This window comes from Salvia splendens, chromosome 2 (genome assembly GCF_004379255.2).
Source record: "Salvia splendens isolate huo1 chromosome 2, SspV2, whole genome shotgun sequence".
In the NCBI taxonomy this organism is placed as follows: domain Eukaryota; kingdom Viridiplantae; phylum Streptophyta; class Magnoliopsida; order Lamiales; family Lamiaceae; genus Salvia; species Salvia splendens.
This window is the reverse complement of record NC_056033.1, coordinates 25,161,809-25,233,897: the sequence shown is the minus strand read 5'-3', so window position 1 is coordinate 25,233,897 and position 72,089 is coordinate 25,161,809. Positions and strand designations below refer to the sequence as shown.

Sequence of the window (72,089 nt, the reverse complement as noted above, 5' to 3'; positions counted from 1 at the left end):
TAGAACGCAAATAATTCATGCTTAAAGAATATAAATCCTAAAACATGAATTCTACGGTTTAGAGTTACCGATTTGATTCCCCAAAGAATCATCGATTGCTGGCGCCTTCTCCACGATGATCTTCAATACTAGACCACGGATCTTCTGACTGGTTCCCGAACTGTATTCCGATATCAGTGTGGGCTGATCTTATTGAAATACTAGGACTCGAATAAAGAAGACAAAGTTTTCTCACGGAGGAGGAGCTGAAAAACTCACGGAGGAGAGCTAAAATTTTCGTCCCCTACTGCAGAGAGGAGAGGGACGAAATTTTCTTTCTCACAATTAATTGTGTTTTCTGTCTCCTTTATTCTCCTATTTTTAATAGTTACATATTGGGCCCAGTCAGAGATCTATGGATGGTTTTGGACATGAGCTCCCCCAATTAGCTTTTACTAATTAAATTGAACCCACAATTTAATACAAGCTTATATTGGAATATTACGAGCAGCCACTACAGAAGTAATATTGACCTCCCCATCCAAATCTGAAATTACAAGTAATCTGGGTTTCCACTTTCATTTATTATTTATTTCCCGCGCTTAAGATATAAATGTCCATTAATTAATTAAAGTCTGCTATGGACTTAATTAATTAACATCTTATTAATTCCAAGAGTGGACTTAGCAAGAAACACTTATTTATTATTCATGGAATAATTAAATTCTAACTGGCCAGTTTCCGAATAATAAAACCTTGTTCAAACTCTTCTTGAGGACATTATTAAACGAGACTCACCTCGCACACGATTCAACATAATAGCAATCCTAGCACCGCTAGATATTAATCACCATTACCCAATATATCAGGATTATTGGGTTGTGAAAAGCCCCCACCTTTTGATAAGTCAAAGTAGTACATAATCAATATCATATGCTCAATGCTAACGTATGTAGATTAAGAAATAGTATTTTATCAAGACCTAGTCTTTCAGTAGATAGCATAAAGACACGTCTTGCTGTTAGATCCATATAGTGCTATACCACACCAACGTCATCTTATTTCAATAAGGCTTAGAAATAATCGGATTGACATTACAACATTTCGTGATAGGTAGCCAAAGCCTATCTAGGTTGTGAAATTCTTCTTTTTATTTTGCAAAGCATTGCATAGAACCGACTGTAGTTACCTTAAAGTGGACGACGCTCACAACCAGTCTACTAAGCAAAAGACTTAGGCTTTGTTTACTTCTTATGTATTTAAATGTTTATAAAACATCTTATAAACGTACAAGTAAACACAATGTAATAATATACTGATTCTATTCGTGCAAACTGCTCGAATAATACTGAATTGGGTTAAAAGTGGAATGCAGAGTTTTTCCGTATACAAGCGAAGATTCTATTCGCGCGAACTTGCGCGAACTTGCTCGAAACATGTTTTTCAGTATACTAAACCTAACAATCTCCCACTTATACTCAAAACATGTTTTCGAGTATACCCACTGCCAAAAACTCTCCCACTTATACACAAAGCAGGTATTGGAGCTAGATATATCGAACTACCATTCATTTCACATCATGTTTGAACATGTTGCCACAAAGGCATTTTCTGTGAAAAAATCTGCTTGGTTGCTCTCTGATCATATCTTTTTCACCACTATGTCTTTGTTGCATACTTGATCTTTAATTAATTTCATCTATCTTTGTGACTGCTTAGCTTATGATCTCGTGTGTCCCTTGAGTTAGCCTTTGCTAGAGTAAGAATACTCATAGGCATACTCAAACTTACGATCAAAGCTACTAGGAGTATACTCCTAAGGTAAACACATATAATGAGAATGACTTACTCGATCACTGATTAGTCATAAGACTTAGTCAGTGTAACCCCAAGGACATTACATGAATGACTGGTAAACTAGAATATAGCGATTAGTCTTTCTCAAGTACTATGGTATATTCATTACCTCAATCAAAGTCCTTTGCCATGGTTAATATGATATACACTTGCTATGCATAAGCACAACTAATATCAAACTTAGTACACATCATAGCATATATGAGACATCTATCTCCGAAGCTAGTCTCATCTTTCTTGATCTCACTAAGTGTCAAACGACACCTACTAGAGACAAGAAAACTCCATCTTGAATGGTAAAAACATTTTCATGGAATTTCCAATGCTAAAATGTTCCAAGCAATGTATAGATATACGATTCCTAAGAGAATCTCAACATTCTTTCTAGCAATCTCAAAGAATTAGATGCTTAGAATGTAATTAGTTTCTCTTATATCCTTTATCTTAAACTAGGTAGACAACCAGTTTCCTACGCCAGATGTCAATCTTAGTTGTTTGCAACATTTGTAGATTTCATCATCGTAGTGTACCAATATTACCATATTTAATGCACTTTCAGCTTCCTTGTGCTTACAGCAATGTTAAGGGCACAAGTCAAATTCAAAACATTTGACAATCTTGATAAAAACACATATACTCTGATTTAGATGCATGCCTAAGACCACAAGGTCTTCATAAGCTTCTAATCATGTGTTTCTTGCCCTTTATTACATACCCATTAGGATGTTTCATGTAGATGATTTCCTCAAGACTTCTATTAATAGAAAATTGTCTTGACAATCATAATACATACATTCTAATTTATGTTAGTTCTAATAGACAGTAGGATCGAATCAATCCTGGCACAACGACAGACGAGAAGATAATGTTTCTCTTTGGGCATAACCCATTGTCATTGTCTAGCCATTTGAGATCCATATTTACACTTGCAAGGATACTTGCTCCCACTGACTGAGACAACCTCTAGATAGTATTGCAAGTCTTGTAAAACATGTTGTCTATCTAAGATTGTAATTTGAAATCTATCACCTTTCCAAGGATGAATATCCAAATGAACCAATGCTACATTGTAGTAGAGGGATTATGTTCAAGTTAATCTAAGACTGAGTCTTGCGACACTCTTAGACCCATGAACTTGTTATGTTCCTAGGAACGCTCTCACTACGACATGGTTCTTACAATCTTAGGTGTTGAAGTTGATTTTATTAGTGCAAAAGTTTCTAATGGTATGACTCATTGGTAATGTGGAAAATCCAACATCTCTCTCTTTATATTGAGAGTTATCACGTTGTTAGGCTTGTAGTTCATCTCTTGATCTTCATACAAGAATTTTGTCTTTGAAGATTACCGAACTTATAATCTTACATCATTTGGGACAACCTTAACACATGCCTGATCAGTACTCAACTCCAATTACTTGGATATCTTTCCAACATGTGTTGGAACAACATTACACCTTGAGATGTGCTAGACTAGAGTCGCTATAGTCCACAACTCGTGTTTTGTAGAAGGTGTATCTTGTTGTATCTAACGCTTACCCTATCAATGATAAGATTTTCATGAGTACAACTCATCACTTAATCAAACTTGTCTTAGAAAGACTTCGATTCCTTCTTACATTACTATCCCATTCTTTAGAAGAATGCTTGGATTCGTCAATGGAGATTAGACTCCCACTACTGATCATAACCGATTGCTCGTCTCCTTATTGGTGTAATCCATTGAGACTTGCTAGTCTTTCTATGTTGCACATCTGTAAGCAATTTGAATAAAATGATTCTAACTTACAGTGCATCAAACAGACATTCTCTACTTTGAAGCTATTTAACAAACATATTGTTAAAATCTTGATAGTCTAGATCAGTTTGAATAATAACTAAGTATTTTCTTAAGACTAAGAGCCATAAATACTTTATCATTCAATGTTTAAGAAGTTGATGTGTTGTTTCATACTCAATCTTGTTGCATTTATATTGTTTCAATACTATAATGTCATAAACATCAATCATGAAACAATAATTGAGCATAAATAGCTCCCACTGCAACAAATGCCTAACTGGATCAAGATCTCTTACTTAGAAGTTACATTTCCATGTAAGTCATTGTCTTTCTTTAAAAGGTCAATCCAACTCTCAAAGCATCTCTTCTCGCTATAAACAAACTTTGATGACAATTCAGGCTCTCCCATTTCCATATCTAGTCTTTTTTCAATGAACTAGGACTTAGGAAAACTACAGCCTTGATGAATTCGTCATTTATCATGTTACTTTCCTCTAACAGTAATATAACGACTAATATTCTGAAGGTTTTCTACTTTTCGGTTAAACATTCTTTTAGTCATTTCTTATTACTTCAGGCGATGACTTGAGTCAGAAACTATTTGAATGATCAAAGGATTCCTCAAAACATTCGGCCCATCTAGGATATTCCAATCGAATCATCTTGACAGATTCTATTGATATCCATCTTTCATCGTCACTAACCAAGACTTGTCATGCTACTTAAAAGAAAATAGCTTGACCTTATTCCTCAAAGAACTTGTCAAGTACATGCAAAAAGCATTCTCGAACATTCTTCATGGAATTATGTCGAGGATATGGACGACATGAATCATTGAGTATAAACTTCAAGTTTTAGCGATGAGAATATTATCCATTCACGTTTCTAGTCTACATAATTTTGGCATTCGAGTTTTTCTTTAAGGATCGCAGACAAAATATTGAATGACATAATGAAGATTTGACAATTAACTTATTATCACATACTTATGCTCAATACATAATCGTAAATAACCACAAAATAATTATGTATCTTGCAACTGTAAAATCAAAAACAGGTACCCTCCATAAGAGGTCAATACTCATTCACAACTTTAACATTTTTACTGGTCACAACACCGACGAATAGTACAGAGACCACATAATGGCATGGCCGCCTAATGTTGCCTAAGCACGACCATCAGATTTAGCATTACAGAATTATGTTTCTGCAACACACTCCCATAACAATGCTCATGAGATGATAACAAAACCAAGCTATCTCATAAATTCTGTACGAACTTCTGAAACTTGTAATTTCTTAGGATTATTGTCCCCACATAATGGGTGGCGATAATATTAGAAACTACTTTCTAGTTCACACTATTTATATTTGAGTGGTCTGCCCAAATGAACTTACTATTTCGTATGATTATTGTCCCCACAAAATGGGTGTCGATAATATTAGAAACTGGCTTCATAAAATTTGCAAACCAATCGATGGAGACCATATACAATGCACTAGTAGTAATTATTGCTTTGATATTTTACATGGTTTTTGCATAATTATCACATAAGCAGATAAGACAGATAATCCACTTAAAATAGATAAACACCAAATAAACAGATAACCATTTAATGCATGGCATTTGAACACACATGATAATTAACGATAATTATTTAATCTAGTCAAGGGAGAATCAATTTAATAATTAAGTTTCATCATGAATGATGATTATCCAAATTCATTTAGGATTTATCAAGATAGTGTTAACTATCTAAATCCATTTAGGATTATTCTAGATTTTATTTCGATAAAATCAAATCCTTCTATTCAAGATAACGTTGCTCTAGGATTATCATTATTTAAATCGTACTAGGATATTACTAGATAGAAACAATTCCATCATAATCCATAAGATAAAATAAAATCCTATCAACCAAGATTTATACAAATCTTAATTTTATTTAGAATAGACATCTAGAATATATCAAACATTACTTAGGATTTCTTCGATAAATTAATTTATCTAAATCCAATTAAATAAGGATTTTCTTATATAATATCTTTATCCTAATCTATCTAGGAAATATATAAAAAAGATAAAAGATAACTTGGATTAATGTTTATTCTAATCCATCTAGGATTTGTCTTAATAGAATTAAATCTATTCAAATCCATAGAATAAAAATAAATTAATATTAATATTAATCCTAATCTATCTAGGATTTATTCTTGGAGTAAATCCATATAAATCTAAAGAATTAGATAATATTATATTATCATTCTTCAAATCCATCTGGAACTCATATACGAATAAATTCATATAAATTCATAGGATAAGAATAAAATATTATATTATTACTATCCAAATCCATCAAGAATTTATCTATGAATAAATTCATATAAATTCATAGGATAAGAATAAAATAATATTATCATTATCTAAATTCAAATAGGATTTGTCTAGGCATAAATCCACATTAATCCATAGGATATAGATAAAAAAATTAGATTGTCATTATCCAAATTTAACTAGGATTCATCTAGGAATTAAAATTCCTACAAATCCATAAAATAAGAAAAAAAATCTAATTAATCCATAATTTAATTCATAATTAAATCTCATATAATATATAAAATTCACAAAAGATATATTCAAATCTTATTTTCATATTTATCTTAAATTATTTCCAAAATTGAATCCAAGTATTTGGAAACCCTAATCAAAATTTGGAAAGCGAAGTCACGAGACGAGGTAAAACAACGTCACGCATAAGGAAACCCTAATATTGCGTTGTCGTACTCCCACTCGAAATTCGCCGCTGCTGCGTCGTCCTCGTCACCGCTGCACGCACCCCACCTTCGGGCTCCCACTCGAACAAAAACTGTCGTTGCTCGGAGACGTAGCTGCTGTCACAAATTGTGCACAATGCAGCCATCTCCGTCGACGTTCGAGCCCGGGAAATCCTCTCCGTCCATGCCTGCTGCTGCGACGCTGCCTGCACAGCGGCTGCTGTCTTGGCGATCTCCGACGCTGCTGTCGCACCCGTCGCTGCCAGACCGCCGCTGCTGCTGCCTGCAGTCGCCGCTATCGAAGCTGCTGTTGGCGCAGTTTCTGTAGCCGCCGGCGCTGTTGACGCACAGACCGCCGTCCTCGACCACAACACGCCGAATTGCTAGGCAAAATTGCATCACGAACATAAACGATTACAGCGGCAAGACTATAAATTCTCGTACATGCAATTGCAACAAATTTGAAAACAACATGCTTAATCATTACATAGACATAATAATTACATGTAATCAAATTTTGAGAAGACAAAAGGAAATTATTTGTGATGTCCCACGTGAATTATTTCCCAAAAACACGTAATTTACTTTTTGATGTTAAGGCTTGCGCGTTCGGCAATGTGCAGCCCCCGCGCGAGCGCCGGCTGCACATTCTCGTCGAACATGCTCTCATCATTGTCATGCATTCAAGCAATTCACATAACATGAAATTAATCCATATAATCAGAGCTAAAAATTGGCTCTGATACCAATTGTTGGGGCTTGGATCCCCTTGCACAGCGGAAGACTGGTACAAAATAAATAAATCAGACATAGGATCTATTTGACAGATTATGGGATTAATCTATACACATTCACATGTTAACATAAAATTGCATGCTAAAACACAAATAATTCATGCTTAAAGAATATAAATCCTAAAACATGAATTCTACGGTTTAGAGTTACCGATTTGATTCTCCAAAGAATCGTCGATTTTTCGCGCCTTCTCCACGATTATCTTCAATACTAGACCACGGATCTTCTGACTGGTTCCCGAACTGTATTCCGATATCATGTGGGCTGATCTTATCGAAATACTAGGACTCGAATAAAGAAGATAAAGTATTCTCACGGAGGAGGAGCTGAAAAACTCACGGAGGAGAGCTGAAATTTTCTTCCCCTACTGCAGAGAGGAGAGGGACGAAATTTTCTCTCTCACAATTAATTGTTTTCGTCTCCTACTGCAGAGAGGAGAGGGACGAAATTTTCTCTCTCACAATTAATTGTGTTTTCTGTCTCCTTTATTCTTCTATTTATAATAGTTACATATTGGGCACAGTCAGGGATCTATGGAAGGTTTTAGATATAGGCTCCCCCAATTAGCTTTTTATTAATTAAATTGAACCCATAATTTAATACAAGCTTATATTAGAATATTACGAGCAGCCACTACAGAAGTAATATTGACCTCCCCATCCAAATCCGAAATTACAAGTAATCCGAGTTTCCATTTTATTTATTATTTATTTCTTGCACTTAAGATATAAATGTCCATTAATTAATTAAAGTCTGCTATGGACTTAATTAATTAACATCTTATTAATTCCAAGAGTGGACTTAGTAAGAAACACTTATTTATTATTCATGGAATAATTAAATTCCAACTGGCCAGTTTCCGAATAATAAAACTTTGTTCAAGCTCCTCTTGAGGACATTATCAAACGAGACTCACCTCGCGCACGATTCAACATAATAGCAATCCTAGCACCGCTAGATATTAATCACCACTACCCAATATATCAGGATTATTGGGTTGCGAAAAGCCCGCACCTTTTGATAAGTCAAAGTAGTACATAATCAATATCGTATGCTCAATGCTAACGTATGTAGATTAAGAAATAGTATTTTATCAAGACCTAGTCTTTCAATAGATAGCATAAAGACACGTCTTGCAGTTAGATCCATTCAGTGCTATACCACACCAACGTCATCTTATTTCAATAAGGCTTAGAAATATGCTTTTCAGTATACTAAACCTAATATTTTGGCTATAACTCTATTACTAAAGAAGTTAACATTTATATATAGTGGACTTGACATTACATTTGTTAGTATATATTTGATATATTTGTAGATGCAAATAGATATTGTTGCTAGTATCTATTGACATTAATACTGAATAAGTTGTCATTGTTGCTAGTGTCTGTTGACATTAATACTGAATAAATTGATATTGTGGCTATTGTCTGTTGATATTAATACCTAATAAATTGACATTTACATATAACGGACATTGTATTTTAAAGCACATAGTTGATATTTTTATAGATACGAGAGTATGCTCGTAATGCTTGCTTTCACACTAGAAAAATAGGTCACAAATCACTATCTACGAGAATAGGCTTGTTGACATTGTTGCTAGTATTAGAGTTTGTAGGGGTTGGCAGCGGAAGCGTGCGTTCTGACGGATGACATGAAATTCTAATCTATTTAGCAGATTATTTAGACAAATTCTATTCGCGTAATTTTCACATGTATCATGCTCATAACTTGAATTTAAACATGCTTTAGCACAAACAATCCCTAAAACATGCTTGCTGTAAAGTTAGCCAATTTACCTCGTTGATTCACTGAAGAATCGAAGATGGCTCGCGTCTTCTCCACGTGAAGATGTTGAGTACTAAACCACGGATCTTCTGACTGGTTCCCGGACTGTAATCTGATATCAGTGTGGGCTGATCTCGCCAGAGAACTAGGACTTAAATAAATTATACAGAAATTCTATCTCCCGGATGAGAGGGAAATCGTCCCCTGTGTGAATAGGGAGGGGGACGAAAATTTTGGAAGAAAATACAAGTGTATTTTCTGTCTCCTTTATTCTCCTATTTATATTTAGTCACATATTGGGCCCAGTCAGGGATCTATGGAAGAATTTGGATATGACCTCCCCCAATTAGCTTTTTACTAATTAAATTGAACCCACAATTTAATATAAGCTTATATTGGAATATTACGAGCAGCCAGTATAGAAGTAATATTGCACTGCCCATCCAATTCCGAAATTACAAGTATTCCGGGTTTCCATTTGTTTGTCATCAATTTTCCGCGCTTAAGATAGAAACGTCCATTAATTAATCAATGTCTGCTATGGACTTAATTAATTAGCATATTATTATCTCCAAGAGTGGACTTAGCAAGAAACGCTTATTTATTATTCATGGAGTAATCAAACTCCAACTAGCTAGGTTCCGAATAATAAAACCTTGTTTCGAACACCTCTTGTGGACGTTATCAAACGAGACTCACCTCGCGCATGATTCAATATAATAGCAATCCTAGCATCGCTAGATATTAATCACCACTACCCAATATAACAGGATTCTTGGGTAGCAAAAAACCTGCACTTTTTGGTAAGTCAAAGTAGTGCATAATCAATACCGTATGCTCAATGCTAACGTACATTGATTAAGAAATTAATTATCAAGACCTCGTCTTTAAGTAGTTAGCATAAAGACTCGTCTTGCTGTTAGATCCAATTCAGTGCTATACCACACGAATGTCATCTTATTTCAGTAAGGCTTGGAAATATGCGGACTGGCATTGCAACCTTTCACGATAGGTAGTCTAGGCCTATCTAGGTTGTGAAATTCTTATTTTTCTTTGTTCAGAACTGACCGTGTTACCTTAAAGTGGACGACGCCCACAACCGGTCTACTAAAACAAAGACTTAGACTTTGTTACGTTGCTTATACATTTAAATATGCAATAAACATCCATTAAATGTAAAACATAACAACATTATGACAAAAATAATCTGTTTCATTCCTTTGGAAAATAATATATAGAGTTTTACAGTATTCAATCACTCGAAAGCTGATTTCTAGTATACAAACTATAACACAGTTGACATTAACCTGATTATCGAAATATTGAAATTTATAATAAATGTTAGTATCAAATTTTATCATCAAAACATATGTAATAGAGATCTCGTTAAAATCCTTATAAAATTACCTTTAATTCGATATATGTTTTGTTAAAAAAAATTCAATCGAAATACTTATCTGAATTTAAAGTTTTGAGATATTTTCTTAGAGTTAATTATAATTTGTTAAAGGACCGAAATAACTTTTTATGTATTTATTACTCCATCCGTCCCATAAAAATATATGCACTTTCTATTTTCGTCCGTCCCATAAAAATATGAGTATTTCTCTTTATGCAAAGTTGTCTCAAATTCATTACTCATATACATTAATTTATTCATAATTTATACCACTATGACCCCCTATCCACTAATACTACTTTAATTACCATTCTCCTCATCTATCTTACTTTACCAATTATGCATTAATTCTCATGCCATTTATTTTTATGGGACAGAGGGAGTAATTAATTTTGAAATTCCACATAGCACATTGTGGACCACAAATACAGTATATACCGAAAATCACGGTATAACGCGGTATACAGCATATTGCGGTATACCGAAATCACGGTAGGGTATACCGACAAAAGCGGTACTGTAACGATATCCAAATTTTGGTATACCGACTTTTCGATATACCGCAATTGCGGTATACCGACAAAAGCGGTATGATTTTTGGTCATACCGTACGGTACGGTACGGTATGCGCTATGACCATTTCGGCGCGGTATACCGTACCGTTCCAACCCTAATCCTAATACCCGATGAGGGTACCCAAACCCAACTAATCGGGTACCCATAAACCCGAAATTATTATATTTCAAATTTATTCTTTTATATAAATTATATTGATATGAGAATAGAAATTATTAAAAATAATACAATACTACTACTTATTGACTACTATTAAAAGTCTAAACTTCAATTCTAAATTTCTAATGTTTTAGCTTTCTCTAAATTTCTAATATATACTTCCTCCGTTCCATAGTAATAGAGTCATTTGTCATTTTGGTACGTTCCATAGGACTAGAGTCATTTCCATTTTTAGTAAAAGTCAACACATTTTTCCACACCTACTTTACTCTCTCTTACTTTTTTCTCTCTTCATCTCTCTTCCTTTTTCATTTTCCACTTTATTCTCCATTTACTTAACTCATCCAACACAATATTTCTTAATCTCCGTGTCGAAAAGAAACGCCTCCAGTACTATGGAACGGAGGGAGTATAAAATAGACATTAGACAAATAGTCAAATATACACTACTTAATTTTAAAATAAAGAAATTTTTGGCATAAATTGAAACATAAAAGAGATTAAATAAATTTACCCTAGATTTACCCTATGGGCCTATGGCCCTATACTAAATAAAAATATTTATCACAAATACATAATTAATCGGGTTTAATCGGGTATTAGTTGGGTACCCTAATACGGGTTTCGGGTACCCTAAACCCGAAAAATTCTAACATTAACTACCCAAACCCGTACCCGAACCCATAATTTCGGGTTTCGGGTACCCAAAACCCGTCGGGATTGGGTCGGGGTCGGGTATACCCGAAACCCGCGGATTAAATTTGCAGGCCTAACTAAATCTTAGAATCTAGTAATGTAGGATTGGTTGTTGTTAGCAATTAGGGAATAATTAGCAACCTAATAGGACTCTCACCGGATCGACCTACAATCAAGGATAAGTATTACATCCGTTCTTAAAAATAGAAACTATTTCCATTATGACCTTTCTTAAAAGTAGAAATTTTTAAAATTTTCTATTTTAGGACGTGGACCCACAATCTATTATCACCACTTCCATTACTTTTTCTCTTCGTCTGTCTTACTTCACCTATTCCTCTCTTACTCTTACGTCTTAAGCTTAAAAATCCACAGGATCGACATCAAATGTTTAAATATCGGCACCTCTCATCCCTCACTCACCATATAAAGAAAATAAAATAACCAAATACTCATGGAATTATCATTTTCTTCATAATCTTATAACAAAATCCATCATAAATTAAACTAACAATCAGGTTTCTTTGGGAGATCGCCACAGCTACCAATTGCTCCATCCCCACATTTTGCATTGCAATATTCCCCGCAGCATTGGTTTCTCTTCCCAAAATCACTCACGTTGCAAGAGCACAGATACTCGTTCACGCAGAGAAGCGTGCATTCACTTATTTCATCTTTACGGTGGTCGAAACGGCCACCGTTATGCGGTGGTGCAGCGGCTGCTGCTGCTACTAATACGAGGATAAACAGGGCGGAGGAAGCACTCGCACTTCTGCTGTTGTTGAAACTCATGTTTTACTATGTATTGCTTTTTTCTTTATGTTTATATAGAGTGAAATCTATGTAAAGTGTATTCAATAAATTATGGTTTTATGTGGAAAATTTCTTTGAATGCGTTTTTCCTTTAAATGATGAATGTATTTTTTGCCTTTAATGATGGACGTTACGCGTGCGTATTGATAGTAATTAACATATGTTTGGTGGCTATGTTTCGTTCGGGAGATACTCCCTCCATCCCATAGTAGATGTCACATTTGGAATATGACACATGATTTTAAGAGGTGTTATTTTGTGTGTTAAGTGGTGAAAGAAAATATAATTTTATAATTGATGTGAGAAGGAACTTTTTCTAAAAGATTAAATGTAACATCTTTTGTGGGACAAACAAAAAAGGAAAGTGTGACATTTACTATGGGACGAGGGGAGTACTAATTAACAATATGCTCATAGGGGTGCGTTAGGGTGACACCACTCTTAAAGTGACAATGTGACAACAACATAGCATGCAATATTATAAACGCAACAATGCAATTATATAAACGTTACACTGCAATATAGATTATAACGCTACAATGCAAAATGTTTTTAATGCAAAACTAAACACTCTATACAACAATATTATGAACGATACAATACAAAATGTCTATACTGTAAAACTAAATACTCTAGCGTTCATAATATTGCAATATAGCGTTATAATCTATATTGCAGTGTAGCGTTCATAATATTGCATTGCAGCTTTTATATTATTGCGTGTTAAGTTGTTGTCACGTTGTCATTTTAAGAAGGGTTGTCATCTTAATACATCCATATGCTCATATTACTTTACTTGGCCGAGTATACATACTTATTTTGTAGGGGTGCTTAATCGGTTCTTCAATTCTCGGTTAATTAGAATTGCAACTGAAACCGGTCGGTTAATTGAGGAATCAGATCCGAAAATTTTGGTTCCAATTCCAAATTTTTTGATAAAACTAGTTCCGGCTCCGGTTTCTAATCGGGAATCGGATTAAATTTTAATTTAATTTTCATTTTATATTTTACAATTTCATATGAATACAACATAATATACTAATACTTCTCACTCCATCCCATAGTATATGTCACACTTGGGAGATGGCACACGATTTTAGGAGATGTTATTTTTTGTGTTAAGTGGTGAGAGAAAATATAATTTTATAATTGACGTGAGAATGAACTTTTTTCAAAAGAGGAAATTTGACATCTTTTGTAGAACAAACTAAAAAGGAAAGTGTGACATCTACTATGAGATGGAAGGAGTATTATTCAAGTTTCTTAATCCTACTTTGTAATACAGGTATTGACTTATCGAATATTTTTAGGTGGTGGACTTTAACAAGGTATTTAATTGTTTAAATTTTTAGATATTGGATGATGAATATTGTTGTTTTGTTAGTTTGTATTTGGCTTTTGTTTATTACTCCCTCCGTCCCACAATAATTGTCACTCTTTTCTATTTGGTCCGTCCCACAATAATTATCACACTTCATTTTTACCATAAATGGTATGTAGGTCTCACATTCCACTAACTCACTTACTCACATTTTATTATAGAACCAATATACAAAAGTGGGTCACACATTCCACATACTTTTTCAACCACAAACTTTTTCAACCAATTTTTCTTTACATTTCTTAAAACCCGTGCCCACAATAAAAGTGACAATTATTGTGGGACGGATGGAGTAGTATTTTTAGGTATTAAATTCAGGAATTTTATATTTTTAAATGCTGGATTATTAATTTTTTTAGGTATTGAATTATTAATTTTTTTTATTCGAGTAAAAATTTGAATTAAAATTAGTTGACACACCGGTTCTTTGGTTCCTCACCGAAACCGAACGGTTTCAAACCGGTCGGTTCCGGTTCCGTTTCTTGAATTTAGAAAATTTTGTAACCGGTTATCCGATCAACAGGTCCGGTTCTAACCGAAACCGGCCGAATAAGCACCCCTATCCAACTTCAAACCGGTCGGTTCCGGTTCCGTTTCTTGAATTTAGAAAATTTTGTAACCGGTTATCCGATCAACAGGTCCGGTTCTAACCGAAACCGGCCGAATAAGCACCCCTATCCAACTTTATACTAAAAATCATTTTTGGTGTAGAAAACATCTTCTACCATACATCAAATTCAAGTCCATTTTTGATTTTTTCTATGGATCAACACCAAATATGATGCTACTGCAAACATTTATGAAATATTGCAAATCAACTCGTTATTATTTAATTAATGTGAAATATTCCAAATCAGCACGCCCATGAGGATCGTCTATTGAGCTCGATATGACGGAATAAGAAATAAACATGTTCATATGAAACTTTGGAATGCGATAGTTGATCATTTGTGAGAACAATACACATATTTCGACTCTTGAATTTTAGTTATTTTATATGCATATTGTGATATATTATTTGTAAGTATATTTTTAAATGTGTTTCAATTTTATTATAGCATGTTTAGTGTATTTACAATTTTAAATTATTTTTAATATATAAAGTATGGTTAGTGAACAAGGTATAACTAATTTTAAGTGTATATAACTAGATAACAAATCTCAGCCACTCATTATCCTAATCTAATGACTAAATTAAGTATTCATTTTCTATTAATAAAAATTGCATGGGGGTATTTTGAGAAAAAAAAACTCACGTCTAAAATGGCAATCTCCCTCTCGAGCATCTGAACACTGGCTCCGTCCCTCCGCTTCCTGTACAAATGCGGCGGCGACTGCGGCTGCGGCGGCGGCAGAGACGTCGTTGGGGCTGGTGAGAATCGCGCTCGAGTGCGAGACGGGGCGAGGGAGCTCGCAGCGCCTCTTCGCGGATTCGGCGTGGACGATGTACTGCAACGGGAGAAAGTGCGGCTTCGCGGCGGCAAGGGACTGGACGGACTCCGACCGCCACGTGCTGCGGACGGTGCAGAGTGTGTCGGTGGGAGCCGGAGTGATTCCGGTGGTGGATGACGGGAGCGCGGCGGAGGGGGAGCTGCTCTATATGAGAGCCCGCTTCGAGAGGGTGGTCGGCAGCCGTGATTCCGAAGCTTTCTACATGTTGAACCCAGATGGAAATGGTGGCCCCGAGCTCAGTAATTTTTTGCTCAGAATTTGGTTTTCTTTTTTATCCTTCAAATATATAGTTTTCCTGTTGGGCTTATAAAATAAATTGAGGTGTACTATGTATTATAAAAATAGAAAGAACATGTTAGCATGATTATTAGCATGATTTTATTTCACTATAGTTAAAAACACATTACTATTAGAATAATTTTACTTCACCGTTGTTAACAAAACATATCACTATTAGTATGATTTAATTCACTGTTGTTAACAAAACACATCACTATTAGCATGATTTTTACTTTACTGTTGTTAACAAAACACATTACTATTAACATGATTTTACTTCACTGTTGTTAACAAAACACATCACTATTAGCATGATTTTTACTTCACTGTTGTTAACAAAACACATCACTATTAGTATGATTTTACTTCACTGTTGTTAACAAAACACATCACTATTAGCATGATTTTACTTCACTGTTGTTATTAAAATACATCACTATTAGCATGATTTTACTTCATTGTTATTACTAAAATACATCACTATATAACTACACAGAAATTACACAATAAATTTCAGACCCAAAATTCTACTCAAGCTGTTAGCGTGGTGCACCTAAAACACAATTAACCATTAATTGATGTATAAGGAGGCTATCGTACGACGAAGGAGAAACAAGGAAAACAAATTGATTAGTTTCAAAATTATTGTTACATGAATTCTGACCTACTGAAAGTTCCAATAATCATTTTCAAAATTCCCTACAGGAGAAGTCATTAATGTCGGGATGAATACATCTCATCCAATTCAACTAAAACCTCGCGAGTTCGAAGTGTTCACAGTTGCAGCTGTGAGGCAACTGGCAAATGGTGCTGCATTCGCACCAATAGGTCTCGTCAAAATGTTCAATTCAGGCAGAGCATTAAAACAACTGGCAATACATTTACACAGAGCCAATTCAACCAACGCATCTCTCGTCTCCCCTCTCACGCATTCGACATCCAGCCCGGTGCCTATGCAGTCGATCTCGTCGGAGTCGGTTTTGAACTCCGATTTCGTGGCCTTGCTCCTTGCTAAGAAATTGGACGGAGCGATTTGATTAATAGGGTTCCTAATCGATTGTGAGAAGGCATTCCGCCTCCGGAGAGTGACTGTGAAGGTGTTGGGAGCTCTGGCGGCGGCATAAATGGCAGTGGTGGCAGCGAAGGAAGAGCTGCAGCAGCAATTCACCGCCATTTTGTGTGATACTAATTGATTTTGGAGAAGAGGGAAGAGGAGAAGAGAAGAAGAGGAGAAGATGCGACGCGGTTTCTGGCAAATGAATTGAATTTGCAATGACGTAACCTAATTTTGGCTGTCAATGACCATTATACCTCCGTTTAGTTATTGTGGAGTAAATTTGTGAGAGAGAACTAATTTCTCCTTTAAATTCTAAAATTACATGTATTAATACTGGCCCTTGATTTTCTTAATCTTGTGCCTGTGATTTGTTCTCTAGTTATGTAGTTAGTGGGTACTTGCTCTAGATCACTACTATATATATATAAAATATAAAATCAAATGCTAACTAATTCTCAATTCAGAACCTTCAATGTTGTGCATTAAAATTATCAATGCAAAGACATAACTTTGTCACTATTACATGTGAATTTTACAGAACATAAATATATCAACAGATGATGTTAATATTGTTATATCCCAGTATTGATAATTTTAATATACAAAATTGAAATTCTCAATTGAAATTAGTTAGGGATGTAATCAAATGCTAACCCAATACTTAATTACTAACTATAATTAAATAATAGCACTTTGATATTCAAATCAAGGGCCTCGATCATCAGTCCCGAAATGTTAATACGATCAACAAAAAATGTCAATAAGAGTATTACGGTCAATTTGCAAAAATTAATTGTAACTAACTTTTGAAATATATCACATAACTTTAAAACTCATATAACTTTCTCAATTTAAATTATTTTTTCGCACAACATATATCAAATTAAAGATAATTTAATAAGGGTTCTAACGAGATATCACTAGCATATGTTCTAATGTCAAAATTTGAAATTTTTTTCGAAAAGTTTCAATTTTTTCGTATAGCATGAAATGTCAACATAGTATATAAAATATGTCAATATAATACACGTAAAATGTCATTCTTAAAGCAATGTGTTGCCATAAGCAATGTATTGACATTTTCAAAGCATTGTGTTGATATTTTCAAAATATTATATTGACATTTTCATCCAAAACCCTAATTTGGTAGTTTCTTTCCTTTTCGATTTAATTAATAAAAATGAAAATTAAACGTGATAAATTTTAGACCACTAGATTTCTAAATTCCTATAGTCTTATATTAGTTATAGTTAACAACTAGAGAGTGAGTTAACAATATTCACTCCCCTATATATATATTAGTCAACCATTAATGACTAATTATAAAAAGCCCTATTTAAATCAATATATTCAATTGATGGCTAATTAATTAGGGAAAAATATGTATTATACCAAGTTAATGTATTATATTAAAAATCCATTTATATTTAAGATTTATCACAAGTCACATATGTGAGACATAAAACTTACATTCTCCCACTTGACAAAAATGTGGGACACAAAGTTTTCGAATCTCCCACTTGTCACACGTGACAGAGCCATAGTAAAATAGACATAATAAACATAAGGCACGCATAATATTGGACCTTACAAATACTTTTATCATTGGCAAACATAAGCATTATGTTAGTGAGACAACTGATGTGGGTCATAGATTGCGTATGCCATTCAGACTACATAGTTCCTTCCATGTACCACATCACCAATAACCGCACTAAAATAATCTATAAGTGACACAACGTCCATAATTGTCTTATTTCAAGACTTCCTGCATTAATACTAAAACCGTATATATGTGAAGTATCAAGAATTTGTGTGCTGCACTATTGATATATCACAAACCTCTAGGTCTAGAGGATTCGCTAGATCACAGGGTCTAGGAGATCGTGGATCCTTCAGAATTTGATTGTTGGACAAACACTTTTCCGCTTCAAAAAAAACCTCAACCCACTACACTATTGGCTAGTATAGAGAAGCAAATGATCGATCCCACGAGGACAGATGAGTTAGCATGCATTTGGAGGGTTTTGGGAGGGTTTGGCTGCTGCCACGCAACAAGTGAGTTCAGAATTTTAACTACTGGACTTAGGAAATGAAAGCTAACTACTCTATCTACTGGGTACAAGAAACTGGTACGTACGGCACATGCATGACTCAAAATGTAAATCAACTTGAGAGACAAAATCAACGAACTGGGACTATACGGACTTTCCTAAAATAACCGAACAAACTAGCACAGAATGTGGGGACCAAATTTCCCTAAGTGTCCAGGTTCTGGAAAAGCTGCAGAAAAGTAATAAGGACAAAGCAGAGAGAACAAACAGATTGCAGATTTGATGCTAACTACTAATAAACTTCATCTTCTTCAGGAATCCAATGGGAAAATAGAATAAAACAGAGTAATAAACATCATGAAAATAAATCAAGTTCCAGATCTGAAATTAAACAAGGAATTAAAGGTTAAACTCAACAGATCTAAACTACTGGACCTAGCAGATACGAGAACAACAGTAAAAAGCCATAATCATGCAGATTAAAATCACCACGTATCAGATCCACAACTCCAACTTACAATCCCTTCCAGATCCAACCAATCCAAACTCAACAACCTTCAGATCCATGAACATGAACTTCGATTCAAACAATCACTCAACAAACAACCACAGATTCAACCAATCTCAACTCCAATTCAACAGTCAATTGCGAAAAGCATCCAAAATCAATAAAACCACATCAAACATCAGAGACCAAAGTAAAACAGAACATAGAAACTGCCATAGCCGTGAAAATAATATCCAGAACACAAAAGTAGTCGCCGAGCTTCCGGCAAAGAAGTTCACGGCGAGAATAAACAACAGAAAATAAAAGCAAATTGTATCTTCGCCCTCGTGAGGATGGTGTTACACCACATAAACTAACTAGAAACCACCACGGTAGCCGGAAGTCACCCCATAAGTGCCAAGTGCGTGTGAAGTGAAGTGAGCTATGATTGGAGAATGAAACTAAGGAGACTAAGAGTAAAAGATCGAAAGTGCTAAAAAAGAAAGCTCCCTCTTCTAAAAGGGGTCGTCCCTTTATATAGGCAGCAATCCCCAAGGCACCCCCTCTTCATAATTTGTCTTTTTTGCCATTCATCCTTATACTTGTTCCATGATCCATTTTTGTATTCTGCCAGCGTTCCTTTTCATCTCCTCGGTTTGGTAAATTGCTGGCATTTTTTCACTTCATTTTCCTCCTTTTCCTCTGCCCCTGGTAATTTATATGCGCTTCCTTGGTCCGGCAGATTTTACACGTACCTGAACTTAGAAATATATATTAGTGCACCGAAAACACAGAGTTTAGATCTAAAACCAATGCATGAAAGGGCCTTATCAATATGCATATCAAATAATAAGTATATGCAGGAAAAGTAGAAACAACTTTGTTGAATTTAACATATCCATAACTTAAGTGTCTAAACCAACATGGAAACATAAAGATTAGACATTCCCATACCCAAAACTCATTCTGTTAACTCATTCCATAAATGCCTTAGGCAGTAACGCCTTATTCAATGGATCAACAACCATAAGCTGTGTGCTTATACATTCTACAAATATTCTTTGTTCCCAAACATCATCTTTCACGACAGGAAACTTTAATTCCATGTGTTTAGCTCCTTTGAATATTTGTCATTCTTAGAGAAAGATACGATTGCACTATTACCACAATACAATTTTAAGGACATGGATATTGAGGAGACAATATCAAGGCTTGAAATAAATTTTTGCAATACCATAAATTCAGCTTTAATGGTGAATGTTGAATTAGAACTTTGCTTTATACTTTTTCATGATATGGCTCCTCCAGCCATAAAAGAATGTAATCAAAAGTCGTTTTTCTAAAGTCAACACATCAAGCATATTCTGAATCGTAATATCTAATAACTTTTAATTGATCAGATTTCCTAAATGTGAGCATAAAATCTTTTGTCCCCTTTAAGTATCTCATTTCATCTTTGCAGCTCTTCAATGTTCAATGTCAGGGTTACTTTGGTAACGACCTAGCATTTCGAGCGCAAAGCTAATGTCTGGTAGTACAGACTTGAGCATACATCAAACTTCCCACGATAGATGCATAAGGAATATTTTCCATCTCTTTACGTTCCAATTCAGTTTTTGGAGATTGATCCAAACTGAATTTGTTACCTTTATGAATTGGAACAACACTTGGAAAACATGCACTCATCCCATATCTCTCTAAATTCAATCCATGTAGCTTTTCTACGACAATCCAAAAGTCAACGTGATTGATTACGAGATATTTTATCCCTATGACGTAGGATGTCTCACACACATCTCTTATGTTGGAATCTTAGAGAGATAAATTTAGTGTTTTGTAGTAATCCAATGTCACTAGTAGCAAGTAATATATCATTAACATACATAACCAAAAAATATGAACTTGCTCCCACTAACCTTGAGGTATATGCACCGATCAACGGTGTTTTCTTTTAAAACAAAAGCAGTAATAGTGTCATGGAATTTAAAATATCATTGTCGAGAAGCCTGTTTCAGTCCATAAATTGATTTCTTAAGTTTGCAGACTAAATTTTCATTCTCGTTCTTAGTGAAGTCTTCAGATTGTTTCATGTAGACTTCTTCTTCCAAATCTTCATTTAGAAAAGCAATTTTCACATCCATTTGATATAGTTCCAAGTCAAAATGGGTTACAAGTGCCAATATGATTCTAACTGAGTCTTTCTTTGATATATGAGACAATGTCTCTTTATAATCAATGCAATCTTTCTGAGTATAACCTTTAAATCGTTCGATTAAACCATTCATGTCATATTTGGCCTTGAAGACCCATTTACACCCAATACATTTGTGTCTATCAGGTAATTCGACAAGATTCCAGACTTTATCATAATCCATAGATTTTAACTCTTCTATCATGACATCAATCCATTTATTAGAATTATTACTCTTAATGGCTAGTGAAAATGAAACTGGATCATTATGTATACCTATATCACATTTAGATTCTTGGAGATATATCACATAGTCATCAGAAATGGCCAACCTTCGTTTTCGTTGAAAAAGCCTTAATGACACTTCTGTAGATGCTTCTTCCACATCTAAGTTCAATGACTTTGGCATCATCATTAAGTAGTTGGTCATTCAAATATTGTTAGAGTGTTCAACAATATCTGACACACTTAATTCTTGAGGAAATGAAGGAAGAAGGTTTACCCTTATTTCATTAATGACCTCATTACGAGTGTTAGAACTCCCACATATCTTGCCATTCTCAAAGAATCATATATTTCCAGTTTCCACAATTCTCATGTTATCATTAGGACAATAAAACCTATACCCTTTGGATTTTTCTGTAACCCATAAAATAACCACTAACTATCTAAATCCAATTTCTTTTCTTGCAAAGAGTATACTCTAGTTTCCGTTGAACAACCCCAAATATGAATGTGCTGCAAACTGAGTTTTCTACCTCTCCAAAGTTCATAAGGGAGTCTTTGGTACAACCTTACTCGAAACCCGACTTAATACATAAATAGCGTTCTAAGAGCACAAATTCACAACGATATGGGTAAGGTAGAATTATCATACTTCTAACCATTTACATGAGAGCTCCGTTTCGTCTCTCAACAATATGATTCTGTTGGGGCGTACCTGGCATAGTGTATTAAGTACATATGACATGCTTTACTAAGTATTAGAAAAAAGGTCCATGTAATTGACTTATTTTAGTGGTACGAACATAAAATTCACCACCTATATTAGATCAAATAAATTTCACCTTTCTATTGAATTGCCTTTCAACCTCAGCCATAAAATGTTCAAATGTTTCTGCTGCCTGAGATTTTTCTTACAATAAATAAATATTTTTCTCCACCAAAAGTCGGGACATCAAAAGGTGAGAAAATATTTTTCTCCACCAAAAGTCGGGACATCAAAAGGTCCACAAATATCTGTATGTATAATTTGAAGGAGCTTAATGCTTCTTGTGGCAGTTTTCTTACTGTGTTTTGTTTGTTTACCTTTAATACAATCCACAGAAACGGTAAATCTTGTAAAGTTTAAATTCGAATGAATATTATCCTTTTTAAGCCTCTTAATTCTTTCACTAAAAATATGATCCAGTTCGTTTATGCCATAAGAATGATAAATTCGAATGAATATTATCCTTTAGACGCTCCTTAGGTTGCAATATGAGCATGAGATGCACCCATTCCATGCTCCTTTAGCTTTTGCTCCTCCTAGACCAACACATTTCCCAATTCATTAAGAGTCCACTTATCTTTTATAGTGAAACAATTTTGAATGGTCCATATTTAGGAGGTAAGGAAGTTAGAATGAATTGGACAAGGAAATCCTCATCCACCTGTAATTAGACGTCACCAAGGTTCGGGAACCAGCGGTTCACGGTTCGGAACCGCCGGTTCCGGTTCAAGAAAAGCTTGAACCAGAACCGGCCCGTCCAAGGTTCGGCGGTTCTGGTTTTTGAACCATGAACCGGCGGTTCATCGCAACCGTCGGAACCGCCGGTTCCTATCCGGTTCCGGGCAGGTTCGGCCGGTTCGCCGGTTCATGGAATTTTTTTATTAACATTTTAATTCAAGTAAAAAATGTAAATATACTTGCATAAATAAAATTAGAATAATGCGATGAAAAGAAAAAATAAACACTGAAAAGAAAAAAAGAAAAACACATACGAGGGGCTAGAAAATGGGTTCTAAGGGAAGGATATATATATATATATATATATGTATTAGCCATTGGATCTAATTTTTGATGGATGAGATGAGATATTGTACAAATAATTTCCGTCATTCATCCTATGAGCAATTTACTTCATACCAGGGACTATTTAGTCATAATACATTATTATAAGTTATTTTCATTTCTCGGGTGAAGTTATTTGATTATAAGATGAAGCAATGTAAATATAAGATGGAGAAATTATATCATAAGATGAAGTTATTTATTTTGGACTGTTCAAATTTTGGCTCATTTTAAGCGAAATGTTTCCATTTCTCGTGTGAAGTTATTTCATTATAAGATGAAGTACAATGATTATAAGATGAAGTGATTGAACGACGGTAGTGTAGTAGCGGCGGTGGTGGCACACTACATCGGGGTCGAGTTGCAGGTGAAATTCAACCCGAGACTGACCTCGAGTCAGTGCCTGAACAACAACATTGTACCGCGAGTAGGGAGAGCCGAGACACGTCGTTAGGAGCCGAGTTATGGCGGTTACCGACACCGAATGTCACGAATCAAGGGTGGCTATAAGTTGCTGAGAGGAGAGATTGATGAAGAAGATTTTTCGGATGGCTAGGGTTCGAAATTGGAGATGGGGATGAGAGTGAACGAGTTTGAGCAAGAGCAGATAGTGAGAGAGTGAGAGAGAGGTCACACGTGAGTGAGAGGGGGAATGACGGGTGGCGTGCCGCCACTCGTCGGCGAAGGCAGAGGCATTGGAGAGAGATGCAGTGAGCGAGATGTAGAAGACGGAGGATGGAGGTTTTAACCGAAATGTTTCCATTTCTCGGGGTGAAGTTATTTCATTATAAGATGAAGTACAGTTATTATAAGATGAAGTGATTGAACGACGATAGTGTAGCAGCGGCAGCGGTGGCACACTACATTGGTTCCTATCCGACTGGAGTTTGTAACTCATCCTTATTGTTCCATGATGTTCGACATGGTTGGCCACAGAAGTAGGTGCACCTTCAGTTGCTGCTCGTCGAGAAGCTTCAGTTGTGGGAGTTGGGTTGTTCCTATCATCCATTGAAGGAAAAGCAACTACATGTGTGGGGTGGGTAAATCCTCCATGGAAAATGATGGAATTCATAAGCAAAATTGGTTATATGGAATTCGGAATTAAAAGTATGTATCTTGGTAAAATACTACAAAAACTGTGATACAGTCTTTGTATATCACGATTTCTTCAGTAGCAGATTATGTAGGTTAATAGTGAATCAAAAAAATAATTGTTGAAGTTTTATTCCGTATTGGTGTCGCATGATTTAAGGAAACAACATAACTGCAGTAATTTGGTAGTTCCTAAAAGACCCTGCAGCCTATTAATTGAATTAAAAAAAATGATATTTGGTTGATTTTATACAATCGTTAGATTACAACAATGTGCGGATGAGATTTGGTCTCTGGTTCGGTCTTTAAAATTAGTTCGACATTGAATACAATCTTATATATATATATATATATATATATTTTGTTGGGATGGGGGTTTCCTAATGCCCTTAGGATTTTGCTACACGCAGTCACTTTACCCTAGACATCATGTGGCAGCTACTCCTCTTTTTTTATGTGTTTAGCGGAAAGTGGTTCCACTTTAGGCTCTTTAACTCACCATTTAAGAGGACTTTCGTGTCTGGCTCTAAAGTTGGACTTTTCTCTCATACTTGCATCATCTACACTGACTAGGAGCTACTAGGAGGGGTGGTATCCTCCCTTCTCACGGTTACTCCATCCAGAATTGACTGGAACTCATCGTCAGTCATTAGGCCTTGCTTCCTGGCCGTTTCATTCAGATCCGCTTCTTCCCTCTTTTCACCTTGAGTTACAGGCTCCGCGTTCGGGGCGTCTCCTCCGTTTTGTCTTCCTCCTCTTCTCTCCCTTTCTCTTCCGCTATCCTTTCCTCCTCGATCGGCTCTTCAGTTTCGGCGCTTTCCTCCTCCGTTCCTGGATCTTGGTAGGCGGATAGGGGGCTAACGTCCAACGGTTCAATTTAGGGCTACCTTGGAGAGGGTTTTGATGTTTCTAAGGGAGCGGTTTCTTTCTGAGAAGGGTCGGTGGATGTGGGAGTTGATGAAGTCGGGACGGTGGTCGGAAGAATTAAAACAGTTGGAATTTCTGGAGGGGCAGACATCACCGGCGCTCCGCTGGTTGCGCTTGCTACACCGCCGAGTTGACTCATGTCCGCCAACGTTGTTCCCCAATCCATGTTAGGGTTTTGATGTTTGAGGTATGCCGCCAGAATGTCGAGAGAGACCATCGATGCTGTCGGTGGGGCTGAAGTCTGCGGTGGTGGTTGTGGAACTGTCGGCTGTGCTTCCGCCGATGGTTGGACCTCCGGCTGTTCTTTTCGGTGGGGCTATGGAGGTTTTGCTAAGGCTTGTTTCTGGGTTGGTTTATTGGGGGAGAGAATGTAGGTGAGGGTTTGTAAAGGTGAGGGGAATAGGCGGTGGGGGGATTATATAGTGGTGAAGGCAGTTGAGGGTTTCGACCGGTGGTAGGCGGTTTCCAGGTCGCGACGCTTCGGGTGGAAGGTGGTTGAAGATCCTCGCCGCTGATTGGATGGCACCTGTCACCTCACTGCCTCACGCGCCCTCCCAGTCGCGGCCTATGCCTGCAAAGCTTTACCCAAGGACACCCAATTCAAATTTCCTTTCCATTCAATTACTTCCCTAATTCAAATTTCCCCCTCAATTTGCTAAGTATGGAAACAAAATAAAAGGGATACTTAAATATATTTTCAGAGTTGCACCAAATTGGAAACTGTCTTAGTCAGTACGCACTCCAAATATAATTTAAGTTACGAAAAATATTTTTGAATTTTCAAATTTGGTTACTTTCTTAACATTAAATTTTAGGCTACAGAATATTTACAGTATTTACACTCCTCCATTAGGCAATTTGATAATCTACCTGGTCAGTACATGCAAATACTTATCCTAAAACTGACCGGGTGGGATTTCAAATTCCTATCTTACTGATCGTTAGGCGACATCAAGTGTGCATGTAGTGGAATTTCTTCCACTACACATACCTCCGTGTTGTCCCTAAACACCTTTAGTCTATGTCCATTTACGATAAAAGGTAGGGGTACTCCCTGAAATTTCCACTGCTCCATTAGAACGAAGGCAGTTGTGATGTATGGTCCCGTCCATTTTGATTTGAGCTTCCCAGGCATTAGCTTCAATCGCGATTGGAAGAGTAGTACTTTATGGCCAACTTGGAGATCTTTGGTCCTTAGATTATTTTCATGCCATAATCTTGTTCTTTCCTTGTACCACATGGCCGAACCCAACGACTCCAACTTGAGTTCCTCCAACTCCTTTAGCTGCAGCTTCCTTTCCTCCTCACAGGCTCTAGCATCCATGTTAACTTGCTGCACTGCCCAGTATGCTCGGTGTTCAATCCCTACTGGTAAATGACACATGTTCCCAAAAATGATGCGGTAAGGGTACATTCCTATCGGCGTTTTGTAGGATGTCCTATAAGCCCACAGAGCATCCTCCAAGCTTGCGTTCCAGTCCTTCCTTGAAGGGTAGACTATATTCTCTAGGATGCTCTTTATCTCTCGGTTAGAGATTTCAGCTTGACCGTTGCTTTGCGGGTGGTAGGAGCTAGACAGTCTGGGATGAACCCCATACCTCTTCATCAATGCTTTTATGGTGCGATTACAAAAGTGGGTTCCTTGATCAGATATGATCGCTCTTTGTACTCCGAATCGGCTAAATATATTGCTCCTCAAAAACTTGGCAACCTCTCTTGCTTCACATGTGCTTGTTGCCTTCGCCTCGATACACTTAGAGACATAATCAACTGCTACCAGAATATATGAGTTCCCGTAGGATTACGGAAAAGGACCCATGAAGTCCATAACCCAGATATCGAATACCTCAAAACAATGATCAACACTTGTGGCATTTTGTCTCATGCAGAGATCCCACAAGTCAGTTGACAACGGTTGCAGTTTTTGCAGAACTCATATGCGTCTCTGTTAAGCGTCGGCCAGTAGAAACCACTGTCAAGGACCTTCCTTGCACTCTTCCTGGGCCCGAAATGCCCTCCACATGCCAAGGAGTGGCAATGCATCAAAACTTCCCTTTGCTCCCAGTCAGGGATTCACCTTCTTATGACTTGGTCGGCTCCTACTTTCCACAGGTATGGATCATCCCAAAAGTAGTATTTTTCTTCACTTCTGATTTTCAATTTCTGGGCCTTTATAACGCTAGGCTCATTTGGGAGTTCCCCTGTTACTAGGTAGTTCACTAGATCGGCAAGCCATGGCCCCTGCCCAAATTTTTCTTTTCATTTGGCTGTTACATCCTTACCAGTAAGATTCATAACTTATTTCCGGTCGATTGCTCTGGCAGAGAAAACCACTTCACACAGGTGTTCCTCTGGGAATCTGTCCTGCACAGATTCGTTGCTCCCTTCTTGCACGATTCTACTTAAATGATCTGCTACCTTGTTCTCAACTCATCGCTTGTCTTCCACGTCCCAATCAAACTCTTGTAGGATAAGTACCCATCTGATCAGTCCAGGCTTTGATTCCTTCTTGGCAATAAATACTGTCAGAACTTCTCGAACGAATACACCACGGCTAACATTTCTTTCTCAGTGGTGTCGTAGTTTCGCTGGGCTTGGTTTAGGGTTTTCGACGCATAGAATATCACATATCTCTTTCCCTCAATCTTCTGATCCAAGACAGCTCCCACTGTATAGTCACTGGCGTCGCACATCACCTCGAAGGGGTGATCCCAGTCAGGTGCCCGAATGATTGGTGTGGATATCAGATTTTCCTTGAGGAGGTTGAAAGCAGCCTCGCAATGCTCGTCAAAGACAAACTCGACATCTTTCTGGAGGAGTCTGGTAAGAGGTTGGGCGATTTTGGAAAAATCCTTAATGAACATTCTATAAAAACCTGCATGCCCCAGAAAAACTCTTATCTCCTTTAGGTTGGTAGGGAATGGGAGCTTTGATATAACTTCGACATTGGCTTGATCCACTTGGATTCACCTATCTGACACCACATGTCCTAACACGATACCTTCTGTAACCATAAAATGACATTTTTTGAAATTTAGGACCAGGTTCGTTGCTTGGCATCTCTCCAGAACCACGTCTAGGTGGCGTAGACAGGAGTCAAAAGAGTCTCCGTAGACTGTGAAGTCGTCTATGAAGATTTCTATACAATCTTCGATCAAATCGGAATAAATGCTCATCATGCAGCGTTGAAGCGTTCCTGGAGCATTACACAGACCGAACGGCATCCGCCTATATGCATAGGTTCCAAACGGCAGGTAAACATGGTCTTATCCTGGTCTTCAGGATCCATGTAGATCTGGAAGTAGCCGCTGTATCCGTCCAGAAAATAGAAATATTGCCTCCCAGCCAACCGCTCCAACAATTGGTCGATGAACGGCAAGGGGAAGTGGTCCTTCCTGGTGGCACCGTTCAGCTTGCGATAGTCTATACACATCTGCCAACTAGTAACTAAACGGGTGGGTACCAATTCGTTCTTGTCATTCTTCACCACCTGGATCCCTGACTTCTTACGAACCATATGGACTGGACTGACCCACTCGCTATCAGGCACCAAGTAGATAATCCCCAATGACAATAACTTCATAACTTCTTTCAAAACCTCTTCCCCCATATTCAGATTCAACTTCTGTTGTGGCTCTCGGGTTGCTTTAGCTCCTTCTTCCAACCTGATATGGTGCATACACATATCTGGACTCCACCCGATGGCTTTCTTATTCTTGCTCAGCACGACCAGTAGTCTTGCCTCCTGTTCCTCTGTCAGCTTGCTATAGATAATCACTGGGAGTGAATCTTCCTCCCCTAGGTAGGCGTATTTCAGATTGGCTGGCAATTTCTTCAATTCAATTTGTGGGGGAGTGTATCTGACGGCAAAGGATTTCTCTCTAATTCGTCTTCTCTCTCTGTTTCTAACTCATCAGTACCTTCTGTACTAGCCGATAGCTTAGCACTCGTGGTTCCTGCGAACTCTGGCTTATGACAGAATTCCTTAATAGCTTACTAGACTTCCTCGTCAGTAAGCTCCTGACTTTTGATTAATTCACACCATGCAGCGAAGTCCGCGTCTGCCTGCTCATACAAATCTAAGGCCTGAAGTTTTCCCTGCAATAACTCAGCCTCAAAGTATTCTTGGACTATTGGGTCAATCATATCAACATAGCATAGATTCTCAGAATCAATGGGTTTCCTCATAGATTCATCAATATTGAATGTGAATTTTTCGCCATGAAAATCTATGCATATTGTTCCCTCAGCCATGTCTACAATCGTTTTTGTTGTTCTCAAGAAAGGTCTTCCTAGAAGTATTCCACTAGACTCCCTAGCTTCAGGTTCACTCATTTTGATCACATAAAAGTCAGGAAGATACAGAAAATCATGCACCTTTCCTAACACGTTCTCTAAGACACCCTCAAGATTAATGCATGACATATTAGCCAGTTGAATTAAAACTTTAGTGCTTGTTAACCTCACTCCCTTCAAACGATTGTATATCGAAAAAGGCATGACATTTATGGATGCTCCTAAGTCGCACATTGCATGGCCAATTTTTTCATTTTCAATGATTATGGGAAGAGTGAACATACCTGGGTCGGCTCTCTTGGGTGGGTGCTTCTCCTGGACAATAGCTGAAGCTATTCCTTCCACCACGATTTTCCCGTCCCCCTTGGCTTTTCTTGTGATGAAATCTTTGATGAATTTCCCTAATGGGGGCAGCTTCACAGCCTGGAGGAACTGTATGGTGACATCCAGCTTCCCAAATATGGACGAATAATCCACGGGGTCCTCATTTTTTCTTTTTTTTACAAAACGATATGGGGACGACTTTTCTCCCTTCGCCACCCTCCTTGGAATTTCGATGATCTCCTCGGAATTCTCTCCTTCCGCTCCGGTTGGGGGCTCAGTAACTGACCCAATTTTGTTATGGCCATTCCTCCCAGGCAATAGGTCTCCTTCCTTTTCACTCTCACACGAGTCCTTTCCAATTTGTACTGGTTCCATCACTTGAGGGTTTGGCCCTCCTACTCCCTTTCTCCAGATTTCATCCTTTGCACACGGCTCTCCTACCGGCTTCTTCATCTCAGGTCCCTTGTATGATGTTCTAGATCGTAGTGTGACCTTGCTCACATTTGCTTTCCCCGGTATATGGACTATAGACGGAAGTGTCCCTGAGTTCCCCTACTTCGAATTTTCCAGCAGGGATAGACGCAATGACTTATTCAGATAATCATTCTTGATAAGATGATAGATTCTGAATAACAATCTTAAATAGACAAGAATGTTTGCAAGACTTGCGATACTACCCATAGACTATTTCAGTCAGTGGGAGCTAGTGGACCTGCAAGTGTAAGCATGGATCTCAAAAGGCTAGAATAATGGCAAAGAGTTATACCCACAGAGAATTATATTCTCGCCTGCCATTTTTGTCTAAGTCGGTCTGTATATTGTCTATTGTAGCCTACATAAATTAGGATGTATGTACTATGATTGTCAAGACAGTTTTCTTTAAGTAGAAGTCTTGAGGAGATCATCTGCATGAAACATCTTAATGGTTATGTAATACAGGGCAAGAAAGTTGAAAGTGCACTATATTTGGTATTCTTGATACTCTATGATGATGACATCTAAAAAGTTGATAAACAACTAAGAGGGTTATCTAGCGTAGGAAACTGGTCGTCTACCCAGTTTAAGGATGATGGATTTAAGATAATCTAGTTACATTCTAAGCATCTGTGTCATTAGATGCTAGAAAAAGAATGTATGTTTTCTTAAAGAATCCTACATCTACACAATACTTAGACACTTTAGCATTGAAAATTCCAAGAAAAAGGTTTTTCTTTTTCTAGACGGGATTATTTTGTCTCTAGTCAAGTGTTTTTCGATATTGAATGAGATCAAGAAAAATGAGACAAGTTCCATAATTGGAAGTCTCATATATGCTATGATGTGTATTAAGTTAGATATTAGCTTTGCTTTTGGCATAGAAGCTTGATATCATATTAACCATGGCCAAGGACATTGGATTGGTAAAGAATATACTATAGTGCTTGAAAAAGACTAAACGGTATGCTCTAATTTACCAGACATCCATGTTATGTCCTTTAGGTTACATCGACTCAATTTTATAATTGATTGATGATCGAGTTATCCTCTGACTATGTGTTAACGTTAGGAGTTGAAAACTGAGTCATGAAGGAGTGTGATTACATCACAGACTCTATCGTGAAAATTACAAGTGTAGTTTCTTAGGAAACTGCTAAGGTAGTTGTTCATCTCAGTAATTTCCTGATAGCTTTGACCGTGAATCCGAGTATGCCTATGAGTATTATATTTTGTTATGATTACTCTAGCCAGGTGTCTAACTCGAGGGAAACACGATCTGATAAAGCTAAGCAATCACATAGAGATGAAGTATGAAATTAATTAAGGATTAAGTGCGCAGCAAGACGTTATGGTTTCCAAGATATCATCAGAGAACAACCTGGCAGAATTTTTCACAAAATGCCTATATGGCAACATGTTTTACGCATGAGGTGAAAAGTATGGTAGTTCGATGTATCATGGCCCGAGACCTGCTTAGAGTATAAGTGGGAGAGTTTTGGCAGTGGGTATACTCGAAAGCATGATTTTGAGTATAAGTGGGAGATTGTTAGGATTGGTATACAGAAAAGCATATTTCGAGCATGTTGCACGGATAGAATTGCTTGTATACAATAAACACTACAATCCACTTTTAACCCAAGGCGAGAAGAATTAATTTTATCGCATTGGTGTTTGCTTGTGCATTTATAAGATGTTTCTCAAACATTTAAATGTATAATAAGAAAATAAGTCTAATTCTTCTGCATAGTAGACTGGTCGTGAACGACGTTCACAGAAGGTGACGCAGTCGGTCCTTTGTAGAAGAGAAATAGAATTTCACAACCTAGATAGGCTTTGGCTACCTATCGTGAAAGGTTGCAGTGTCAGTCCACATGTTTTCTTACCTTAGGAAATAAACGACACTGGTGTGGTATAGCACTGAAGGATCTAACAGTTGAGATAAGTCTTTCTTGCTATTTACTGAAAGACGAGGTCTCGGTGATTGTTATTTCTTAATCATTGTTGACATAACATTGAGCATACGATATTGATTATGCACTACTTTGATTTATCAAATGGTGCGGATTTTTCGCAATCCAAGAATCCTGGTATCTTGGATAGTGGTGGTCAATGTCTAGAGGTGCTAGTATTGTTATTGCAATGAATCGTGTGCTAGGTGAGTCCAGCTTGATAATATCCTCAAGAGGTGATCGAAAAAGGTTTTATTATTCAGAAACCCGGCCGGTTGGAATTTATTCCAGAATAATAAATAAAGATTTTGAACTAGACAACTCTTGGAAAAATATAGTAATTAATTAAAGTCAAATAGCAGACTTAAATTAATTAATGGATATTTATATCTTAAACACATGAAATAATAAATTAAAGAGGTAAAGCCCGGATTACTCATAATTTGGGATTGGACGGGCAGTCAATATTATTATACTATAGTGGATGATAATAATATTCTATTGGACTTGTATTTAATTGGGGCTCAATTTAATTAGTAAAATTCCAACAGGTTTGGCCCAAGTCCAACCTCCATGGATCCCTAATCTGGCCTATCATAACTCTATATAAAAAGAGATTAGAAAAGACATTCAATAATAATTAAGAGTTAATTTTCGTGCTCCCCTCTGGGAGTGGACGAACAAAATTGATTTTTGACAAAGCTGATATTTTGTCTCCTTTCTAATCAAGTCCTTTTCGATTCTGACAAGTTTTGCCCACCCAAAGGTCATTATCTGAGTTCGGGATACATATTAGAAGATTCGTGGTTGAGTACAAAGATCATCACGTGGAGAAGGCGCAAGCAATCGTCGATTCTTTGGAGAATCAGATCGGTAATCCTAAACCGTAGAATATCATGAATTAGGATTTTAATTCCTTAAGCATAATTTTTGTGCGTTCTTGTATGCAATTCAATGTTTAACATGTGAATCAATTAATCCCATAATCGGTCAAATAGATCCATATGTATGATTTATTTGTGAATGCATGACTTCCGCTGTGCAAGGGGCACCAAACCCCAACAGGTTGCACTCAAAATGATTATCACTGATCAAGACTGGGGGATGAAACTTGCTCTTCAACAAGTACTTTTACAAACAAGGCACCGATGGTGAATGTGGCATATTATGGTTAAGGTGTCAGATAAGTTGCCCAAATTCTTGCTTGGTAGTGAAGATTTCAAAAAAGAGTTTAATGCATGTGTTTGGTCTGATTTGTTAGAGCCTGATGAGTTTAATATAATATGGAATGATATTATGGAAGGGTATGGATTAGAAGACGTCCACTGGTTTGGATCGATGTTTGAAGATAGAGAATTCTGGGTTCCTGCTTATTTTCGAGATTTTCCCATGGGGTCGCTTCTTAGGACTACATCGATGTCTGAATCAGAGAATAGCTTTTTTAAAAACTACACAAAGCCTCGTGCAAATCTTGTACAGTTCATCAATTTCTTTAACTGTGATGTGGGAGATCAAAGGAATGTCAATTCACGATTGAACTACTTGGATTACTCAACTATTCCTGATTTGTCAACCCAATTGCCTATTGAGAAGCATGCTTCTACAATCTACACTGATTCTATTTTCAAACATGTACAAAAGGAAATAAGTATGGTATGTGAGATTGTTTCGATAACTGTTGAGGATAACATCAAGATGCATAAGGTCAAGGACCAATATGGTAGACCATGGGATGTTAAGTATGATTGTAAGCAAGACACATTCGACTGTAGTTGTAAGAAGTTTTCCAGAATTGGTTTGTTATGCTGTCATATATTTTGTTTGTTGAAGAATAAGTCTGCTAATCTCATTCCTGAGAAATATTTTGATCGAAGGTGGTTGAAGAGCTCTTTACTAAAGGCAGCCCATGGTCTACCATTTGAGGAGCAACTATCATTTGAACGTGAGCTCCAATTTTAACCTTATTTGTAAAAACTCTATTTTTCAGTCATTGAAATGATAATATTTATTGTAATAATGTTATCTTTTACCTTGCAGATTTGGATGAAAAGCAAGAAGTTAAGAAAAAGTTGTTCTCCAACTTTTATCGATTAGTCCAAAAGTCTGAGGGAAGTATGGATCATCTGTCTTTGTTATGTACTGGTCTTGATGATTTGGAAGAGCATATATTTGGAAATTGTGCAACACCTTCAGTCATTGAAAAGAAAAAGATGGTTGAGAATTTTTATAGAATGGCAGTACCTGATGTAATTGATGTACATCCTCCAGATGTTGTTCGTACCAAAGGATCGGCTAGTGACAGGGTATCAAAGAGGGAGAGTGCAATAAAGAAAACAAATAAGCCAAAACGACGGTGTGGTAAATGTCATGAGATGGGTCATCATGATTCAAGAAATTGTGGTAGATTCAATGAGAAGGCAGATTGAAGCCATTTGATATAAACTGATACTTTCAGCCGATAAAATGATAATTTCAGCCGATAAAATGATAGATATTTTTGGCTTATAAATGTTAGGTTTACTATATAAAATGATAGTTTTGCCGGATAGAATGATACTCTGAGTTTATAAAATGATAAATGTTACTCGCAGTAGATAAAATCATATTTCTAACCTATAAAATGACAAAATGATACTTGCAGCCGATAAAATGATATTTCTGACTAATAGAATGATACTTTAAGTTGATAAAATGATACTTTTGTTTATAAATGTTAGATTTACTGCATAAAATGATAGTTTTGACTGATAGAATGATACTCTGAGTTGATAAAATGATACTTTTGCCGATAGAATGATACTCTGAATTTTGCGGGATAAAATGACAAAATGATACTCTGAACCGATAAAATGATATTTCAGACTGATAGAATGATACTTTGAATTGATAAAATGATACTTTTTATTTATAAAATGATACATTTGTCATAAAATGAAACTTTAACCTGATAAAATGATAATCTAACTTTATAAAATGATAAATAAGCTGAAGAAATGGCATATAAGTTGATAAAATGACAAAAAAATGATAAAATGATAGTTTTGCCGGATAGAATGATACTTTAAGTTGATAAAATGATACTTTTGGCTTATAAATGTTAGGTTTACAACATAAAATGATAGTTTTGACGGATAGAATGATACTCTGAGTTGATAAAATGATACTTTTACTTATATGTAGTTATATACATTCCTGTTTGTAATGATGCTTTGAAGCCAATGATTGATAGTTAAGATGATACTTTTGGCTTATAAATGATAGGTTTACTGTTTAAAATGATAGTTTTACCGGATAGAATGATACTCTTAGTTGATAAAATGATACTTTTGTTTATAAAATCATATTTCTAACCTATAAAATGACAAAATGATACTTGCAGCCGATAAAATGATATTTCTGACTGATATAATGATACTTTAAGTTGATAAAATGATACTTTTGTTTATAAATGTTAGATTTACTGCATAAAATGATAGTTTTGACTGATAGAATGATACTCTGAGTTGATAAAATGATCCTTTTGCCGATAGAATGATACTCTGAATTTTGCGGGATAAAATGACAAAATGATACTCTGAACCGATAAAATGATATTTCAGACTGATAGAATGATACTTTGAATTGATAAAATGATACTTTTTATTTATAAAATGATACTTTTTATTTATAAAATGATACATTCGTCATAAAATGAAACTTTAACCTGATGAAATGATAATCTAACTTTATAAAATGATAAATAAGCTCAAGAAATGGCATATAAGCTGATAAAATGACAAAAAAAATGATAAAATGATAGTTTTGCCGGATAGAATGATACTTTAAGTTGATAAAATGATACTTTTGGCTTATAAATGTTAGGTTTACAACATAAAATGATAGTTTTGACTGATAGAATGATACTCTGAGTTGATAAAATGATACTTTTACTGATATGTAGTTATATACATTCCTGTTTGTAATGATGCTTTGAAGCCAATGATTGGTAGTTAAAATGATACTTTTGGCTTATAAATGATAGGTTTACTGTTTAAAATGATAGTTTTACCGGATAGAATGATACTCTTAGTTGATAAAATGATACTTGTGTTTATAAAATCATATTTCTAACATATAAAATGATAAAATGATACTTGCAGCCGATAAAATGATTTTTCTGATTGATAGAATGATACTCTGAGTTGATAAAATGATACTTTTGAAAGGATTGAACTTTTAACAAATCCAAACTTTTAAAGGATTGAACTATCATTTTATACCTAACACTATTTTTTTATAAGTTGGAGTATTTTGTGGTTATTTTAATAAAGTGGGGATAAATAATTAATAAAATATATAAGGGCAAAATTGTCATTTATTTTTCAAATTGGCGCGTCGATAGAAAACGTGAACTAGATGTTAAATTTGATTTCTCTGACACTCAAACCCTTCGAATCGTTTCCAAACCTTCCGAATCGCTTCCAAACTCTCCGATCGCATTCAAACCGTAGTTTCTTCAGTTTCGAAGGTAAATCAATCCAGATGACGTCGGGAAACGCTCAAGCATCATCGAAGAAAGGTTGGATGAAGTTTTTTACTTATTTCACTTTTGTTTTTGCTCGATTTTATCATTTTGCCTGCGATTCTCCTTTTTTTAGATTCTATAGTTTTTTAGTGTAGATTTAGAGTTAAATATGACAGCATGATGAATTTACTTCGAATTTACTTCATACTTGGTTTTGTATCATCAATACGAAACTCATATCCTAACTCAGCTGTTTTTTTATTCTAAATCAGCAGTTTATTCGAAGAAGTTTATCAGTGTCTATAGCAAATGTGTGACTATAGCGGCAAAACTCATATTGATAAAGCGAAAAGTTGAGATCCGTTAGTTTATCAGTATCTGCAACCATATCCTAACCTCCTAACCTTATTAAAACGCTTTGGTTTAGAAAAATGTGTGCAGCAGTAATGCAGATTCGAAGAAGTTTATTTGAGTGCTGATTTTGTGAGTAGTGTTTTGTTCTACTTAAGTGACAAGTTTTGCTCTCTCTCCTATTTTGAAGTCATTGAAATTTAGTAGATGATAGTTTCAGGTGATAAAATGATATTTTCAGGTGATAAAATGATAGTTTCATGTGATAAAATGATAGTTTCAGGTGCTAAAATGATACTTTGACTTTATATAATGACGTAAATCGTTTAACACACTGAAATCTTTTGTGTATTAGGAAACAACATTCCTGATGCTGTTGCTAATGATGATGTTAGACTCTTAATGATGGTTTCAGAAGGTAAAATGATAGTTTCAGGGGATAAAATTATAGTTGCACTTGATAAAATGACGGTTTCAGGGGATAAAATGATAGTTCCAGGTGATAAAATGATAGTTTCAGGTTATAAAATGATAGTTTCAGTGTGTAAAATGATAGTTTCAGGGGATAAAATGATAGGTTCAGTGATAAAATGATACTTTTACATCATAAAATGATAGTTTTCAAATGATAAAATGATACTTTTGCATAAAATAATGATATTTTCGGGGAATAAAATGATAGTTTCAGTGGGTAAAATGATAAACTTACTAGTTACACTTGATAAAATTATAGTTGCACTTGATAAAATGATGGTTTCAGGGGATAAAATGATAGTTTCAGTGGATAAAATGATACTTTTACTTTATATAATGACATAAATTGTTTAACACACTGAAATCTTTTGTGTATTAGGAACAAACATTCCTGCTGCTGGTGCTGATCATGATGATAGACATTTAGTGATGGTTTCAGAAGGTAAAACGATAAATCTTTTGTGTATTAATGATAAATCTCTACATTGAAAATGATAGTTTCAGAAGGTAAAATGATAGTTGCACTTGATAAAATGATAGTTTCAGGGGATAAAATGATAGTTTCAGGGGATAAAATGATAGTTTCAGTGTGTAAAATGATAGGTTCAGTGATAAAATGATAATTTTGCATAAAATGATAAAATGATAGTTTCTTGGAATAAAATGATAGTTTCAGTAGGTAAAATGATAAACTTACTAGTTGCACTTGATAAAATGAAAGTTTCAGGGGATAAAATGATAGTTTCAGGGGCTAAAATGATAGTTTCTGGGGATAAAATGATACTTTGACTTAATATAATGACATAAACCGTTTAACACACTGAAATCTTTTGTGTATTAGGTAATGCTGATGCTGCTGATGATGATAGACTATTAGCAGATGAAATAGAAAGTATAAAAAATAACAAGAAAAGAAAGAATGATGATGCAAGTAAGAAGAAGGCAGCTGCAAAGAAGTGCAAGAAAATAGTTATTCAAGATGATACAGCCATTCACTCACCGACTTTGGCAGGAAGAAGGAATACTGACTTCTTCGTAAACATGCTCGAAACTCTAAACAAGAATAAAAAAAGAGATGTAAGAGAGTTTGGGTTTGGCGCACTCCTAAACTTCAAAATAAGAAGTTTCCCAAGATCATTGGCTTATTATCTGATTTACAACTTTAACCATAAAAGTTGTTCAATTAAATTGAACAACGAGGAATCACTATTTTTAGATGATGAAGATGTTCATATTACTCTTGGGTTCCCGATGGGATCTTTACCTATGAGTATGATCAAATTTCAGAAAAATATCAACATCAAAAGTGAAATTGCTAGATTCTGTAAAGGTTGAGAAAAAAATATGGTTCCAGCGTATGTTGTAGAGCAGATGATGAAAGACGAAGAAGGTGGTGAGTGGTTCAAAAGGAATTTTATGATTCTGGTGGAGTATGCTTTGATCAACACCCCTGCTGATGGAAATCAGAGCCCACAAGTTTTAGATTACATAGCTGATGTGGAGAAGATCAAAAAATACAATTGGTGTAGCTATGTCATATCCAAATTGCTTGAAACACAAAAGAGATGGAAAAGAAACACAACAAAGATATTTACAGGACCAGTTATCTTTGTAGTGGTAAGAATATATTTTTTTCATTGTCTATGAATCTATTTACAGAAAAACTAATATTTAGTTTTTGTTAATGTAGGCCTGTTACGTCGACAGAATTTTGTTTGAAAAAAAAATGGTGCTAAGATGCTATCCAACAGTTAAGGGTTGGACTACCGAACTGCTGAAAGAAAGGCAAAGAACAGAAATAAGTGGTTCAGATTTTGGTCTCGGTCATTGTAACATCCCAAATTTTTGTGACTCTTTTTATATGTTTATTTGAAATTTTCAATTATGAAACTTTTGTTTCTATGAGATTAAGTGAATTGCGTGAAATAATTATCGTGAGTGATGTGGAATGAAGTGCTTGATATTTTATATTTTCCAATGTGGGGAAAATAATTAGTAGGATCATGCATTTATATTTTTCGAGCCAATTCATGGGAATTTTCGGCCCTTCCTAATTATTGAAATAGTATTTCATTTCTTGGATTTAATTAATTGTTTTGGGATATTTATCCAAATTAAATTCAAACCAAATGATCCCTAAATGGTACTACATGAAATTCGAACTCTAGCCTATTATCCTTGGGAGTTTCGAAAATCTCCTATTTAAAATAGGAGGATGAATTATTTTCTTTGATTTAATTGGTGCTTTGTTGACTCCTTTCTTTTGAATTAAATCCAATTAAATCATGCCACCTATTATTTCTTCACCCAAAATAAATAGAGAGTTGAAATATTTCCTTGGCTATTTAAGCCTAATAATTTTCGGCCCCTTCACTAATTTTTGGAGGATAATTTATTTGTTTCCTATTTTGTGGGATCCCTTTTTATTCAATTAAATACCATACTAATACCTATGCCAAATTAATTGGGGATGTGAACATTTCCTTATGTTGTATCCTTCATGTCACACGCCCTACACTAGTATTTTTCCTTGTGGGAATATAATTATTTGTTACCTATTTTATGGGAGCCTTTTTCCCATAAAGAAATTACCAAATTTAAATCCTATTCTATTTAATTGAGGATTTAAATAATTCCCTTGTGCAATTCCCCTTAAATTTTCGGCCCTTATTTCATTCTTTCCTACTTGGAGATTCAATTTATTTTGTTCCCTTGTTTGTGGAATATCCATTGTTTTATTTCCTAAATTGTGGATTTATTTCTCTCCAAGTAAATATCAAATAATTCCTTGTTGAATTTACAGCCATAATTTTTGAAAATTTGGCTTCTTTTAATTGTGGGATATTGATTTATTAGCCTATATTTTATTCCTCCATAATTAATTAATTATTTCACCTATGGACTTAACCCTAGACTATAAATACCACCTAAACAAACCCTAGCCCCCATTCTCCCTCACTCCACACGTTTTTCCCCCTCCCTCTCTACAATCTCTCCAAAAATCCTCCATCCAATTCTTGTTCTTGCATCCGTTGAAGTTTATTTTCAAGAGTCTCCGACGAATCGCACCGTTTCTTGTTCCTACCGATTCATTTTTGTCAAAGAGGGTATATTTGCTTCACTTTCCCTCATTCTTTTCGTTTGAACCATGTTCTTGAATCCTACATGCATGTAGTGGGTGTAGGAATCATAGATCGCAAAGTTAATCGGTGGGAAAGTGAGTTTGCTTGAGAACTTTGATAGTTATGCGATTTTTGATTGAATTGTGTGAAGTTTGGTTTGAATCTTTGGTGAATGATCTAAGTTTATGTGCAAACATATTTAAGAGAGTCTTATCAAGCATGATGGTGTGTTATAAGCATGAGAATTTGTGTTTGGATGATTGGGAGAGAAACCCTAATTTCAAAATTGTGATTCTGAGATCTGTGACGTTCGAACAGTATTTCCTGATGTGTGATTGACCTAGCAAACGATTGAATTTTGGTATGACAATTTTGCTGAGTGAATTTTGAGGTGTACTCTGTATCTCGTATAAATTTCAGCCCTTTTTGTCGAAAAATCAATTTTTGAAAAATGTTTGAAGTCGACTGCGCAATTCTGTCAGTAACTTGTGTTCTCGACCAGAAAGTTTCGAAATCTGTTTGACCGACTAAATGACCTCTGATTGATGTGATTCTTGACCTATGTGAAATTCTGAAGTGTATTCTGAGTCTTGTAAAAATTTCAGCCTTATTGGACATCGTATGAATTTATGATGAATTTTTCAAATGAACTTTGCAATGCTGCCAGAATTTTTATATTCCGACCAGAGAGTTGTATTAATATTTTGACTGATCAAATGACATGATTTGAGTGTGAAAATTTACCTGAATGAACTTGAATGTGTCTACTGTGTTGTGACAAAAGTTTAGCTTCATATGAGGTCGGATGAATTTTTGGTGATTTTTACAAACCAACCGCACAGTTCTGCCAGTTTTGCTGATATGTGAAAATATCACTTATTGCTAAGTTTTGATGAATTACTTGGTGCATGTATGATTTGAGAAGGTATCCTATGATGTGATTATGTGTGACGTGTTGAGAAATTTATGACATGTCCTCTTTGTGTTGGTGAATGATGGGATGGGTAAGAGAACGATAAAAAGGAACAATAGGACATGCATGATAATATAAACTTATGGAAGGCTGATTGTGTTGTCGTTGACAAGGGTGATTGTGTATACGTGAGCTCGAGGAACGAGAGTTGCCATAAGTTGGAATTTGATTTGTTAAGCGAACGAGGTGGGCTTTCTTTTCAAACCTCTTTATTTTCTGAAAATATTACGTGGTGTTATAAGGGTGGTTTAACTGTTATGTCATGCTATGTTTTTGTTTGTGAGATTGTTGCCTGATGCCTAGTTCGTCTGAGCTTGCTCCGTTAGGCTATAGGGCTGTGTTGTGAAACGAATTCGGGCCTGAGTAGGGCCGCAAACCCTATCAGGCTGTGTACACTGGTGGGATAGTGAGCCGTCCTTGCTAGTCGGCCGGTCTCGTGGGCGAATAGTGTGGCCACACTTTCGTCGCACTGTGATATGATGATTGTGATTGATGGAATGATGTGAAAAGTGGGGAGATAAATTGTCTGGCCAGACTTGAAATGTTTTTGTGCTCTCGTGATATTTCTTTACATATAAAACTCGAGATCACTGGTATGGATGACATAACTAATATAAACTGTTTTCGGCATAAGCCCATTGAGTACAACAAGTACTCAGCCTTGCATATTATTTTTCTTATGTGCAGGTTGAGCAGGATGTTGGGGAGGATGTTGAGTTGGCCTAAGAACCTAGGATGCGTTGTGTCTTCATACATAGGCGTTATCCTTGACTCTCTTTAAACCTTTTTCCGCTGCTATATTATTAACTATGTCTCAAGACTTTAAATCGTTTCCGTATTGTGTTTGAACATGTATGGTTGTGTTAGGTTTTAACCAAGTAATTACGTTGTCTTTGAAAATGGTGTTTTCCGTGAATTAAATTAAATGTTTTACTTTAGAAGTTAATTGGGTTTCTTAAAGTTTATTTTCTCCGCTGCTTCTTTTAAAAGTTTTTATCATGAGTCATTTCTAATTAATAGTACAATTTTAACTTTAAACTTTTTTTTAAACAAAAATGTTTTTTTTCTGCCTTTAAGTTAATTAAGTTTCCTTTTAAAAACGTTGTACATGCATGTTGGTCACGATCGCCGCGTTTGTAGTAACCCTAGTATGGGCGGTCGTGACAGTCATAAGTATGACCGATATAAAAAGCAACCACATGAAGATTACAATGAAGTTGATGAATCTGAATCCGAAGATGATGAATCTGAATCCGAAGATGATGATCCTGAAGATGTAAAAGCTTTGAAGATGAAAGATCATGAGGAAGAGGCGACAACAAGTGGAAGTCAAGAAAAGACATTCATAGATCAATGGAAGGAAGCTGTCAGGGATTGTAAAGAGTCAATGTTGAATATGCTTGATGTCCTTCAAGGAGTGCCGGGTGAACTAAGGAAGCTTGATAGCTTTAAGATAATATGTGATTCGACAAGAAACGCAATGGGAGTGAGAGAGGAAGGTGTGCAGAATGTTACAGAAAGTCAGAAATCAATGTCACATACTATGAGCAATGACGAAATTGATGATCCTGAATGGATCAATATCATGATTGAGCTGACTAAAGCTGCTGAGAGGGAATTTATTCTGAAAAATAGGAATGAGTTCCCTACCTTCACTCCCATACCCGAATATGACCAAACTCCTGATGAGAATGAAAATTTTAATCGGAAAAAGGATATGGAGAAGGAAAAACTTCCAGAGAAGGAAATGGCTAATAAAGCAGCTCGAGAAGAGAAGAAAAAAGTTCCAGAGAAATAAGTTGAATTGTCTCTCAATGATGAATTTGAGGTAACTTTTAAAAATGATAGTTTAAGTACATAAAATGATTGTTTATATGGTTAAGATGATATAGGTTTGATGATGTTTTTTGGTTGCTCTGTTTTATTTGAAAAATGATACTTTTGGATCATAAAATGATAGTGTAAGGGTATAAAATGATAGTTTCAAATGATAAAATGATACTTTTGCATAAAATGATAGTTTAGTTGAATAAAATGATAGTTTCAAATGATAAAATGATACTTTTGCATAAAATGATAGTTTAGTTGAATAAAATGATAGTTTCAGTGGGTAAAATGATAGGGTTCAGTGCTAAAATGATACTTTTGCATCATAAAATGATAGTTTCAAATGATAAAATGATAATTTTGCATAAAATGATAAAATGATAGTTTCTGTGGATAAAATGATAGGTTTAGTGATAAAATGAAATTTTTGTTTCATAATGATAGCTTTAGATTTTTGGCCGATAAAATGATACTTTTGGCTGATAATATGAGTTCCATTGGATAAAATAATATCCCTTATGTCAATAACAATTTATATTTTTGAATGAAAGGACGAAATAGCATGTGCCATAATATCCAATGTCATGGAGGATATACATGGTGAAACCGGAGATGATGAAGTTTTAAAAGAGAGGGAAGAAGTTTTGGAAAAGGCCAAAGGTAAGAAGAAGGTTTCCAAAGAACCTCCTGTTGAAAAGGAGAAAGTTGCCAGAACCACAAAGAAAATTGTTGAAGCACTGTGCTCTCCCTACAATGTCAGAGCAGTAAGTATAAAAGGAAAACTGAGTAAAGAAGAGAAGGAAATAATGTACTGGTTGATGAAACATGAAGAAAGCGAATAGTAAGTTTTGAATTACATAATTATATTCTTATTAAATTCTTTTAACTAACATTAAATATGATTTTGAAATCAGTTATGAGATGATTTATGAGAACAACACGATGAGCATGTTCAAGATTGATTTCCACAGCCTTGCTCCACGTACATACGTCAGTATCAACATCATAGATGCATGGGTTGTGTACCTTGAAAGAGCAGGTTTGCGTAGGTGTCGTTCAAAAAAGGATGTATCCTACTGATCAGGATGAAACAATCCCCTGCTAAGCCTAAAACATGGTATCAATAATTCCTCAACCCTCTTCTACTGGGTAGTATAGTGAAGGTAGGGGTCGAATCCCACAGAGATGGTGACGGTTGGAGTGATTATGGTGATATTCTGGAGAGTTTGGTTAGCTACCACGCTTGGGTTGAGTCTCTACCTAGGCAAGAAATTGAAGGTGGTATCCTACTGGCTAGGAGGTGTGAGAGGATTCTGATATGCAGTTGTGAACGTGGACATGGTGAAACAGAAAATATTTGAAAAGTACTGGGTTTCTATTTTGGGCTAAACAGAATATCACAAGGTAGTGGTAGTTGTGGTGACTAGGCTGACAGGTCTGCTGGGTATAATTAAAAGTGAAGGACGAAAAGCAAAAAGCATTTTTAAAGAAACAAGTGGTCCCCAACATTTGATATGGACTTCATCTTCTTCAACAAACACAAACTAAAATCAGATAACAAATAAACCAGATTCAACATCATTTAAACACAGATTACCAACTCACGATTCCAGATCTACCACTAAAAATTCCAAATCAAAGATCGAACACCGAAACTGAAACTCCGCCTACTGGTCAACATAAACGAATATATGAAACACATAACCACACCTTGCATGAAACAAAACTCTACGCAATTAAACAGTAAACAGGCTATACTAACTCGGAGCAATAAACTACGGAAATGGAAACATACGATTCGATACTCAACTCAACCAGAAACACTAAATCTAAACTAACTGGGCAGAAGGAAAAGAAATCAGCGAAGATAACTGAACAGAAAATAACTTCATAGCATAAAACATGTTCAGATCTTCAATCAAAGTACTTCTAAGCAGAGAAATTCAAAAGTAACAAGATCCAGCGCAAAGGAAAACAAGCAATTTAAACTACGAAAGCGAAATAAAAAGTATTTTGCCACGCCGGGCGATGGAACTTTCTAACTACGATCTTGCTGACTGGATGAAGAACGTCTGGAACTCCGGAGGCTTCTGGAACTCAGGTGATCATGGTTGTGGCGAGGAATGAGGCTCTGGACTGGGCTGAAGGACTGAACTACCGAGAGAATTCTACCTAAGAGTGATGATGATTAATGAGTATCCGTCTTTCTTCTCTCTCCAAGTGGCTTCCTTTTATAGGGAGGCTTACCCTTAATTTTAGGGTAAAACCTCGTGGCGAGATGACTTCTTTGCCCTTAATTGTGGTTGATCAGTCCCAGCTATCCTTTTTCTCCATCTCGAGCCATTTTTGCATGTATACTGGTCAGTACGTAATCGTTCTGACGTCCTTTTCACCTGAAGTATCTGAAGCTTTGCCTACTGGCTAGAACACTCAACCTGCACACTTTGAGCAACTGTTTTGCAGATATAATCAATTATGCACATCATACTGACTAGTAACCAAGGCCTAGAATACGACTTATCAAACTGCTCACACTTACCACATGTTTGTCCTCAAGCGTGAAGAACAAACAAAAAGAAGTAAGTCGAATTCTAGCCTGGTTACTCCCCTGACAGACTCTATCCTACCCTAGACTCTAACTATGACGCAAAGAAAAACATATAACAAAGACAAACACATAAAAGAAAACTAAAACACTTAGACACATTAACACAGTAATTGGGCTATATTTTCAACAATCCCTCCCCTCGGGATCAGGTGCAATCCGGCCTTAGACAGCCTTGAACTTCCGCCGCCCCCTTTTTCTCTCCCAGTCAGTATATCCGCTTGTCAGGATCGCCCACACCTCTCGGTCAAACACTAGGTTCACTCAGTCACTCATACCTTACCAGGAATGTTAGGACTGCATTTCTCTCAATATGCTCAACCACGATTGCTTCGGACTTAGATCTCACGTGTAGCTACTGAAGGGCTTAAAGGCTTGTAACGGGGCTATTGGTTTGTAATATTTTGGGGTGGATGTTCCTAAGGCTCTAGGTTCAAAATTTCTGCTTTATTGAGGTGGGGGAACTGTGTGCATTTGGGCTCTTGGTTGTTGCTTCTCTTGGCTGGCGCTTCTGGCTATGATCTCCAACTGGTCAGTAGCTTCTTGTGGCTTCGCCACCCTTATTCCTTCTCTTTCTTTTTGTGGCCACGTTTTTCTGACCATTTTCTTTTATCTTTCTTTTTTTCTTCTTTCTTTCCCCCCCTTTTTTTTCTTTGTGGCTTCGCCACCCTTAAACAAAAATGTTTTTTTTTCTGCCTTTAAGTTAATTAAGTTTCCTTTTAAAAACGTTGTCCATGCATGTTGGTCACGATCGCCGTGTTTGTAGTAACCCTAGTATGGGCGGTCGTGACAGAGTGGTATCAGAACTTAGTGTTTCGCTCTGGTCCGAGAGTCTTCTTTTGTTTTAAGTCTAGATTAGTGAATCCTAATTGACTAGAAGTGTCATGAAGGCAAAGAATATTTGTTTTAAGTCTAGATTTGTTTTAAGAGAATGGTTTTTATGAGGTGCAAAGAATATTATGAATATATGGATTCCGACTATAATTATTAGTGGCAACGATACGAAGAATCTCAGCGTGGAATCCACAGTTCCTAGAGCGATGTTACCAGTTTTGGCTCGCGAAAGATGAATGAGGAGGTGCAATTTTAATAGCTAGAACAAACTTTTTAATCAACAGTTCTTACTTGGATTCTAAGAAGTTGTCTTTTAGGACCTTTCAAATAATCGTGAGCCCTTGTCTATTTAACGTCTTGTTTCACTCACTCTTTGCAATAACGCATATTATTCCTTTTCCTTCATAACTTTGGACACCTGGATTGATTGTAGTCTTCCTTGACCAATTATTTACTGACAATATTTTGACCTTGTGAGCCTTTGCTATTAAACTTCATCCCTAAGGCTGCTTGCAGTTATGTCCTTCTATATGTTCACATTTCACAGACATGCTTTCTATGGGATATTCTTCTTCGAACTATTTTTTTCAGCCTTTCCTTTTGTAACCATGGTTGTGTCAAAGTTCTTTCTTACATAGTGAAATTCCTTTGGTTATGTTCCGCTATACGTATCATTTCCATATCAGAACTTTTCTTTCTACAAAACATAGTTAAGGCCTACATTTTGTACCTTGCCTTAACAAACTCAATCCACTAGATTTTCTTTCAAAACTTCCTTTGACCTTGGTAGCCTACTATGAGACTTGAGATTTAATTCGATTCCACCCTATATTCACGATCTATCTTATGTTCTTTCAAGCTCCGTGGATATGATCATAACCAATTATTGCAAGTTAGTGAGATCTGAAAGAGTTGAGCTAGAGATGTTGTTTTCTTGATTAATTCTGCAGCCTTTCTGCTTAAGACACTTTCAGCAGTGTTGCTACAATTTTGAAATCAGTTCATATCCAAGTAAGACTGCTTGATCAATTTTCAAGTTCTTAATGCTAGACTTGGAGGAAAGAGTGAGGTTGAGCTTTTCGAATGCGCTTTATGCGGACGTGTTTGTAGACATGTTGATTTGGGTTTGAGGGTGTCTTCACCTGTTGGAGGTTTGATTGATTTTGTGCAAACTTGCTTGAACATAGAGTTTGTGTTAGGAGAATAAGGAGTAGTGGCCCAACTTTTGCACGTTATGCCTTTGGAGAACGTAGACATAATCTTAGGAATGAATTGGCTTACCGAGAACCATGCGACGATTTACTGCAAGGAAAGACAGATTTCTTTTCAAGCCCCGGGCAAAGAGCCGACTATCTTGTATGGGATCTCCATGAACCGACGAACCTCCATAATCTCCGCATTGCAAGCAACTACAATGATAAGGAAAGGACGTCCGGCATATCTCGTATACTTGAATGGAGAGGAAAAGAAGGATTTGAGAGTGGAAGACGTGGCAGTAGTGCGAGATTTTTCTGATGTGTTTCCCGAAGCTTTGCCAGGACCGCCACCCGACAGACAGTTAGAGTTCACTATCGACTTAGAACCAGGGTCTGCGCCAGTATCGAAGGCGCCATACCGAATGGCCCCTAAGGAGTTGGCCGAGTTGAAGATACAGTTGCAAGAACTTTTAGACTTGGGTTTTATTCGACCCAGTGTGTCAGCATGGGGAGCGCCAGTGTTGTTCGTTAAGAAAAAGGATGGCACGATGAGGATGTGCATCGACTATCGGGAGCTCAACAAGATGACCTTGAAGAACAAGTACCCACTGCCGAGGATTGATGATTTGTTTGACCAACTTCGAGGAACAGACCTATTCTCGAAAATGGATTTGAGATCAGGGTATCATCAACTAAAGGTCGGATGAGAGGATGTGCCTAAGACTGCTTTTCGCACTCGATATGGCCATTATGAATTCGTCGTGATGCCATTTTGGCTGACGAACGCCCCGGCTGTCTTCATGGATTTGATGAACCGAGTTTTTCACGAGTATCTCGACAAGTTCGTGTTAGTCTTCATCGACGATGTGTTAGTGTACTCGAAGAATGCGGAGGAACATGAAGGGCATCTACAAACAGTGTTGGAAATGTTGCGAAAGGAGAAATTTTATGCCAAGTTTAGTAAGTGTGAGTTTTGGTTGACTCGAGTGAACTTTCTTGGTCATATTGTAACGGCAAATGGGATTCAAGTAGACCCAACAAAGGTCGAGGCCGTGCAGAATTGGAAATCGCCCAAAATGCCGAGTGAAATCCGTAGTTTCTTGGGATTGGCGGGATACTATCGACGTTTCATTGAAGGATTCTCTAAGATTGCGAGACCGATGACGCAACTGTTAAAGAAAGGAATCAAGGTGGTCTGGACGCCAGAGTGCGAGGCGAGTTTCCAACTGTTGAAAGAGAAGTTGACTACAACACTAGTCTTAGCGGTACCAGAACCCGACAAGGACTTTGCCGTCTATACGGATGCGTCGAAAGTAGGACTAGGATGCGTGTTAATGCAAGATGGGAAAGTAATAGCATATGCTTCCCGACAGTTGAGACCGAATGAGTTGAACTTTCCGACTCATGATTTGGAGTTAGCAGCAGTGGTGCATGCACTGAAAATTTGGAGACACCATCTCTATGGAGTGAGATGCGAAATCTATACGGATCACAAGAGTCTCAAGTACTTCTTCGAGCAGAAAGAGCTAAACATGCGACAGCGACGTTGGTTAGAGATTGTGAAAGACTATGACTGTGGTATTCACTATCATCCGGGCAAGGCGAACGTAGTAGCCGATGCTTTGAGTAGGAAGAACCAACCGCATTTGGCTTATGTCCTAACGCAAGAGGAAGTATTGATTCACGAGTTTGACAAGATGAGATTGGAAATAGTGAAAGTGCTCGAGACAGTAGAAGCAAGATTGGCGACACTAGTGATTGAGCCAGATTTGAGAACCAAGCTCATAGAAGCCCAGCGACGTGATGGGAAGTTGGAAGAATTACGTGCGAAGGTGAGAGCCGAGAAGCTTGATCTTTTCTGTGAGGAGGCGGATAATGCCTTGACGTACGATGGACGTTTGTGTGTGCCGAGCGATGAGACGCTAAAGGATGAGATTTTGAGTGAAGCGCACGATACGCCTTACACTGCACACCCCGGAAACACAAAGATATATCAGGATTTGAAGCAACACTTTTGGTGGAATGGAATGAAAGGAGACGTAGCGTCATATGTGGAACGATGTCTAGCATGTCAACAAGTGAAGGCCTTACACCAACGGCCATATGGGAAGTTGCAACCACTCGAAATTCCCGAATGGAAGTGGGAGCATGTAGCTATAGATTTCGTGACGGGTTTGCCGAAGTCACAGAAGGGCAACACTGCGATTTGAGTGATCATCGATCGACTAACGAAAAGCGTGCACTTTTTACCAATTCGAATTACTTATGGCGTGGACAAGTTAGCAAAGCTGTACGTGAATGAGATTGTGCATTTGCATGGAGTGCCAAAGACTATTGTGTCCGACCGCGATACGAAGTTCACATCAAAGTTTTGGATGAGTTTGCAGCATGAATTGGGCACACAACTGAATTTCAGCACCGCTTATCACCCGCAATCGGACGGGCAGTCAGAGAGGACGATTCAAACGCTTGAGGATATGCTGCGAGCCGTTGTCTTAGATCGAGGGGAAAGTTGGGAAACTGTTCTACCGTTGGTTGAATTCGCCTACAACAACAGCTACCAAGCGACGATCGATATGGCCCCGTATGAAGCCTTGTATGCCAGGAAGTGTCAATCCCCACTTTATTGGGATGAAGTCGGCGAGAGGAAGATGCTAGGCCCCGACGCGATAAAGGGAATGGCTGAAATTGTGCATCAAATCCGCGCAAGGATCAAGGAAGCTCAAGATAGGCAGAAGTCGTATGCTGATGTGCGTCGAACGGAAATCAAATTCGACGTTGGTGACAAAGTGTTCTTGAAGGTATCCCCGACGAGAGGATTTGTGAGGTTTGGAGTGAAAGGCAAGCTGAAACCGCGTTTTGTAGGACCGTATGAGATTATTGATGAAGTAGGTCCTGTAGCGTACCGATTGGCGTTACCTCCCAGCTTTGGGAACGTGCACAACGTGTTCCATGTGTCGCAGTTGCGCAAGTACGTGTTCGACCCCAAGCATGTGATCCATCAAGAGGAAGTGATCCTAACCCCCGACATGAACTACGAGGAAAGGCCCGAGGCAATCCTAGATCGGAAGGTACAAGAGTTACGAAACAAATCGATACCGTCCGTGAAGGTGTTGTGGAAGCACCATGGTCCCGAGGAAGCCACGTGGGAGTTAGAAGATAAAATGAAAGAAGAGTTTCCCGAGTTATTTCTGTGATACGATCAAATTTCGGGATGAAATTTCTGTTTAGAGAGGAAGGATGTAACATCCCAAATTTTTGTGACTCTTTTTATATGTTTATTTGAAATTTTCAATTATGAAACTTTTGTTTCTATGAGATTAAGTGAATTACGTGAAATAATTATCGTGAGTGATGTGGAATAAAGTGTTTGATATTTTATATTTTCCAATGTGGGGAAAATAATTAGTAGGATCATGCATTTATATTTTTCGAGCCAATTCATGGGAATTTTCGGCCCTTCCTAATTATTGAAATAGTATTTCATTTCTTGTATTTAATTAATTGTTTTGGGATATTTATCCAAATTAAATCCAAACCAAATGATCCCTAAATGGTACTACATGAAATTCAAACTCTAGCCTATTATCCTTGGGAGTTTCAAAAATCTCCTATTTAAAATAGTAGGATGAATTATTTTCTTTGATTTAATTGGTGCTTTGTTGACTCCTTTCTTTTGAAATAAATCCAATTAAATCATGCCACCTATTATTTCTTCACCCAAAATAAATAGAGAGTTGAAATATTTCCTTGGCTATTTAAGCCTAATAATTTTCGGCCCCTTCACTAATTTTTGGAGGATAATTTATTTGTTTCCTATTTTGTGGGATCCCTTTTTATTCAATTAAATACCATACTAATACCTATGCCAAATTAATTGGGGATGTGAACATTTCCTTATGTTGTATCCTTCATGTCACACGCCCTACACTAGTATTTTTCCTTGTGGGAATATAATTATTTGTTACCTATTTTATGGGAGCCTTTTTCCCATAAAGAAATTACCAAATTTAAATCCTATTCTATTTAATTGAGGATTTAAATAATTCCCTTGTGCAATTCCCCTTAAATTTTCGGGCCTTACTTCATTCTTTCCTACTTGGAGATTCAATTTATTTTGTTCCCTTGTTTGTGGAATATCCATTGTTTTATTTCCTAAATTGTGGATTTATTTCTCTCCAAGTAAATATCAAATAATTCCTTGTTGAATTTACAGCCATAATTTTTGAAAATTTGGCTTCTTTTAATTGTGGGATATTGATTTATTAGCCTATATTTTATTCCTCCATAATTAATTAATTATTTCACCTTTGGACTTAACCCTAGACTATAAATACCACCTAAACAAACCCTAGCCCCCATTCTCCCTCACTCCACACGTTTTTCCCCCTCCCTCTCTACAATCTCTCCAAAAATCCTCCATCCAATTCTTGTTCTTGCATCCGTTGAAGTTTATTTTCAAGAGTCTCCGACGAATCGCACCGTTTCTTGTTCCTACCGATTCATTTTTGTCAAAGAGGGTATATTAGCTTCACTTTCCCTCATTCTTTTCGTTTGAACCATGTTCTTGAATCCTACATGCATGTAGTGGGTGTAGGAATCATAGATCGCAAAGTTAATCGGTGGGAAAGTGAGTTTGCTTGAGAACTTTGATAGTTATGCGATTTTTGATTGAATTGTGTGAAGTTTGGTTTGAATCTTTGGTGAATGATCTAAGTTTATGTGCAAACATATTTAAGAGAGTCTTATCAAGCATGATGGTGTGTTATAAGCATGAGAATTTGTGTTTGGATGATTGGGAGAGAAACCCTAATTTCAAAATTGTGAGTCTGAGATCTGTGACGTTCGAACAGTATTTCCTGATGTGTGATTGACCTAACAAACGATCGAATTTTGGTATGACAATTTTGCTGAGTGAATTTTGAGGTGTACTCTGTATCTCGTATAAATTTCAGCCCTTTTTGTCGAAAAATGAATTTTTGAAAAATGTTTGAAGTCGACTGCGCAATTCTGTCAGTAACTTGTGTTCTCGACCAGAAAGTTTCGAAATTTGTTTGACCGACTAAATGACCTCTGATTGATGTGATTCTTGACCTATGTGAAATTCTGAAGTGTATTCTGAGTCTTGTAAAAATTTCAGCCTTATTGGACATCGTATGAATTTATGATGAATTTTTCAAATGAACTTTGCAATGCTGCCAGAATTTTTATATTCCGACCAGAGAGTTGTATTAATATTTTGACTGATCAAATGACATGATTTGAGTGTGAAAATTTACCTGAATGAACTTGAATGTGTCTACTGCCAGAAATTTATGACATGTCCTCTTTGTGTTGGTGAATGATGGGATGGGTAAGAGAACGATAAAAAGGAACAATAGGACATGCATGATAATATAAACTTATGGAAGGCTGATTGTGTTGTCGTTGACAAGGGTGATTGTGTATACGTGAGCTCGAGGAACGAGAGTTGCCATAAGTTGGAATTTGATTTGTTAAGCGAACGAGGTGGGCTTTCTTTTCAAACCTCTTTATTTTCCGAAAATATTACGTGGTGTTATAAGGGTGGTTTAACTGTTATGTCATGCCATGTTTTTGTTTGTGAGATTGTTGCCTGATGCCTAGTTCGTCTGAGCTTGCTCCGTTAGGCTATAGGGCTGTGTTGTGAAACGAATTCGGGCCTGAGTAGGGCCGCAAACCCTATCAGGCTGTGTACACTGGTGGGATAGTGAGCCGTCCTTGCTAGTCGGCCGGTCTCGTAGGCGAATAGTGTGGCCACACTTTCGTCGCACTGTGATATGATGATTGTGATTGATGGAATGATGTTAAAAGTGGGGAGATAAATTGTCTGGCCAGACTTGAAATGTTTTTGTGCTCTCGTGATGGAATGATGACATAACTAATATAAACTGTTTTCGGCATAAGCCCATTGAGTACAACAAGTACTCAGCCTTGCATATTATTTTTCTTATGTGCAGGTTGAGCAGGATGTTGGGGAGGATGTTGAGTTGGCCTAAGAACCTAGGATGCGTTGTGTCTTCATACATAGGCGTTATCCTTGACTCTCTTTAAACCTTTTTCCGCTGCTATATTATTAACTATGTCTCAAGACTTTAAATCATTTCCGTATTGTGTTTGAACATGTATGGTTGTGTTAGGTTTTAACCAAGTTATTACGTTGTCTTTGAAAATGGTGTTTTCCGTGAATTAAATTAAATGTTTTACTTTAGAAGTTAATTGGGTTTCTTAAAGTTTATTTTCTCCGCTGCTTCTTTTAAAAGTTTTTATCATGAGTCATTTCTAATTAATAGTACAATTTTAACTTTAAACTTTTTTTTAAACAAAAATGTTTTTTTTCTGCCTTTAAGTTAATTAAGTTTCCTTTTAAAAACGTTGTACATGCATGTTAGTCACGATCGCCGCGTTTGTAGTAACCCTAGTATGGGCGGTCGTGACAGTCATAAGTATGACCGATATAAAAAGCAACCACATGAAGATAACGATGAAGTTTATGAATCTGAATCCGAAGATAATGATCCTGAAGATGTAAAAGCTTTGAAGATGAAAGATCATGAGGAAGAGGCGACAACAAGTGGAAGTCAAGAAAAGACATTCATAGATCAATGGAAGGAAGCTGTCAGGGATTGTAAAGAGTCAATGTTGAATATGCTTGATGTCCTTCAAGGAGTGCCGGGTGAACTGAGGAAGCTTGATAGCTTTAAGATAATATGTGATTCGACAAGAAACGCAATGGGAGTGAGAGAGGAAGGTGTGCAGAATGTTACAGAAAGTCAGAAATCAATGTCACATACTATGAGCAATGACGAAATTGATGATCCTGAATGGATCAATATCATGATTGAGCTGACTAAAGCTGCTGAGAGGGAATTTATTCTGAAAAATAGGAATGAGTTCCCTACCTTCACTCCCATACCCGAATATGACCAAACTCCTGATGAGAATGAAAATTTTAATCGGAAAAAGGATATGGAGAAGGAAAAACTTCCAGAGAAGGAAATGGCTAATAAAGCAGCTCGAGAAGAGAAGAAAAAAGTTCCAGAGAAATAAGTTGAATTGTCTCTCAATGATGAATTTGAGGTAACTTTTAAAAATGATAGTTTAAGTACATAAAATGATTGTTTATATGGTTAAGATGATATAGGTTTGATGATGTTTTTTGGTTGCTCTGTTTTATTTGAAAAATGATACTTTTGGATCATAAAATGATAGTGTAAGGGTATAAAATGATAGTTTCAAATGATAAAATGATACTTTTGCATAAAATGATAGTTTAGTTGAATAAAATGATAGATTCAGTGGGTAAAATGATAGGGTTCAGTGATAAAATGATACTTTTGCATCATAAAATGATAGTTTCAAATGATAAAATGATAATTTTGCATAAAATGATAAAATGATGTTTCTGTGGATAAAATGATAGGTTTAGAGATAAAATGAAATTTTTGTTTCATAATGATAGCTTTAGATTTTTGGCCGATAAAATGATACTTTTGGCTGATAATATGAGTTCCATTGGATAAAATAATATCCCTTATGTCAATAACAATTTATATTTTTGAATGAAAGGACGAAATAGCATGTGCCATAATATCCAATGTCATGGAGGACATACATGGTGAAACCGGAGATGATGAAGTTTTAAAAGAGAGGGAAGAAGTTTTGGAAAAGGCCAAAGGTAAGAAGAAGGTTTCCAAAGAACCTCCTGTTGAAAAGGAGAAAGTTGCCAGAACCACAAAGAAAATTGTTGAAGCACTGTGCTCTCCCTACAATGTCAGAGCAGTAAGTATAAAAGGAAAACTGAGTAAAGAAGAGAAGGAAATAATGTACTGGTTGATGAAACATGAAGAAAGCGAATAGTAAGTTTTGAATTACATAATTATATTCTTATTAAATTCTTTTAACTAACATTAAATATGATTTTGAAATCAGTTATGAGATGATTTATGAGAACAACACGATGAGCATGTTCAAGATTGATTTCCACAGCCTTGCTCCACGTACATACGTCAGTATCAACATCATAGATGCATGGGTTGTGTACCTTGAAAGAGCAGGTTTGCGTAGGTGTCGTTCAAACAAGGATGTATCCTACTGATCAGGATGAAACAATCCCCTGCTAAGCCTAAAACATGGTATCAATAATTCCTCAACCCTCTTCTACTGGGTAGTATAGTGAAGGTAGGGGTCGAATCCCATAGAGATGGTGACGGTTGGAGTGATTATGGTGATATTCTGGAGAGTTTGGTTAGCTACCACGCTTGGGTTGAGTCTCTACCTAGGCAAGAAATTGAAGGTGGTATCCTACTGGCTAGGAGGTGTGAGAGGATTCTGATATGCAGCTGTGAACGTGGACATGGTGAAACAGAAAATATTTGAAAAGTACTGGGTTTCTATTTTGGGCTAAACAGAATATCACAAGGTAGTGGTAGTTGTGGCGACTAGGCTGACAGGTCTGCTGGGTATAATTAAAAGTGAAGGACGAAAAGCAAAAAGCTTTTTTAAAGAAACAAGTGGTCCCCAACATTTGATATGGACTTCATCTTCTTCAACAAACACAAACTAAAATCAGATAACAAATAAACCAGATTCAACATCATTTAAACACAGATTACCAACTCACGATTCCAGATCTACCACTAAAAATTCCAAATCAAAGATCGAACACCGAAACTGAAACTCCGCCTACTGGTCAACATAAACGAATATATGAAACACATAACCACACCTTGCATGAAACAAAACTCTACGCAATTAAACAGTAAACAGTCTATACTAACTCGGAGCAATAAACTACGGAAATGGAAACATACGATTCGATACTCAACTCAACCAGAAACACTAGATCTAAACTAACTGGGCAGAAGGAAAAGAAATCAGCGAAGAGAACTGAACAGAAAATAACTTCATAGCATAAAACATGTTCAGATCTTCAATCAAAGTACTTCTAAGCAGAGAAATTCAAAAGTAACAAGATCCAGCGCAAAGGAAAACAAGCAATTTAAACTACGAGAGCGAAATAAAAAGTGTTTTGCCACGCCGGGAGATGGAACTTTCTAACTACGATCTTGCTGACTGGATGAAGAACGTCTGGAACTCCGGAGGCTTCTGGAACTCAGGTGATCATGGTTGTGGCGAGGAATGAGGCTCTGGATTGGGCTGAAGGACTGAACTACCGAGAGAATTCTACCTAAGAGTGATGATGATTAATGAGTATCCGTCTTTCTTCTCTCTCCAAGTGGCTTCCTTTTATAGGGAGGCTTACCCTTAATTTTAGGGTAAAACCTCGTGGCGAGATGACTTCTTTGCCCTTAATTGTGGTTGATCAGTCCCAGCTATCCTTTTTCTCCATCTCGAGCCATTTTTGCATGTATACTGGTCAGTACGTAATCGTTCTGACGTCCTTTTCACCTGAAGTATCTGAAGCTTTGCCTACTGGCTAGAACACTCAACCTGCACACTTTGAGCAACTGTTTTGCAGATATAATCAATTATGCACATCATACTGACTAGTAACCAAGGCCTAGAATACGACTTATCAAACTGCTCACACTTACCACATGCTTGTCCTCAAGCGTGAAGAACAAACAAAAAGAAGTAAGTCGAATTCTAGCCTGGTTACTCCCCTGACAGACTCTATCCTACCCTAGACTCTAACTATGACGCAAAGAAAAACATATAACAAAGACAAACACATAAAAGAAAACTAAAACACTTAGACAGATTAACACAGTAATTGGGCTATATTTTCAACAACCCCTCCCCTCGGGATCAGGTGCAATCCGGCCTTAGACAGCCTTGAACTTCCGCCGCCCCCTTTTTCTCTCCCAGTCAGTATATCCGCTTGTCAGGATCGCCCACACCTCTCGGTCAAACACTAGGTTCACTCAGTCACTCATACCTTACCAGGAATGTTAGGACTGCATTTCTCTCAATATGCTCAACCACGATTGCTTCGGACTTAGATCTCACGTGTAGCTACTGAAGGGCTTAAAGGCTTGTAACGGGGCTATTGGTTTGTAATATTTTGGGGTGGATGTTCCTAAGGCTCTAGGTTCAAAATTTCTGCTTTATTGTGGTGGGGGAACTGTGTGCATTTGGGCTCTTGGTTGTTGCTTCTCTTGGCTGGCGCTTCTGGCTATGATCTCCAACTGGTCAGTAGCTTCTTGTGGCTTCGCCACCCTTATTCCTTCTCTTTCTTTTTGTGGCCAAGTTTTTCTGACCATTTTCTTTTATCTTTCTTTTTTTCTTCTTTCTTTCCCCCCCCTTTTTTTTCTTTGTGGCTTCGCCACCCTTATACCTTCTTCTTCTTTTTTTGGGACCTGGGATAACTCCCTGGTCGATTTTCTTCCAAACTTTCTTGCCCAGCTGGATTCTGCTTTCTTGTACACCTTCTGGCCAGTAAGCTCCAATCGTCTCATGTCTTACACACACAATTCCAGGGTCTAGCGGTTATATCTGGGTATGTGTATGGCTAGAAAGTGGGGTTCTAAGGGTTGGAAAATAATTTTCTTTTTTTTTTGGGGTGGGTTTTCTACTGCCTTCAGTGTTCGCTACTCGTGGTCACTTTATCTTAAGTAGTTCATGGCAGCCGCTCTTTTCTTTTCAATATATGTAGAAAGTGGTTCCACTTAAAGCTTATAACTCACATTTTAAGAGGGCTTTCGTGTTTGGCTCTAAGGATGGGCTTTTCCCTCATACTTGCGTCATCTATCCTGGCTAGGAGGTACTAAGGGGGGTAGTTTCTGTTTTCCAGCATGTCGTATCTCCCTCAATTCCCCTCACCGTCAGCTCAGGACAGTTGAGTTTTAAGCCCAATCAACACACAAAAGAAAAAAAACTAGACCTAACAAGACACTAACACAAGCACAAACACAGACTTCACATATACACATGTCATACTGGCCAGTGCAATCCCCCTCCCACTTCACATGTGCCTGCCCCAGATGAGGCTGTGAAGTGGAAAAAGGTAATGGCCAGTATGGCCGACACACAGACATACCAAAACACAACAAAACATACTTATACTAAAAACTTCTCATACTTAGACTATACAATAGGCTAAGTGGGAGGAGTTACAAATCAACAGAAACCAACAAAAACAAACAACTATATACATAACTCCTCACACTTAGACCATGTAATGGGCTAAGTGTGGGCCAACATGCTTTCGAAAAACAGCAAACAAGAAAACACAGAAAACATGCGCCAAAGAGACAAACCCTTTACTTCTCACACTTAGACTATTAAATAGGCTAAGTGTTAGAAATGGGGTTTGCGCACAAACACAAATTATACTACCTAAAAAAAACACAATTAAAATATGAAAAACTAAAAACTGAAAATAAAAAGAAAACTAACTGGTCAGGTGGGGTGGTGGTCACTTGTTCCTCCTGCTCCTTCGCGGGGCAGGTTGTGGTGCAGGTGGTTCTTCCCTATTAGTTCCGGTCTGGTCCTCATCAAACTCCGCCGGCTCCTCGGCATTCATCGGCACCTCGGCCTCACCTTCTTCTGTCTCAGGTATCTGCTGTTCATCATTCCGGCTACCATGGCCACTCGGTCCAACATCTTCCTCTTTTCTTCCTTGTGCTAACACCATCAGTATCTCGTCCATCACGGATGCCATCCTGGTCATTTCTGCTATCATCCGGTGGTTTTCCTCTCCTAGCTTGGTTACTATCGTCTCCAAAGCCTCTTGCCTCTGATTCTGCCTTCTCTGTCCTGCAGACTCCTTCAGGATCCCTTCCATTACTGACGCTAACCGGGTCATTTCTGATCTCATCTGTCTGTTTTCCTCTGCTATTTCGTCCACAACCTTTTCCATTCTTTCTTGCCTTTGCTCGTGTGCCGGTGCTCCCTGAGCTGCCGCTGCCCGAGCAGTGGGTAAAGCCTCCTCTCCCATCGCATAGAAGTGTGGCACGCCCTGCCTCATGTATACCGCGTTCGTTCGGACGAACAAGGGGGTATCAAACAAACCTGGGGCGTCCACCATCGTCAAAGAGGATAAGTCTTCTCCCTCTGAGACGGTTATATTGTTCCTCACAAAAACTCCCAAGAAGTGGCAAAGGGAAAGATTCCGTGCGCGGTGGGTAGCGATGAGGTGGCACTGGTACGCTGTCCAGAACCCTAGGTGCAACTTCCTGCCCTTCTTAGCACACCACATGAGGTACAACTCCATCATTGATGTCTGTACTGCAGAATTCGATTGTCCTAAAAGGTTGAAATCTAAGAAAAGTTGAACCAGCCGTAGAATAGGATCGTTGAGATGGATGGAACGGGAGATAGTGGACTGGAACTGTCCTGCCCCGGGGTGAGTCAGTTTTTCCCAGGCGACCTGGGGCTCAAATTCCACATGTCTACGGGGAATCCCCCGCTCCCTTTCTCTCGACTCAGGCCCTATGGCCTCTTCCAAACTGCACATTCCTAGCCGTACAGTCCATTCAATCAAACTCATCAAAATCTCATCTCCAAACACCCTGAAGCTGATACACTCTTCATCCAGATTAGTAGTGACCTTGAATCGAAAGGTCGCAAAAAAAATTTTGGCCAATTTGACCGGGACATTTAAAGCCTCATTTTCTAACAGCCATTCGAAACCCAACGCATGCAAAAGGGCGAGAAACGATTCGCGTGCTTTCAATTCATCTAAAGAAGGGAGATGAAGTACCTTCCCACACTTGATCTGCTTGCTTTTGTCGTCCTTGGTGCGGTAGGTGTCCTGGAGCTTCTTGGAGTCAAACAATTTCATCTCCTCCACCACGTCGTCTGTGAGCTTCACCGCCCAACGCTTATATCAGAGTCTCTCTACAGGCGGATGCAATAACTCCCGATGATCGTTTGGAAGTTGTTGCTCCTTGTACTCCTCATCCTCCATGGACGTATCACTGTCCGATTCAGATTTCTCACTGATCTCATACTCACTATCACTCTGCTCTCGCCGGCTTGATGGGGTCCTCTGAGCAGTCTCAGTGATCACTATGCCAGTGTTCACGATACGCGGTTTCTTGGTACTAGGCTTTTTCTTCATAACGGCTTTTCCTTTCCGTTTCCTCTCTACTTGGTATCTGGCTTCCTCTTCTCTAATGACTCCTCCTGGGCAGTGGAACGGTTCTCTATATGGGTATCATTCTCCTCCGATCCCTCAGGTTCTACTGACTCGAATGCGAGGTCCAGACCCTCAGCCATCCTTTCAGTATCTTCACCCCGGCCACCTTGTGTCTGAGGCGCTTCATCGACTCCCATTGCAGAATCCCTTGGGTCGGCAGCAAGTAAGGACTCCTCCCCAGGCTTTGTGGGAGTTGCCCGTTCGTCTTCACTCACGATCTCAAGCGGATGTGCCGCTGTGTTCGGTTTAGCCTTTTTGGCTGCCCACTTTCCCAAACACCTCTGTGAAACTCTTGTTGGTTTCGGTCGTTCTGCCTTCGGACCGCCCTGCAAAATTAACTACCTCTTGACCGGTTTTGGTTTCAAAACGGGAGGCGCCACCGGTTCTGGTTCTTGGATTTCTGTAGCTGGCCCTTCCTCCTCCACTTGCATTTCATCGTCCCCTGCTTTCGGTTGGGACTCCACGGGCTCAGTCCCTCTTTCTTCATTCTGCACTCCATCTACTTCTCCTACCGACTGGGAGAATTGACCTTCTGGCATTGAGGCAGTGCCTTCTTCTCTGCGGTTCACTCCATCCATAATCTCCACGAACTCCTCATCAGTCATCAAACCCTGTTTCTTGGCTGTTTCATTGAGATCTATCTCTTCTCTTACCGTTTCTTGGGGAACATGTTCTACAACCGGCATTCCCTCCACTGCACTTTCCTCCAGATGGTCTTGCTTCTCCTTTCTCAACCGTTCCGCTCTCTCCTCCGGATCAGAATCGTAATAGGCCGCAATGTCCTCAACCTCCATAGGCTCTGTTTCTTGCTGGGTCGGAGAAGGTTTTGCAGGTTCTGATGTTGCGGCTTTGACAGGAGGGTTTTCTTCTTGTGGAATCGTTGAGGAAATCGGCACGGTAAATGGAGGTTAAACCGCATGTTGCGCGCTTGTTACTGATATGGCCACTGTCGGACTCGCTCCGGTCACGCTACCTTGCCCTCTGACTTGGTTGAAATTCGCCAACTCCGCCGCCCAGTCCCTCGTCGGATCTTGTAACCGGAGGAACTCCGCCATTGTGTCTAGGGATACCATCGGTGGGGCTAGCGGTGGCGGTTCTGACGGTTGTGGGTTTGGCGGTGGTTCTTCCCGCGGTGGATGTGTTTCAGGGGTTTCTTCTTGGCGGGTTGTAGGGGGTTTAATTTTGGTTGCGAACGTCTTCCTTCCCATGGTTTCAGTGGTGATTTCTGGGTGGAGAGTTGGATTTTGATTTCTGGGAGAGATGGAAGAAATTTTGAAAAGTGAAAATGGAGATGAGGGTTTGTGAAGGAGAAGGGTGTAGACGGTGTGGTTAATTGAGGGAGAGAGAGCAGTTGTGGGTAGCCGTAACCGGCTATGGGAGGTGTCCGGTCGCGTCGTTTCAAATGAGAGACGGTTGAGAATGCCGGCTCCTGATTGGCTGGCGTGTCTCCTTTCTCTGCTCACGCGCCCCTTTCAACCGCTGCCACCCTGCAAAAGCTGCACAAGCCTTAATTAAAATTTTCGTCCTCCCCATAATTCCCCCTATACTTACCTAATAAGGAAAATAATTCAAATGAGCACTTAAATAAAATTTGAAGTTGCACCAGATGGTTGTAGCGGAATTTCATCCACTACACCCACCTCACTATTCTCCCTGAATATTTTCAGCCTATGTCCATTTACTCTAAAAGGTTCAGAGTTAGGAAGACTCCCTGAAATTTCCACTGTCCCATTAGATCGGAGCGCAGTTATGATGTAAGGTCCTATCCACTTGGACTTGAGCTTCCCCGGCATTAACTTCAATCTTGACTGGAAGAGTAGTACTTTCTGGCCTACATGGAGCTCCTTGGTTCTCAGATTTCTATCATGCCACAATTTAATTCGCTCCTTGTACCACATGGCGGAATCGAACGACTCCAATCTTAGTTCCTCAAGCTCCTACATCTTCCTTTCCTCTTCACAGGCTGTAGCATCCATATTCACTTTCTGTACTGCCCAGTATGCCCGGTGTTCAATTCCAACCGGTAAATGGCACATCTTCCCAAAAACAATCCGGTACGGGGACATCCCTATGGGGGTCTTGTAGGCTGTCCGATATGCCCATAAAGCATCTTCTAACCTAACACTCCAGTCCTTCCTAGAAGGATTGACAGTCTTCTCCAAAATCTTCTTTATCTCGCGGTTAGAAATCTCCGCTTGACCGTTTGCTTGTGGATGGTAGGGGCTTAATAGTTTGTGGTGCACACCGTACTTTTTCATTAAAGCTTCAAGTGTATACCTTGATCAGATATGATCGCCCTCGGAACTCCGAACCGGCTGAAGATATGACTTTTTAAGAACTTGGCCACCTCCTTTGCTTCACAAGTGCTCGTGGCCTTGGCTTCTATCCATTTGGAGACGTAATCCACCGCGACTAAGATATACAAATTGCCATAGGATGACGGAAACGGACCCATGAACTCCATTCCCCAAATGTCGAACAATTCACATACAATTACCGGAACTTGGGGCATCTCGTCTTTCGCAAATATCCTACCGGTCAGTTGACAGCGCTCAATACTTCTGCAGAACTCGTACGCATCCTTATTGAGGGTTGACCAATAAAAGCCGCTATCCAGAATCTTCCTTGCCGTCTTCTTGGATCCGAAATGTCCTCCACATGCTAACGAGTGGCAATAGATCAGAACGTTTCTTTGCTCCCAGTCAGGAACGCACCTCCTTATCACTTGATCGAATCCCACTCTCCACAGATAGGGGTCGTCCCAAAAGTAGTATTTTGCCTCACTCTTGATCTTCATTCTTTGTGCCTTAGTAATACTCGGCACTTCTGGAAGTTCTCCAGTCACCAGGTAGTTGGCTAAGTCTGCATACCATGGTTCTTGCCCTACCTTCTCCTTTCCTTTTCCTGTATCATACTGGCCAGTAAGCTTCATCACCCCTTCCCAGTCAATCTTCCTGACCTAAAAAATTACCTCACATAAATGCTCTTCTGGAAACTTGTCCTGCACCTCTTCGTTGTTTCCATCTTGCACTATTCTACTCAAATGGTCTGCCACCTTGTTCTCGACTCCTCTCTTATCTTCCACCGCCAAATCAAATTCTTGTAACAAGAGGACCCATCGGATCAAGCGGGGTTTGAATTCCTTCTTGGCAATCAGATACTTAATCGTTGCATGGTCAGTATAAACGATGACCTTGGATCCCAACAAATATGGCCGGAACTTCTCGAAAGAATACACCACTGCCAGCATCTCTTTTTCAGTGGTATCGTAATTCCGCTGGGCTTGATTCAGAGTCTTAGATGCATAAAAAATTACGTACCTCTTCCCATAGATCTTCTGACCCAGTACGGCTCTCACTGCATAATCGCTGGCATCGCACATTACTTCGAAAGGGTAGTCCCAGTCAGAAGCCCGTATGATAGGTGCGGATATCAGCTTTTCCTTGAGAAGGTTGAAAGCGGCCTTGCATTGCTCATCAAAAACGAACTCCACTTCATTCTGAAGAAGTCGGGTAAGGGGTTGGGCGATCTTGGGGAAATCCTTGATAAATCTTTGATAAAAACCGGCGTGCCCTAGAAAACCCCTTATCCCCTTCTGATCAGTAGGGAATGGTAATTTGGATATAACATCCACCTTGGCTCAATCCACCTGGATACCTCTTTCTGAGACCACGTGTCCTAAAACTATCCCTTCGGTGACCATAAAATGGCACTTCTCAAAATTCAAAATCAAGCTCTTTGCTTGACACCGCTCTAGAACTACGTCCAAATGATGAAGGCAAGAATCGAAAGAGTCTCCGTAGACCGTGAAGTCATCCATGAATATCTCTATGCAGTCCTCAATCAAATCGGAGAATATGCTCATCATACATCGTTGAAACGTACCTGGAACATTACATAAACCGAAAGGCATGCGCCTGTATGCATAGGTTCCGAATGGGCAAGTGAAGGTGGTCTTATCCTGGTCTTCAGGATCCACGTAAATTTGGAAGTATCCGCTGCACCCATCTAGAAAACAGAAGTACTTTTTCCCAGCTAATCTCTCCAATATTTGTTCGATGAAAGGCAAGGGAAAATGGTCCTTCCTGGTCGCATTGTTCAGCTTACGGTAATCGATGCACATTCGCCAACCCGTGACCAGCCTCGTTGGGATCAGCTCATTCCTCTCATTCTGAACGACTTGAATTCCCGACTTCTTTGGGACCATGTGGATCGGGCTGACCCACTCGCTGTCCGGCACTGAGTAGATAATCCCTAGCGACAACAACTTCAAGATTTCCTTCAATATTTCCTCGCATGTTGGGGTTTACCTTCCTTTGGGCATCACGATGTTCCTTTGCTCCCCCTTCCAGCCTGATGTGGTGCATGCAGACATCGGGACTTATTCCCACTAAATCTGTAAGGCTCCATCCAATTGCCTTTTGTTCTTACTCAACACAGTCAGTAGCCTCGCCTCTTCTTCCTTTGTAAGGCTGCTGCTGATGATCACTGGATATGAGTTCTCCTCTCCGAGGAAGGCATACTTCAAATTCGATGGCAATTTCTTCAGCTCAACTTGGGGTGGAAGTGTGTCTTCGGGTAGAGGGTTTTTCTCAGCCTCTTCTTCTTTCTCTAATTTTTCCTCTGAAGATTCCTCTATACTGACTGGTAGCTTGGCCCCTGTGGCCCCAATAAATTCCGATTTCTGTCAGAAGTCCTTAATTGCTCTCTCTATTTCTTCATCAGTCAACCCTTGGCTACTGATCAGATCACACCATGCAGCAGCTTCTACGTCAGCCTGCTCATAAACATCTAAAGCTTGGAGTTTCTCCTGCAATAGTTTGGTCTCAAGAAAATCTTGGACTAAGGGGGTCAATCACATCAACATAGCATACATTTTCAGAATCAATAGGCTTCTTCATGGCCTCATTGATATCAAAAGTAAATTTCTCCCCATGGAAATCTATGCAAATCGTCCCCTCAGCCATGTCTACTATTGTCTTGGCCGTTCTCAAAATGGTCTCCCTAACAATATGCCACTAGATTCCCTAGCCTCGGACTCACTCATTTTGATCACATAAAAGTCAGCAGGGTAGGTAAAATCATGCACTCTGACCAACGCATTTTCTAAAACACCCTCAGGACTTATGCATGACCTATCAGCCAGTTGGATCAACACCCTAGTACTCGACAATCTAACTCCCTTCAATCGGTTATAGATTGACAAAGGCATGACATTAATAGAAGCTCCAAGATCACACATTGCATGCTCGACTTTCACATCTCCTATAGTTATAGGCAAAGTGAACATACCTGGATCGGCCCTCTTGGGCGGTAGCTTCTCCTGCACAATTGCTGACGCGATCCGTTCTACCATGATCTTTCCATCCTCCTGGGCTTTCCCGGCTATGAATTCCTTAATGAATTTCCCAAGTGGGGGTAGCTTCACGGCTTGGAGGAATGGTATAGTGACATCCAATTTCCCAAAAATTGACAAGTAGTCCACCGGGTTATCCTTCTTTCTTTTTGTAACAAAGCGGAAAGGGAATGGTTTCTCCCCCTTTTTCTCCTCTACCGGTCCCTCAGCAACCTTCTTGGAATCTTCCTTGGGCAAATTCTAGGTCTGAGCCTCCGTTCTGGATTCTACCTCTTGATGGGGTTCCTTCCTGACCAGTACGTTCTCGGGTTCACCTCCTCCACATGGCGTCTCCCCCAAGAAAAATGGGTCCTGCATCCGAGGCATGGATCTCTTAAGCCCTTCCACTGAGATGGTGTCGCCCCCTATCTTCGTTCCACTCGGCTCTCCACTTGGTTGTTTCGGTCGAGGTCCATCATAAGTAGTTCCTGACCTCAATGTAACCTTACTCACATTCGTCTTTTCGGGTATTTGGACTGTAGACGGGAGTTTCCCTGCATTTCCTCTTATTTCTTCACCCATCGAACTGGCCAGTTGGGCCAACTGCCTATTCATCATATCCATGTTCGCTTTATGTTCCTTCTGGGCATTTTGCAATCCCCTGCACTACTTCGTTGTGGGATTGCAACTCGCCCTTGATACCTTGCTGCGACGCGAGCAATTCTCCCATCATGTCCTCCATGGGTTGTCTTGTCCTGTTGGGATATTGTGACTGATTTGGGCCTTGGTGCTGGTTATACTGGGAACTTTGGTTGGGATTGAAATTTTGGAAGTTTTGCTGGTTTTGGTTAGGTGGGTATTGGTTATACTGGCCAGGATGGTTATACTGGTCTTGGTGATATTGATTCTGATTTTGGTTTTGGAACTGATTTTGGTTCTGATGGTGTTGGGGTGCTTGATTCGGCTGATTTTGGTGATTTTGGAAGTTTCTCTGGTGGGGTGGTTACATAAATAGGGTTTTGGTTTTGGTTCTGGTTTTGTGGGTGTTGGTTTTGGGATTGTTGGTTCCTTCCTGACCAGTTGAACTGGTGGTCCTGGTTTGCTGGACCACGGTTGGGGTTTTGGTTCGGGTGGGGGTTATAGTGGTTCTGACCTTAACCTTGGTTTTGATTTTGGTGATCCCTCCATGGTGCATCCCGTTATCTCCCTTGGATCCAGTGCCCACTAGAATTGTAGTACCACCCGGCAGCATTTACTTGCTCCATACTGACCAAGTCGTTTGGCTGATCATAGCTAGGTCCTTGATTTCCCTGTTCTGCACCCTGTAGTTCCCAACGGGGGAAGCCGGCGGTGTATTCCTTCTCGATTGCGCTCAGGAGTGACTTCTTCAGCTCATCCATCTTCAAATCCATCTCTGTTCAAGCTTCTGCTCCTGGTCAGTAGACGAGGCACTTGCAACCCTTTCTCGGTTGTATCCATCCCTTGAATGGTCATACTCCTTCTTCGCACTCAGTAGCTTCCTGAGGACCCTCTTTGCTTCGCAGACCCGTAGATCGTGAAGCTTCCTCCCGACGACGAATTGGCCAGGTCCCTTGGTTGTTATGTTCATCCCCTCATAGAAGGTAGGATGTATCTCAATGTCCGCCATGCGATGATTGGGACATGCATCTAAAAGGCCCATATACCTCGCCCATAATCGCTCAAGGGTTCATCGTACCCTTGCTTCACACTAGTTATTTCCCTCTTAAGTGCGCTTGTCTTGGATGACGGGAAAAACTCGCCTAGGAACACTCTGACTTGAAATCAGCCCAACTCTCAATGGAGTCGGGGGGCAGGCGCATGAACCAGGTGTTTGCCTCCCCTTTCAAAATGAATGGCAAAGCCTTCAATCTGAATCATCCTCGGTCGCCCCTGCTGGCCTCCTCTGCGCCCTACAAATCTTACAAAACTCATGAAGGAACTCGTAAGGCCCTAACTCTTCAACTCTTCCCGCAGTATGTAGGCAGAATTGCGATCACATGAGGCTTCACATCACAGGCAGTTTGCCCTGGGGTCACAACTATGGCTTGAGGTGGTTCTCCCTCGGTATGTGCATTCAGCATCCCGATCTTAGGATCTTCTTCTCCTTGAGCGCCATCCTTCTCAGGTTTCCCTCTATCCTCGTACCTTCTTCCGGTATTGTCCTTCTATGGTGTATTGCTCTCGTCACTACTCGAACCTAAGTTAGACAAAGCCGTCGACAAGCCGGATCGATTGGTTACGAGTATAGATCCTCGCTGAAGTATCTTCGGCCTCCACTGGTCAGGAGTCGAGCTGCTTCTCATAAACTGAAACGAAAAGAAAGAGAAAAATTATGAACAGTATATACACCAAAATATCACTCTCAATAACAGCTAATAACGCCATTCATCCCGGCAACGGCGCCATTTGAAAGAGCAGGTTTGCGTAGGTGTCGTTCAAACAAGGATGTATCCTACTGATCAGAGATGAACAATCCCTGCCTAAGCCTAAAACCTGGTATCAATAATTCCTCAACCCTCTTCTACTGGGTAGTATAGTGAAGGTAGGGGTCGAATCCCACAGAGATGGTTGACGGTTGGAGTGATTGGTGGGTGATATTCTGGAGAGTTTGGTTAGCTACCACGCTTGGGTTGAGTCTCTACCTAGGCAGGAAATTGAAGGTGGGTATCCTACTGGCTAGGAGGTGTGAGAGGATTCTGATATGCAACTGTGTACGTGGACATGGTGAAACAGAAATATTCAAAAGTACTGGGTTTCTATTTTGGGCTAAACAGAATATCAGAAGGCAGTGGTAGTTGTGGTGACTAGGCTGACAGGTCTGCAGGGTATAATTAAAAGTGAAGGACGAAAAGCAAAAAGCATTTTTAAAGAAACAAGTGGTCCCCAACATTTGATATGGACTTCATCTTCTTCAACAAACACAAACTAAAATCAGATAACAAATAAACCAGATTCAACACCATTTAAACACAGATTACCAACTCACGATTCCAGATCTACCACTAAAAATTCCAAATCCAAGATCGAACATCGAAACTGAAACTCCGCCTACTGGTCAACATAAACGAATATATGAAACACATAACCACACTTGCATGAAACAAAACTCTACGCAATTAAACATTAAACAGGCTATACTAACTCGGAGCAATAAACTACGGAAATGGAAACACACGATTCGATACTCAACTCAACCAGAAACACTAGATCTAAACTAACTGGGCAGAAGGAAAAGAAATCAGCGAAGTTTACTGAACAGAAAACAACTTCATAGCATAAAACATGTTCGGATCTTCAATCAAAGTACTTCTAAGCAAGAAATTCAAAAGTAACAAGATCCAGCGCAAAGGAAAACAAGCAATTTAAACTACGAAAGCGAAATAAAAAGTGTTTTGCCACGCCGGCGATGGAACTTCCTAACTACGATCTTGCTGACTGGATGAAGAACGTCTGGAACTCCGGAGGCTTCTGGAACTCAGGTGATCATGGTTGTGGCGAGGAATGAGGCTCTGGACTGGCTGAAGGACTGAACTACCGAGAGAATTCTACCTAAGAGTGATGATGATGAATGAGTATCCGTCTTTCTCTCTCTCCAAGTAGCTTCCTTTTATAGGGAGGCTTACCCTTGATTTTAGGGTAAAACCTCGTGGCGAGATGACTTCTTTGCCCTTAATTGTGGTTGATCAGTCCCAACTATCCTTCTTCTCCATCTCAAGCCATTTTTGCATGTATACTGGTCAGTACGTAATCGTTCTGACGCCCTTTTTACCTGAAGTATCTGAAGCTTTGCCTACTGGCTAGAACACTCAACCTGCACACTTGAGCAACTATTTTGCAGATATAATCAATTATGCACATCATACTGACCAGTTACCAAGGCCTAGAATACGACTTATCATACCTCAACTACCATGAAAAATTCAAATCAAAGGCATCACCGAGTCGTCTTTTCATCAACACCACACCTACGGTACAGTAAACGAATAAATAAATAATAGTGTTACATTAAAAAGTTAAATTTATTTACAAAAATGTAAACATGACAGGTATACTATATCACTGCAAGGGAATCTAGGATGGACTCAAGCCGAGGCTCAAAGAAAATTCTGCTCATCGCTGAATGAATTTGTGTCAAAGATTGAAAATTTCAAATGGGAAGATTATGACATGGTAAGTCATAATGAGATATACATTACAGAACAACATTCCTACATTTTTGAAAATGACATTTGGTATAATGTTTTGAAAATTAGATATTCTTTCCGATCTGGGCGCACGAACATTTCTATATCATGTGCTTCAATCTCAAGATTCAAATGATGGATGTGATTGATAATGCTCTGATTAGTGAAGAGTTGATTAAGAACAAATATGGAGATGCACCAAGTATGCTGGTATGTTTAGTTAAACGCATTCAATAATTATTAGTTAAAATGCATTGAATATCATTTAGTACGAACATAATATCATTTTTACTAGTAATAAATATCATTTTTAATCAACCTCATGTATGTTTTGTGTTATTTGAATAGAAAATTTTCTTCCGGGATTATCTTGGAGATGGAGTTAATCCATCAATGGAGAGAATTGTCAAAATGTCAAAAACCAGACACATGACTTTGCCATGGCAGAACGATACAAATAAAGTTGACTGTGGAATTTATGTGATGCGCCATATGGAGACTTACATGGGTGGTCCTGTTCGTAACTGGAATTCGGGTTTAACGAAGAAGGGGACAGAGGCTTTCATAAAACTCTGTGCCAAATATACTGACGCATTGCTTGTTGGAGATACAAACAAGAAGGCTTTTGAGATATTTTCAAATATACAGCCGAAGTTTCAGAATGATAGCAAAAAATGGGAATCGATGTTGAAAAGATGATTAGAGAATTAAACCCCCTAAAGAGAACTAGTAGTTGTAATAGTAAATTGTATGACTTGATACTATTGTTTTGTAATAGTGGTGTCGAAATATAATCAAAGTTGATAATCTGAGTTGATAAAATGATACCTTTGGCTTATATATGTTAGTTTTACTGCATACAATGATAGTTTTGCCTGATAGAATGATACTCTAAGTTGATA

General features: G+C 38.3%; 3 protein-coding genes across 3 annotated transcripts; 2 read left to right on the top strand and 1 right to left on the bottom strand.

The window, feature by feature from the left end:
- The first annotated feature begins 33,805 nt into the window (after positions 1-33,805).
- On the top strand, positions 33,806-39,302 carry LOC121776887 (protein FAR1-RELATED SEQUENCE 5-like). The gene is made up of 4 exons (XM_042174040.1): positions 33,806-34,580; positions 37,849-37,911; positions 38,347-38,409; positions 38,809-39,302. Exons 1-4 carry the CDS (start codon positions 33,806-33,808, stop codon positions 39,300-39,302), a joined length of 1,395 nt encoding a protein of 464 aa, XP_042029974.1.
- A 3,812-nt stretch (positions 39,303-43,114) lies between these two features.
- On the top strand, positions 43,115-44,804 carry LOC121780410. Its single transcript, XM_042178036.1, has 2 exons — positions 43,115-43,890; positions 44,441-44,804. The coding sequence occupies exon 1, from the start codon at positions 43,171-43,173 to the stop codon at positions 43,858-43,860; it is 690 nt and encodes a 229-aa protein (XP_042033970.1). The 5' UTR covers positions 43,115-43,170; the 3' UTR covers positions 43,861-43,890; positions 44,441-44,804.
- A 16,791-nt stretch (positions 44,805-61,595) lies between these two features.
- On the bottom strand, positions 61,596-62,441 carry LOC121776880. Its single transcript, XM_042174034.1, has 2 exons — positions 62,016-62,441; positions 61,596-61,973 (listed from the first exon to the last, which is right to left on the bottom strand). The coding sequence occupies exons 1-2, from the start codon at positions 62,439-62,441 to the stop codon at positions 61,596-61,598; spliced, it is 804 nt and encodes a 267-aa protein (XP_042029968.1).
- Positions 62,442-72,089: the final 9,648 nt, after the last annotated feature.

Coding starts and splice junctions, on each gene's coding strand:
- LOC121780410 (XM_042178036.1), top strand. CDS start 43,171: ATGCATGTTGGTCACGATCGCCGCGTTTGTAGTAACCCTAGTATGGGC.
- LOC121776880 (XM_042174034.1), bottom strand. CDS start 62,441: ATGGAGGTTGAGGACATTGCGGCCTATTACGATTCTGATCCGGAGGAG. Junction 61,974..62,015: donor CAGAACCGGTGGCGCCTCCC/GTTTTGAAACCA, acceptor TTAATTTTGCAG/GGCGGTCCGAAGGCAGAACG.
- LOC121776887 (XM_042174040.1), top strand. CDS start 33,806: ATGGTTAAGGTGTCAGATAAGTTGCCCAAATTCTTGCTTGGTAGTGAA. Junction 34,581..37,848: donor GGAGCAACTATCATTTGAAC/GTGAGCTCCAAT, acceptor TTTGTGTATTAG/GAAACAACATTCCTGATGCT. Junction 38,410..38,808: donor TTTAGTGATGGTTTCAGAAG/GTAAAACGATAA, acceptor TTTGTGTATTAG/GTAATGCTGATGCTGCTGAT.